This window comes from Podarcis vaucheri (genome assembly GCF_965113315.1).
Source record: "Podarcis vaucheri genome assembly, chromosome: 3".
Taxonomy (NCBI): Eukaryota; Metazoa; Chordata; class Lepidosauria; order Squamata; family Lacertidae; genus Podarcis; species Podarcis vaucheri.
In genome coordinates, this window is record NC_138761.1 from 95,115,673 (window position 1) to 95,184,254 (window position 68,582).

At 43.2% G+C, this 68,582-nt stretch overlaps 2 long non-coding RNA genes across 3 annotated transcripts; both read right to left on the reverse strand.

Moving 5' to 3' along the window:
• Window positions 1–25,978: 25,978 nt before the first annotated feature.
• Window positions 25,979–51,626, reverse strand: LOC309529959. 2 transcript variants are annotated; one of them, XR_014218555.1, is made up of 3 exons: window positions 50,877–51,626; window positions 50,180–50,317; window positions 25,979–26,024 (listed from the first exon to the last, which is right to left on the reverse strand). It is a non-coding gene; the product is annotated as an uncharacterized lncRNA (long non-coding RNA). The 2 variants fall into 2 exon arrangements; XR_014218556.1 differs by lacking the exon at window positions 25,979–26,024 and adding an exon at window positions 47,984–48,714 and having other exon boundaries at window positions 50,877–51,625.
• Window positions 39,005–42,200, reverse strand: LOC309530027. Its single transcript, XR_014218591.1, has 3 exons — window positions 42,135–42,200; window positions 39,978–40,088; window positions 39,005–39,402 (listed from the first exon to the last, which is right to left on the reverse strand). It is a non-coding gene; the product is annotated as an uncharacterized lncRNA (long non-coding RNA).
• Window positions 51,627–68,582: the final 16,956 nt, after the last annotated feature.

Here is a 68,582-nt window from a genome sequence, read left to right on the forward strand (position 1 = left end):
ACTCACCAGCGAAGCACTTAGAGGGCAGGGGAAATTCCTCACTTCATATTTGGGATATGAATTACTGTATAGGTAATGTAAGTTCATATTGCAAGACAAGGTGCTATGACATTTCGTAATATGACTAGATGTAAACATCTTACTGACCCTTTGTACAATAGTCATTGCTCTTCCGGCTTTTCGTACAGCCAAAAATGCTCTCTTACAGTACACTTCTATACAAGTAATCAGTTTCTCTCATTATTATTTTTCATTTTCTACTTTTAAATTCAGTTCTCCACATTTCCATACCAGTTTGAAATTCCCCCCCCCCAAGTCCTTATGAAAACTCATCAGCATTTTCGAGCATATTTCTCCTAATATAAGCGTTTTGCCTAATATCCACCTTTTCGCAAAACACTTTCCCCTAATATAATGCATTCGCTAGTAATAATTTATAATTTCTGTGCTGCCCATTTGACTGTGTTGTATATTCTTTTCACTAATATAGCTCAGTCGGTAGAGCATGAGACTCTTAATCCCAGGGTTGTGGGTTCAAGCCCCACATTGGGTAAAAGATTCTTGCATTGCAGGGGGTTGGATTAGATGATCTCCGTGGTCCCTTCCAACTGTACAGTTCTATGGATGTTTTATTCTAGCATGTGTATTTTGTACACATTACTTGACTGCAGAACTGCTTTCCGAAACCTGGAGACGTGCAATTTTTGAAAAATAGCTATGTTTCAGAAAGTGTGAATTAGGTAGGCTTGCCTTTAAATGTGAACGGAATTGAATCTCTCCTCCATCCCTATGTAGAAGTCTACTCATATGTAAAGGTAAAGGGACCCCTGACCATTAGGTCCAGTCTTGGCCGACTCTGGGGTTGCGGCACTCATCTCGCTTTATTGGCCAAGGGAGCTGGCGTACAGCATGACTAAGCCGCTTCTGGCGAACCAGAGCAACGCACGGAAACACCGTTTATCTTCCCGCTGGAGCGGTACCTATTTATCTACTTGCACTTTGACGTGCTAGGTGGGCAGAAGCAGGGACCGAACAACAGGAGCTCACCCCGTCGTGGGGATGCGAACCGCCAACCTTCTGATCGGCAAGTCCTAGGCTCTGTGGTCTCATCAAAATCAATGGGGCTCACCCTCTTTGGGGTAAGTGGATATGTTATTGCAGCCTTAACAACCTTAGGTGGTGGGTGGCTACTGCAAGCCACAGAAAGTTTTTGTCGTGCATGGATTCTGAGAGAAAGCTTGGCAGTTTAAGACTGATCAGGGAAAGAAGTCTTTCATTTTGTATCTGGTTGTCAAGAAACAGTCTTGGGCGATGCTATTGCTTTTAGGGACTGGCACTATTTTTGGCACTGAGCAAGGCCTCCGTGTGAGCATGTTTACTCCCCCTCTGCTCAACCTGCACATTTATAAATAGTTAGTTACAAAAGGCATGCTAACTCTTATGCAGAACTCTGTCCTCAAAAGGAAATGGTTCCCGCTGTTCTGAGAACTTCCTACAGCTCAGGGGAGCGTGGAGCATGAAAACAGAATGAAAGAGCTCTCAGTTATGTTCCAAGAATTTGATCTCACCACTTGAGAATTTTGCCACCTCCGTTCACACAGAGTGAGCACATTGTCATATTAAGCTTGGGCCCACCTATAATAGATGCTTTGCTTGTTAGCCATTGCATCACATGCTGAGAAGCCTAAAAGCTGTGATGAGACAGTTGGAGTCCATACCCTCTAACATTTCCACAGTGAAAATGGGGACATCCTCTATAACAACAACAACAACAACAACAACAACCATTTTATTATTTACTCTTGGGAGCCTTCCAATATATAACAACATAAGAAAACATTAATAACCTTCCCTACATGGGGCTGCCTTCAGATGTCTTTTAAAGGTTCTGTAGTTGTTTATCTCCTTGGCTCAAGGGTCACATAACTCCATACCCTCCAACATTTCTCCAGTGAAAATATGGACGTCCTAAGGAAAAGCGGGACATTTTAGGATCAAATCAGAAACCAATATGGCTTCTGTAAATCTAGGGCTGTCCCTGGAAAATAGAGATACTTAGAGGGTCTGGGACTTACAGTAGCAGACCTTTCAGGCTGCTGTGCACATAAGAACTTAAATTGCATTTGCAGCCAAAGTGGACATTTGGGTGAGTGCCATCCCCTTGGGAGGAAGGTCCCTATTTATTTTCCCAGAGTGCAATGCACCAGATTGCTGGTGGACCTATTATTGTGGCAGCAGACTTCCACCCACACACCATTTACGGGAAGCAGAACTTCCGGCACATTGCAAACTGAAGATGGTGTCTGCAACTGTGATTCAAGCATCAAGGTCCGCCTCCGTGGACCTCACCAGCAGCGTGGGCTGTGGCCTTCACCTCAGCATTTGCTCAACAATGCTGCAACACTGAAATTAGAGAATGATCTCTGAGATAGAATTCAGTGAGAGAATCCCCCTGGCCATCTGGAGGAACCCCCCCCCCCACTCCCGACATAGAGCATCCTTTTCCAGAAGCAGAGGGATTCAGCTGCAGCATCCCCCTGGAACTCTTCCAGCTCTGATCTTTCTATGACTCCATCTCCTGCTTCCCATTCACTTCCTGACTCTGTCAATATCGCTGGATCAGGCTGCTTTGAAGACTGTTCGCTGGCTAAAAATACTCCAGCTAAACTCTCTTTACAAGCCCTTCAAGCATGTCCTCCAGTTACCTACGTACCATACAGGAGTTTTGTAAGCATTAATTAGTTGATGCCTGAAAACTGCCTGTGTGTGGGCTTAAGTGTCACTCTTCTAGCTCATTTCAGCAGTAACAGGCTTCATCTTCTTAATTACTGAGTTTATTCACTGGCTGTAAGAATTGTATATTATTATGGGTGGTTGTGCATTACCTCTTTTTATCCTTGTTTATGGGGAAAGCCAGGGGAAGTGGTGCCACTGGGTTCCCGTTGGGCGGAATTATGGACAACCAGCATAGGAAATGTTCTTGTAACGCACAAAAGATTAGCATTTGCTATGTTTCAGCTATTATATTATTTCCAAACCCAGTTGTGTGCCACTTTATGAGCCTAATTGAATAGATTCAATCGGTATTTAGAAACTTAAGTGTGGGCTGTGGGGCGTCGCCGGGAGTACATACTTTAAAACATTGGTACTCCGGGAGTTACTTTTTAACTGTAACACAACAAGATCTTACTAAGGCTGAAGCATGCAGTAGGTGTGGCAGTTCGTGTCTAAATTGAAGAAAAATCTAAGGATTTACTAATCTATTGCTAGGAATTGCTCACTTCAGGGATTCAACAGTTCATTGTAATGCCACTACTGGGACTTGCTTTCACTTGCTGTGTGTATTCCATGACCCCACATAGGAAGAATATGGTAGAATATGGCACAGCATTCTATGAGAAAATCATTTTTTTAAAATACAGTGGTACCTCGGGTTACATACGCTTCAGATTACAGACTCCGCTCACCCAGAAATAATACCTCAGGTTATGAACTTTGCTTCAGGATGAGAACAGAAATTGCATGGCGGCAGCGCGGCGGCAGCAGGAGGCCCCATTAGCTAAAGTGGTGCTTCAGGTTAAGAACAGTTTCAGGTTAAGAACGGACCTCCGGAACGAATTAAGTTCTTAACCCGAGGTACCACTGTAATAGAACTGCACGTGAATAGCACTTGTATGTAGGTGCAAAGATAGAAGAGCTCTGAACATGCGACTCTACTAGGCCAATACTGAGACTATGTCTGAGACTGGGCAGAGGAGGAATAGTGGAGACAGCCTCCCCAGTCTGACTCTTCCAGAGAAGAAGAAGACAGTTCAGAATTGCAACAGGGGTTTGAGGGAGATCACAGCTCAGAGGCAGATGAGGGGGGGAAGCTGGGAAATAGTGGGAGAGGAGGAGGAGGAAGAAAAAGAAGCACCAGGGGGGCAACAGCTGGCAGATACAGTGTCTTTAGAAAGCATTCCAGACCCCCTCTCTCCCAGAACCCGGCAAGCATTGAAAGTAGGAGAGCAAAGAGCTCAAAGGCGGAGGGCACTTCTCAGCACCTGTAGTGATGATTCATGAGGAAGTGGGAGAGATGGAGGGGGCAGAGACTCAATCGGGACAATGCCATTATTCCAAGAGGCTGCATTCCCAAGCCTCTCTGTGTGAATACTGAATAAAAAGCAGATGGTAAGGACTTTTCCTTGTTTTGTCCGTTCTTGGCAACCTGCAGTGGGGGCTGGTTCCTCAGACTGCTAGTCAGCCCTCCCAACAACAGATGGACTAGGAGACTTCCCAGCAGGGGCTGGAGAAGGGGCCACTCCCCCTGCAATTTAAATGTCTGCCACATGACTTTTTTCTGCCCAGTGGCACATGGGAGGGACCTCTTTGCCATAGCTAGGGACGCGGGTGGCGCTGTGGTCTAAACCAATGAGTCTCTTGGGCTTGCCGATCAGAAGGTCGGCAATTTGAATACGCGCAACAGGGTGAGCTTTTGTTGCTCGGTCCCAGCTCCTGCCAACCTAGCAGTTTGAAAGCATGCCAAAAAATGTGTACCACTCTGGCGGGAAGGTAAATGGTGTTTCCGTGCGCTGCTCTGGTTTCGGTGTTCCATTGCGCCAGAAGCGGCTTAGTCATGCTGGCCACATGACCTGGAAAAACTGTTTGTGGACAAACGCCTTGGCATGTAAAGTGAGATGAGCACCGCAACCCCAGAGTCATCTGTGACTGGACTTAACTGTCAGGGGTCCTTTACCTTTACCTTTACACTTTTGGATTAGGATTAGCTGAGCAGTATAGAAACCTGACTGGCCGGAGAACAGTAGATTGACTTTAGAGGAGCTCTGCAAATATTTTTGTCAAATAGAAGTATAACATGTGGGAGGGAAGGGGGACAGGAAAGAGTGTATGGCTTTGATATTTTTGGCGTTGACAACAATGGCTTGACATTCTCCTCGGGAGGGCTGTGCCCCAATAGCCCTAACTGGACCAGCCTCCGCTGTCTGGACCATGTGAGACTGCCACCGCCAACTCAGAACTCTCCTGACTTCATCACTGCCTTGCCCTGCTACATTCCTGCCTTGGTAAACAACAGCCGCTGTGTACAATCCTCCCTCTTTCCTTTTCGGATGCAACGTCAAATAAACAGGAGAATCCCTCTCCCGCAATAAATCGTTATAATATAGAAATCTATTGATATCCTACTTCTTGGATACATGCACACATTTGCGCTATCAATAATTAGAGCAACAACTAGTCTACATATATGCTTCCTGCAAAAAAGAAAAGACAGAATAACTTTGTGTACATAGAATATGATAGTACTTGTATGATCTCGGCTAAATTGTGTGCCTTGCTTCTTTTGGATATGCAATTAATAGCTGCTGGTATTCAACCAAGTTTGGTTCATTGAAATTCAATGCACCCAACTCAGTAACGTTCATTCAATTCAATGTGTCTACTCTGAGTAAAACTTGGGTGAATACCACCCATGACTTCTAAGTGGTGGTGACTTAATTAACATTGCAATGGGCAGGAGGCATGCAGTAGACCACAGTCATTGTTATACAATTGATTGGATGGATGGATGGATTTGCACACTGCCCTTCAAAAGGTATTGTAAGAGTGGTTCATAAAAAAAAAAAAACAGCAAGCAGTTCACCAGCAGAAAGCCAGAAGTATTGCATATGGTTTCTTATTTATTGGTGCTGAAATGATTGCTTCACAGTGCTGAATTTGAAACTGATGTGCATGAAGCAGCCATTAAAGGATACGTTCAAAAACAGATGCCTTACTGAGGTAGGAAGTCATCCTTGAAGTAAAATCATTAGCAAAGAGATAAAAACAAAACATATTTTAAGCCAATATGTTCAGGCTTGGATTCATAGTCATAGAATGGGCATGATATAAGCACAATGAAGCAATATGGAACACCACTGATTTCAAGAGAAGGGTTGGGCTGTTTAGACCTTCTGTGTGTGCTTATTTGGAAGTAAATCTCACAGACTAGCCTAACGCCCATAGATATCAATAGGTGTGCTCTAGGCATGACTGATTTGATGGTGCGCTCTCAGGTAAGCATGCTTGGGATTACTGCCTTCTCTGTTGAGTTAGCTCTCCCAATGAAATCAAATGGCCGTCATGCTCTCGTGCAAAAAAAAACCATATGTGTGGGGTATGTGAGTGGTGGTTTTTTTAAATGTATGGTTCTTACTGTACCTTCCTGTTACATTAATGTATCTCATTTCCTTGTGAGCTGTACTGTGAACACAAAGTGACCATCTAACTTTGCTTTATGGTACATTTCATTGCATGACTTCATTTTCATTCAATCAGTGGAGAAAGTTCAGTGATATTTATGTGTGCAATTTATTAATGTATATCTTGCTTAAACACACATCTCAAGCGGAGGGGTGTTGCTGTCAGGAGCTCATCCTAAATTCGAGTAGGACCCTGGCAGAGACACACGCCCAACTGGCATGTTCTCTCCCTCCTGGTTGATTGTTCGGGAGCTTCATTAGCTTTCTTCAGCCCGAACATCAACAGCGACCGATGCCAACAGACATCAGCAGACTTAGGGATCCGCAGAGTCTTCGCAGTTCACGTAACAGACCTCAGCAACTCAGCATTTTGGCAAATCTACTTTATTTACATAGAAACACACACGGAGCACTGCAACATGGCTCCCTCTCTCTAGCATCAGGCAGCAAAGAGAAAAAACAAAGGACAAAAGTCCCACTTCATGGAACACAGTAACACAAACATCCTTTCTCCAACATTTCCCACTCTGTGGAGTCAAAACATATACCGTCATGTGATAGGCAACAATCCCATGACTGCAGTCATGGAGCAGGAATTCTAACAGTTGCATCTATCTCCCGTCAATACTTTTCAATTTGAGCGTTCTTCTCTATATTTAGATCAACAGAAAGTACAAACGCCCATCTATGTGTCCCACTCTCATGCCCCCCATACTCTTACAATGGAGAGACCATGAGTCACTGTCATAGATAGCACATCTGAGTTTACATCTCTTGCCTCTCTAGCTAAAGAAGTTCATTATGCTGGTCGTTAGGGAATTTCCAGGACTCCAGACCCCCAGCAGAGTATACTCCACTGCTGGTGAGCCAGAAAATGAGATACACCTGTGAGCAAGCAGCTGACTTCAAGAGAGCACCACACAATTGGATCGCAGGATAATCATGCCCAAAGCGTTTTTGCACAAACTGCTACTTTCATGTTGGTAACCTACTTTTAGGGGGGGGGAATGGGTGTTTTTTGTGTATGTGTGTTTAAATTGCATGATGCTAGGAATGCCTGCATAACCAAGCAAAGCATAGCAATGCATCAGCCATAATGATGCCCCCACCAGAGGCTTAATAGGTGTGTGTGCTTGTGTGTGTTCCCTCTGGGTCTATAAAGGCCAAGGGCTTAACAAGCAATTGGCATTCCAAAGCATGTGGCTAGTGGGTTGCATGTGACTTGTCAGGTCACAGGTTACACACCGGCCTGGTCCAAAGTCTGACAGGCAATTGCTGCAAACAGGGTGTCAGCAACTCACTTGAGCTTTGACTCTTTCCCATGTTCCCTCCTAGCAATTTGCTTTTTCTTTCTATTTGTACATTCCAAGGAGAGAGACTTGGCGATTCTGTGACTCATCCGTTGGTTGTTGGGAGGGGGGGGTGGAGAACCCATTTCTGACTCACTATTTTGTAGAAAGTCTTAAAAAGTCATTTTAGTGCACCCTTTAGAAAGAGAGAGAGGGGAAATGTGTTGGATGTATATCAAATATGCTAGAATAATTGGATTACAATTAAAATGTTCCAAAGCAAAAGAAAGAGAAAGGTTAGTCATCCATGCTGGTTGTCTTTCACTGAGATACCACATTAAGCAGGCTTAACATGCTGCCTTTTCTTTTGAAGTCATCAAAGCATTAAAAGCCTGGCTAGAAATAGCATGGTGCGAACAGGATTGTTGTCAAGGTTTTTTTCTTTTTCGGTGAGATTTCTTTTCTTTTTTTCTGAGAAAATGGCATAACTTTTTTTAAAAAAAAAACCCACAGGATTTATTGGGCAAAATTATTCCTAGCATTTTCCAAGGGAAAACTCTAAAGCGGGAAAGTGATAGCAATAGAATAGGACAAGTAATTGAAATTTGAAGTAATATATGTCGTTTTAGCAGCAAACAAACCCTTTCGTCAGAAAAGAAATGTGCAAAATTATGCCAGTGGCTCCCGGTGAAAACTGTTGTCTTCTGACTGAGTCGTTTGAAAATGTGGCATGTTATTGTGATATATTAGGGTAAGGGGAGAGGGGTGAAACAACTGTCTTTGACATGTAACTCTTATCATACCAGTAACTCAGGCCAACTCAGCCCTCTAGAAGTTCTCAGACCACAGTTCCCATCATTCCTGACCACTGGCCCTACCAACTGTGTCTGAGGGGAATTGTCTCCTGGCAACACCTGGAAGATCACAGGTTCTCCACCTTTGACTGAGGTGATGTTCACATTTGTGACAACCCAATGTAGATCACAGCTGGCCCTCACAACTCACTCCTCTTGGAGTCTCTATATCTTGAGTACAGTTCCTGAAGTACATACCGTCCAACATTCCTCTGAGGACAATAGGGACACTTCTCAGTCCCCCCCCCACAACTGACCCTCCTCAAACCCCCCCCCCCTTTCGCCCCAGCCCCTCACAGAGCATTTCTTATCAGAAGAAGGGCGAGTGCCACCACCATCACAATGGGACACAGCCAGTCACTGTCCTGAGAATACCTCTTAATCCCAATTCTATTCTATTATTTGGTAAGGTAAAGGTAAAGGGACCCCTGACCATTAGGTCCAGTCGTGGCCGACTCTGGGGTTGCAGCGTTCATCTCGCTTTACTGGCCGAGGGAGCTGGCATACAGCTTCCGGGTCATGTGGCCAGCATGACTAAGCCGCTTCTGGTGAACCAGAGCAGCGCACAGAAACGCGGTTTACCTTCCAGCCTATTTATCTACTTTTCTACCTATTTATCTACTTGCACTTTGACGTGCTTTCGAACTGCTAGGTTGGCAGGAGCAGGGACCAAGCAACGGGAGCTCACCCTGTCACGGGGATTCGAACCTCCGACCTTCTGATTGGCAAGTCCTAGGCTCTGTGGTTTAACCCACAGCGCCACCCACATGGTTGCGTTTTTTTTTACACAAAGAAAAACAAGCACCAAAAATTACATTTAGAAAGACGTGGAAACACAAACACTTCTTTTTTAAAAAATAATAAATCTGCTCCACTCTGCTCCCCGTTCCTTCCTTCCCCGAGTGGCCCTGTCCCCTGCCTGTCCCTCAGAGCCAGTGTGTCATGCAGAGCTAAGATTCAGTGGCAGAAGCATCTCCTCCTCCTTGCTCATCAGCCACTATGAGCTGTTCAAGGGAGGAGGCCACCAGCAGCGGCCATGGAAAGGCCATGGACAAGCACTGGGGTGCCCCCTCACAGCTGCCACTGCTGCTGCCACTCGGGACAAGCACAGCTCATGCTCCTCCCTGAACACTGGCAGCACTGGTGGAGGAAAGAGGGACATTCCGGGAACAAATCAGAAGCCAGATTGGCTTCCATAATTTCAGGACTGTCTGTAGAAAATAGGAACACTTGGAGGGTATGGAAGTACACCAAAGTAATTGCAACAGTCCCCCCCCCTCCAAATGTTACTAACCTGCCAGCACATACATGCCAATGTTAGTTGTCCATGACTTGAAAGAAAGGTTTTACAGTTTACCCATGAGACAAACTCAAGGTCAGGCCTATCGTTAGGCAGGGTGAAGCAAACACCTCAAGCAGCTGATCTGAAAGAGACAGGTGTCCATTGTTTAAATTAGTATTGTGTTTTTACTGGTAGGGAGAGGCACTTCTGTACATTTCCGAGCACAATTCAAAGTGTTGGTGCTGACCTTTAAAGCCCTAAATGGCCTCGGCCCAGTATATCTGAAGGAGCATCTCCACCCCCATCATTCTGCCCGGACACTGAGGTCCAGCACCGAGGGCCTTCTGGCAGTTCTCTCACTGTGAGAAGTGAGGTTACAGGGAACCAGGCAGAGGGCCTTCTCAGTAGTGGCGCCTGCCCTGTGGAACGCCCTCCCAGCAGATGTCAAAGCAATAAACAACTATTTTACTTTCAAAAGACAACTGAAGGTGGCCCTGTTTAGGGAAGTTTTTAATGTCTGACGCTGTATTGTTTTTAATATTCTGTTGGAAGCTGCCCAGAGTGGCTGGGGAAACCCAGGCAGATGGGTGGGATATAAATAATAAATAAATAAATAAATTCTTCTTCTTCTTCTTCTTCTTCTTCTTATTATTATTATTATTATTATTATTATTATTATTATTAATTCTGCTTCAGGCATCAAATAACTTTGACCAGCCTTGGGTTCTACATGAGGCTATCTGCTCCTATGACTCAGTGGGAACAGAAATGGAACTTAGCAATAACTGAAGACCACCTGGCTAACAGGGGAAAAAAAGTGTGCATGCACACGAAAGCTCATACCAAGAGCTAACTTAGTTGGTCTTTAAGGTGCTACTGGAAGGAATTTTTTTATTTTGACTATGGCAGACCAACACGGCTACCTATCTGTAAGGGAAAAAGATCGTTACAGGTATCTTACAATGAACTGAATCATTCTCTATATACACATACCTTTTCTTCTTATATCCAAATCTAATACAATATTTTCTCTTCTCAAGTTATTCTATCTCATCGAGTCACTATGAGACTTTTTCTTTGTATAATAAATGTGAATAATAATAGTAGCTGTAGTAAAAATAATTTTTAAGATTCCTAGTCAAAGCACAGACATTGCAAGAGAGCTAGTCACTAGGCAATATTTTATCATGCTGTGGGTTGGGGGGGGGAATCAGTCTCTACAGAGACAAGCATGCCAGAAATTATGCCATTTTAACCACAGTCATCTTAGTCTGTTAATGCTTTTCTGACAGGCACAAAGATGACTGAAGATAGCTCTGGGAGCATCTCATTGCTGGCAACACAAATAACAATAATCTGTGGATAATAACTCTGGAAAAGTGGGGGGTTCTTCATGAAAGTTGCTATGATGTAATGGAGCGAGGGAGTCCTGTGCTTGAAGCTAGACTCACTAGGTGGCCTTGGGAAAGACTCTGGTAGGCTAATTGGGAACACATTCCCTTGGATATAAATCCTACATCTTTCAGACAAAGGCATTCCTTAATTATATTTGATACATTTATGCCTTGTCCTTCCTCCAAGGGGTTCACAGATGCATGTCATACTTACAACAGCCTTGTTAGGTAGCTTGAACTGAGACATGCCAAGGTGACCACATGTATGTATGTATGTATGTATGTACATAAAAGAAAATGTGTCACAACCCAAGAAATCATCCTTGTTTTCATACTGTAATGTTTTTGCCAATTGCATACAGCCATACCTCGGGTTACAGCCACTTCAGGTTGCGTTTTTTCAGGTTATGCACCCACCAAAACAGGAAGTACTGGAACGGGTTACTTCCGGATTTCGGCAGTTGCGCATGCGCAGAAGTGCCGAATCGCAACCCGTGCGTGTGCAGACGTGCCGCTGCAGGTTGCAAACGCAGCAGGTTGCAAATGTGCATCCCACACGGATCACGTTCGCAACCCGTGTGTCCACTGTACTGTGTTGTTTGAACACCTCATTCAGTTCCCCTATGCCTGGTTTTCAACCAGTGTGCCATGGGGGTGCCTTAAATGATGCCGTGGGCAACAGTGGTCTCTTTTCCTCTTTTCTTTCCCTCCCTCACTCTTCTGATGCCCTCTTGCACCTCTGCCTCCCAAAGGCTTGCACGACTGTTTGTTGCAGCAACCCTGGCAACAAGCTCTCCAGGTGAATGGTGCCTCTGGGGCTGGCCAGGGGGTGCTGGTTGCCATGAACTGAGGTGGTCCTGGAGTAAGCAAGCAAGCCGGTGAGGGAGCTCAGCCAGCCAGTCCACCAACCCTTACTGTTGGGAATAGACAAACAAATGGGAGGTCAGGCAAGCAACCAAACACTGTGCTGGCCTTTCTTGTGCTTACTGGGTATAAGACCTGCCTGGGAGCTGAGTGCCTGGTGCTGAAGGGGAGCCTTTCTGCTATACAGGCTCATCGGTGCCTGCTGGTGCCATTCTTGCCTCCCAAGGTGAGAAAATTGCTTGCCTTACGCTCACCTTTGGCCAGTCTCCATTGGGCCACTAAGGTTGGAGGTATTCTCTTCCCAGGCCCCTGTGGGGCAGTGTGAGAAGACACCTCTCTTGGGGGTGGAGGCAGCTCAGAGATCGGGGCAGCAGCAGGAACTGCCTCGAGGACTCCCAAGGAGAGAAAAGAGGAGGCTGAGGGAACACTGCACAAGTGAGTGTGTTCGAAAAAGGGCGAGAGGCTGCCAGCTCTGCAGGTAAGGGTTGACATAACTGGGCTCCTGAGCTCCACAAGGAAGCCACAGAAAGAATGTGGTCAGTCAAGGGAGCCGTGTACTTGAAAAGGTTGAAAACTTCTGCCCTATGCAGTTGGCATGATAAGGCACTTATTAACATGAGTTAATAATAACATAAGCCTCTTCAGACACTCTCAGAGAGTAAACATGGGAGGGAGGGATGTGGACATGAGCCTGCTAACACTGATCCCCTCCCTATTATAGTTCTCATCACCATGGGGCCGATGGGGGGGGACATTGTTGCTCACCTGGCTTCTCAATGCCATCGTTCCTGCTGACTATCAAGAGGGAGAGGGACGAGGCAGTGGGGAGCTCAGCCTGGTGTGTGTGCAGCGGAAGGAGCATCAGACTGGTTCTGCTGCTGTACCCACACTGCGCTGATCTCTCTGCTACCTTGCTCCTCTCAGTAACTGGCAGCAATGCATGTTGTTGGGAAGGCAGGTGCCCAACATTGTCCTGCTGGCCACTACTGTTCATCACCCTTTGTGAGCTTGAAGGTGACTGAAGCAGGGAGCCTCCGGTGCTCATTGAAGCTGCCTGTGTCTGTGTTAGAATTCTGACTTTCCAGAGTTTCTAAAATGTGCAGTGAGGCTTCAGAAATACAGGTTCAACTTATTTTCTTCTGGATGCAACTCAATATTTCCAAATACCTTATATCAGAAGATGTACCTTTCCCAAGTAGCGCCTGCAGAGGGCTATAGTTGCTGTGTTATCTGAAAGTTCCATATTCACTGATTTGCAGAAAAATTACACCAGGGCAGAATCAATACTTAGATTTAATAAATACCTCCTTTCCCCCCAGTTTAAGTTAACATTTCTACAAGAAGTATGGGGAAGGCAGTATATCAGATTTTCCTACCTTTTCTGAGCACTTATCTGACTTTCTGGATGAAACATGCACTTTATCAATACTGACAAATATTGGCCGTGTATAGGAGTTCAGTGTCTATAATGATTTCAATCTGCTCTCTTTTCATTGCCTAAAGATGCCACAAATGAAGCCATTGAGACAAGGAGAGCAGAGTTGTTATGAAAACTGAATGTTCAGTTCATGTAGGATTGTAATGGGAAGAGCATTTCTTCCTCTAATAATCTGTAGTGTGGAACAGGTAAGTGTGCCACTTGATGGTACCCAGGAAGGTAGACATGACCACACTCATGCCTAGATTCTATTCCTCCTTTCCATTCTCATCAGTCTTCCCTTTACAACAGGAATGGGGGGGGGGGCTGGTGGCCTTCCCAGATGTTGCTAGACAACTCTCACCATCCCTGACCCACGACCTCATTGGCTGGTTGGGCACTGATGGAAATTGACATCTAGAGAACCAGAGGCTGCTATATAGAGCACTTGAACTCCATCCCTGATGACAGAACCATAAAGGAGATCTTGGATGTTTAAAATGATCCCCATGTATAACTATCAACCCCTTATTTGTGGGTTCCACAACATCATGGGAGTAGCAGACAACATCTGTTACAATAGTCCTCTGTTTGAGCGAGAGCTCCTTTTGAGATATTTGAACTCTGTCTAGGATGGTTCAGCTTTCCCACTGGTGATGCACATGTCTCAAATTCCTCCACCTTCACTGTGGTCTAATCGCCTTTCTACCCAAGGGGAGCCAGTCGCTGCTGCCCTTCCAAAGGTTGGGGGTGTCTTTGACCATCAATCACAAAGAGGGTTTGCAACAGCCAAACATACAAAACATGGTCTGGATTCAGACAAAGTTCATAGAACTTGGTTTCCATTAAAATCAAGGAGACTTTTTTTAGTCATAACTAAACTGCCACGCTGATTTCAATGGGCCTACGTTCAACTTACTCTGCATGGAACTCCATGTCTCCAAGCATCAGAAAATTTCCCAGGTAATAAGACTTCTTTATGATGAATGACTATGACACAGAGCCTTAGTCTTGGTGCCTTCATGTATGAACAGGAACAGAAAGTGACTTCACAGGGTTTTGTTAAGGCAGTGGAAACTATAATGCACTCCGCTCATCCAATTTTGAGTAGCTAATAGTTCACAGACAAATTCATAGATGCAGAAAGATTATTGATGTTTCCCCATTTTATACTGCAGCTATTTCATCTTATGATAAATAAGAAATTTCCCCTCTAAACCTCTGAGTCTTAACAACAAAACTGTTCCAAAAACATACAATACAGTGGAAATCCCCTAATGCTTCTAATGACATATTTGATCCAAGTTAGATCATTTTGCACATTACAGAGTTTTGGCCTCTTCCTGGTTTCGACAGCTGCTTATAGGGCATCTAAGACTTAATTGATATAAAAAGAATGGGCGTGCTGGAACGTGCAGAATGAATCACAGCATTTCATCAGTGAGTCTGGTAGAATTGGTTGTGCTGAAGTGAAAGCTTTTCTTACATCAGAATGACTTCCAGGCCCTTGGGGGGAGGGAAACGCTTCCATGTAGGAGGAAGAGACATGGTTTCCCAATTATCCCCCTCCCCCCACAACTCCTTATCATGCATTTCTGTGACTCTTTTTACAGCAGCTTTCATTTCTCATGTGTCTCAGGATTCAGGCAAGCGTTCATACTGAAGGGCTGGGCAACTTTTCGGGCCCCAGGGCCACATAAAGGGGTGAGTGCATGGTTGGGAACAACATGTCAGAGAGCATGTTTTCAGCCAGCCAAGTTCACTCACATACTTATTCATATGCACACTGAGGTAGACAGGGGAGCAGGGATGCATTCTTCGCTAACTCAGTTGTTCCCCTGTAACAGATTTATGATCCATGGGGCCTGTGCACAGCCCTTTGGGGAGGACCTATTTATTCACCTTAATAAACATGTGGGGGGGGGGGGAATTGACACAGCTAAATGCATAAGAATGAGATAGTTAACAGCAGCATCTTTCCACTAGTATATTATTAAACAGTATTTTGTTTGTTTGTTTCTGATTAATGATATACGCATATGTAGAAGCAAAAGGAAAAGACTTCTCTTCCTCTAAAAATGAACCTTATTTAAAGGAACAAAATGAATGAAAGTTTGTTAAATATTCATAAAATGTATACGTGTTTTCTTTCACATTCCCTTCACAGAAGGTTGTTACTTGTCACGATTTACCTCTTGTAGTGAAGAACCTTCATTCGCTAACGTTGCTGAACTCCTTAAATGCTCTTGAGATATAGTAGAAAGTAAGTAGATTTTGGCACTTAAATGATCTTTCCCCAGTTGCTTCCGATGGTGGAAGGTAGCTTGGGCGTCCAGTGGCCCACAGACTGGTTAGTGTGAGAAGTTGATATGTACAGCAAGAAGTTGACATGTACAGTTGATAAGTAGTAGAAGGGCATGGGCAGAGGTGATGGAGGTGATGGAGCTAGTGGTGGTGGAGTGCACTAGCTGGAAGCTCAAACCATCGTCTTGAAAGTCATTTAGTGCAGATCATGGTCCATTTAGAGGAAGCGTGGCAGTTTTAGAATGGAGGTATCACTAAGTCCCATATAAGTCTAGAACTGAAATCTGAAGCTTTAGGGAAAACGAGGGCCTTCCTTAAAGATGCCCATGTAGTCATCTGAAGATATAAATCAGACAGGATTTGTCACAATGAAGAGTTTGGAAATTTGGACATAAATAAGGGGTTGGCAGAAGGGGTTAGTGAGGTTGATGGAGCTGGGGCTGGGATGCAATGGGAAACCACTTTGAGAGGGATATACCACCTTGAAAAGAGCTTTAGCCGTTAGTCCCCTCCCCTCCCTTCCTCCTGAAATTGTCTTCCTGAATTGAACAGCTCTAGCCTAGAAGTCATTCCTTGGCTACATGCAACAAGGAAAATCTCCCAATGTATCCATCCAATCCCATCTAATGCAGATAGGCTTATATGGGTCTGAGATTCATATTGTATTTTTCTTTCAACATTGTACACTCTGTCATACACTGACAACAATGCTACCAGTATCAAGTGTTTAAAAGCAGCGACAACTCAAAAGAAAGGATCTCAACCCTTGATCTATATTCAGCAACACAATGCTAAAAAAAAAAACAACTTCTGAAAATGTGTATGTGCCTGCATGTTCCGAAGCATTCGTGCAACCACATGCTAAGCTCAGTCTGCATTTACAGTTTTAGTTATATAAATGGTCTTTATTTACAAGGGAAAATATGTTTAGCCTTAGTTTGTCAGTCTGATGGGGCACAAGAAACTAAATTAATGGCAGAGAGGGGGAGGGGGAGAGAAAATCATGCCTGAGTAGCTTAAAACAGCAGACAAGCTGTTGATCAGAATGCTGGAAGACATGACAAAGATCAAATGTTATCAGGGGGAGGGAACCCCACAAACCGAAGATTTCTTTCCTTTGAGTCATGTCTGTGGCTCTCCTGCATAGGATGATTCAATTAGAGGAACAACTCTATTATTATTCAACCACATAATCACATTATGAGTTGATTACTGGACTATGATCTTGAACACACACATACAGAGCCTTGCTTCCTTCAGTGGTGTTCTCCTAATGTCTGTATTTATAGGGTTGTGTTTTGTCCTTTAGCCACTGCAAAGATATTAGAGCAGTGAGTTAGGAAACTTTAGTCTATCACGGGTCAATGCTTTGAAATATCTGGATCCATTAAAGATCAGAAACAGGCCAGTTTCTTGTCCAAAAGTGTGAGAGAGAGGAGAGGAAACACCCTCCAGACTTGTTCTTGCTAAAGAAGTTGTTTGTATAAACCTATGAGCCCCAGACAAACATCATTACTGAGATATCAATTCTGCAGGGAATGCTATAGACAACTTATGTTTAACCATTGGATTTATAGATCTATAGACTCCGTAGCTGAGCTTCCTGGGACCACTACTTGCATTGATTGCCCATGATTCCACCCCACGCTACTCTGATTATTTAAGAGTGGGAGAAACTATAACAAGAGTGATTACTAAAGCCCAGAGGTTACACCTACACTTCTCACATTAGATGGAGACAGTTCCCATTCAGAGGTTGTGATCTAAAGGAAGTGAATGGTGCTTCATGCCTCCCACATTAATGGGAGTTAAGTTACTCACAAGTGTAACTTATGTGGGATTTAAGCCCAGTTAACTGTTCCATTCCAAGTGACTTCCTCAACAGTCTGAGGGTTCTGAACCTACTTCCAAAGGTACCCTGGACAGCTCCTTTCAGGCTGGAAACTCTGCAAGAGCAGAGCTCAAATGTTGTTTCAGCACAAGTTTACCTCAGCCTTAAATAGGAGCTGCAGCTCTATCATACTTTGCCTTCAGTCAAAGAAGCCTCTTCCTTTATAGGGACTCAACCTGGTTTAAGAGTCATTGGCTCCAATAGATTGTGGGTCAGCAAGGACTTCTGCAGACAGACGACTCAAATCCCAAGCATCCGGTCATCAAGGCTGCTTACTCAGTCATGCCTGCCTGACATCAAGAGATGTACTGCATTATGTTCCTTCAGAGCTTTCTCTGGGCCTTTGGGGACAATTTAATGGCAGCTACTTAAGTGTGTGAGGAGAGGGAATGAAGTACCACAATAATTCAGACAAAGAGAAGAGGAGCTCCATTGTTTACTGAAGAAAAATGTTCATTGCTGTCACTCTGCTGTTTCAGAGTTCAAAATGTCTTCTTGAGGATCTGTGAATGCTTATGGATTTCATAGACTCCAAAACCTTGTTCTGAAAAACTGAACTCAGAAAACAGCTTCAAACAGCAACTTGACTTCGACATCTTATGAATTGCTGGCATGTAGGTGAATAAGTAAACTGCCTCCACTGAAAATGCATTGCAGATGAAAGTGCTCTCTGCACTTTTGATCAGTGATTACTCATTCACATGTACAAAACATCACCCAATGTTACAGACATTGTCCAATGAGCATGTACATCTGAAGCTCATTAAGTAGGAAAGGGGATGCAAGAAGGGTGGTAAGAGCTTTTTATTATTTGTATCTGATAAGATACTTCAATGCTAAATATTGTGATCGGGATCTAACCTGAAAGTGGTGTACACAGTTAGAATTGAGAATGATGGTCAGGAAAAGGATTCAAGCACCTGTTGAACTAAGTGGAAAATAATGCATTTGGAGAAAGGATGGGTGAATCTTCCAATTCCAGTGTTTCTCATTTTCTAGTCTTAAATTTAGCACTCCACATTTCCACACCAGTTTGCAATAATAATAAAAAAATTAAGAATTTTGGTGCGAATTTCTCTTAATATACACACTTGTGTGCAATTTTGCATGATATATACAATTTTACATAGAAATGTTCCCATAGCAATGTTTCTTCAAGGCAATTTCCCCCAATATATGCATTTTTTATGCACACTTTATCCTAGTGTGTGTGTTTTTGTACACATTATTTTTCTGGAGAACTGCATTGCAAAATTCAGGGAAGTGCAAATTCTGAAGGTTGACTACACTGGGATTCTTGTGTTGTTTCAGAAACTGCAAGTTAGATAGATTTCCCTTTAAATCTGAACTGAATCAATTTTTTCCCATCCCTAATAAGGAGTGGAGAAGGCTTCATATGTTCCATATAAAGCAGCCTTATTCTGAGTTGGACCACACAGTTGCACTGATTTCCATCTGCTTTCTTTATTAGACATATGGATATGGATGATATAAGGCCACCTCAGCTCAATTTCAAGATGTGCATATTTATGAAATAAACAAATAAATATTGCCAGGAGGTGAATTTTTCTCTCACGGAAACCTAAATCAGATATCACAGCTTGCCTGTTAACAGTGCATTTCAGAAACACCCATTCCCACAAAACTGCAGCAGTTTTGTGTTGGTTTGATCCAAGGCCAATTGCATGACCCATGAATGAATGGACTGAGAAAATCTCAGAAGGTTTATGAAACACAAGAGGCCTAAAGCAGTCAACACCCAGTGAATTCAAATGCCTTCATTCATGAATGTTCAGACGCTCATGATGTTTCCCAGTAAATTACCAGCTACAATCCCCCTAGCTAAGGGAAAGAAGAGGAAAAGGAATTTAATGTGTTTGACATCCAACAGACAATATTATTTCAAAATATGGAGAAGGTCTCCTTTTCTGGAAGGCTAAAAAGCAAAGAGGAGAAAGGACACATCTGCAGTTCCCTTTTCTTTGTTGTTTTTTAATGCATGGCCATTGCCAAATATAATGCATTTAAAGCATTGCCAGATATCCTGTCTTTAAAGACCACCATGGTTCCATGGAAAGGAACACCCCTCTTCTTCTTCTGTGTTGCCTCGTTAAAAGGCAGGATGCGGATCTGGAAACTGAAGAAACCACAGGGTTTATCTTCGCTTCCCTTATGCAGGTTTACTCAGAACAAATCTTACTAAATTTGATGGAACTTTTCCCCTCCCCACCACCATCCTCAAAAATGTGTGTAGAATTTCAGACTTAGTCACCGAAATTGAGTTCAGAAGCATTATCCAACATGGCGCTATGGTGGAGAACAGGAAGTGCAAGCGATTGACATTTTCTGCTCCCTGCATTGCTTGGAACATTCAGAGTTCAACTTTGTTATCTATCCCCCCTCAACCACCAAATAAAAAAGAATTTCAGATGGACAAGCTTCCGCTGTGCTTTCTCACCAAAACAAACAGGAAATATAATCTGTCAGCATGTTTGGCCCAATCCCAAATCTCAGTGTCTCAAGGAACAATCCCAGTCAGCCCAAGGCATAATCCCACCCCACCCGCACCCCCACCACTGCATGTCTGCTTTCCTGTTCACATGACCATCATCTGAAAAATCACAAGACATTCTTCCAAAGAATGAACGCAAAGCAAAAACAAAACACCCTATTTCCATTTCCTGGTCTTTGAAGCATCAGCCCTGTCCTCAGACCACTACAAACCCAGCAGGCGCAGTGGAAGTACATAATTAGAGATCACTGCAGATCCTTTTGAGCACCGCAAGGCAGATACAATGTCCCTTTGGAAACTGTGTCAAATAGTAACCATAGACAGCCAAGAGCACTTTGGAAAATGTGCTAGAGAAACTGCAGCACAAGTGAATAGGAGTAAATGAGTTAAAACTTATTGACTTGCTTATTTACTTCAGTATACCTGAAGGAGCGTCTCCACCCCCATCATTCAGCCTGGACACTGAGGTCCAGCGCCGAGGGCTTTCTGGCAGTTCCCTGACTGTGAGAACTTTACAGGGAACCAAGCAGAGGGCCTTCTTGGTACCCACCCTGTGGAATGCCCTCCCATCAGATGTCAAGGAAATAAACAACTATCTGACTTTTATTTTTTAAAAAAAAAAATATTTCTATTGCTTTTTTTTTCCAGATAAAGATTATTCAGTGAGTTATACAAAAAATTTATACATTTACAAAAAGAAAAGAAGAAAAGAAGAAAAAGAAAAAAAAAAGAAAAAAGTTGATTATTTCCAGGCTTAGTTCCAATCTACTGTCGAACTTCCCCACGTCTCCCCCGCGTTGCATTCTTAACAAATAAAATTTCAACAAATTATATCCTTGTTTCATACGTTTCTTTCTTTTACCTTAAAGCTTACATTTTAGTTTAAATTACTTATTGTCATGTTACTTTAATCAGCCAATATAATAACCTTTCCAACCTTTAAACATTTATTCCTTTCATTAATTCATTATTTAAATTCAATGTCCTTCACTCTCATTGCTGGAGCTATTTTCTCCAAATCGTGCGAAGTCTTATAATTCATATAATTTGTAAAACTTTTGCAAATAGTCCTTAAATTTTTTCCACTCCTCCTCCATTGCATCTTCTCCCAAGTCTCGGATCCTGGCAGTCATCTCAGCCAATTCCATATAGCCCATCAGCTGCGTTTGCCATTCTTCCAGTGTGGGCAAATCTTGAGTCTTCCAGTATTTTGCGATAAGAATCCTTGCTGCTGTAGTTGCGTACATAAAAAACGTTCTATCCTTCTTTGACACCTTTTGGCCGACAATGCCCAAGAGGAAGGCCTCTGGTTTCTTAGGGAAGGTGTACTTAAACACCTTTTTTAACTCATTATATATCATTTCCCAGAAGGCCTTCACCCTAGGGCATGTCCACCACAGGTGAAAGAATGTCCCTTCGGCCTCTTTACACTTCCAACATCTATTGTCAGTCAAATGGTATATCTTTGCTAGTTTACAACTATCTGACTTTTAGAAGACATCTGAAGGCAGCCCTGTTTAGGGAATTTTTTAATGTTTGATGTTTTATCGCTTTTTTATTATTATTACTAATATTCTGTTGGGAGCCGCCCAGAGTGGCTGGGGAAACCTAGCCAGATGGGTGGTGTATAAATATTATTATTATTATTATTATTATTATTATTATTATTATTATGCCACTTACTTCCACCCATCCACTGCCCGCCTGACATACACATGAAATTAAAGGGGAAGCAATAAAATCAAAATTGTACCAGTCATTAGAAGCCCTGTCTGAACATTATCTAAGCAGTGCACTGAGGGGAATGGCATTGCGTGCATCGAACTGGTGTGTGGGCTCATTCCACATGGTCCTTGAAAAAGCAGGAGTTCTGACCACATGTTCAGGTAACACTTATTCTAATAAGATCTGGACACGGCTCAAGTAATAAACATCCATGCATGACCCGGCTGAGGTGGTGTGGGTCTTCTGTTCTTCCCTCTTCCTCACACTAGAAAGGCAGGCATTCAAAACAAAACTTGAGCAGTTTGGAAAAACAACAACACTGTTTTGATCTGCCAACTTCAAGAAGTCTTCATGTGCCTCCTCTACGAGAGGTCCAGAGGATAACAATACAAGAACAGACCTTTTCTGCAGGGCCTCCTCATTTGTGGGATGTGCTCCCCAGGGAGGTTCAGCTGGCACCTTCATTATACACCTTTAGGTGCCAGGTGATGTCAGGGACTAGACAGAGGAAGAAAGTTGGAGACCGCCTATGCTACAGCAGCAGCAAGAATTCTCATCGCAAAGCATTGGAAGACACAAGATCTACCCACCTTGGAAGAATGGCAGATGCAACTAATAGACTATATGGAGATGGCGGAAATCTCTGGCAGAATCCGAGACCAGGGAGAAGAGCTGGTGGAAGAAGATTGGAGGAAATTTAAAACTTATTTGCAGAAATATTGTAAAATTTTTGAATGCTGATGACATTGAAATGAAATGAAGGGGTTCTAGCAACAAGGTAAAATGTAAGATGGGATTAATAATGGATAAACTAATAGGACATGAATTTGCTGAACCAATTTTTAAAAGGGATACAAAAAAGGGAGACGTGAGGAAGTCAGGAAAATAAGTTAACTAAAGATGAGAAATTAAGAAAGAGGGAGTTTTTGTTTTCTTTTATATGTGTTTTTTCTTTTTCTTTCTTTGTGTTTAATGTCTGTATTTTTGTATTTTGTAATTTTGTATTTTTTTGTTTTTGTATTTTTCTAAACTTTTCTATTGATAAAACCTAATAAAATATTATAAAAAAGAAAGAAAGTTGGAGACCGCCTTCCCAGCCTGACCCTTCCAGAGAAGAGGAAGACAGGTCAGAATTACAACAGGGGTTTGAAGGAGGTCACAGCTCAGAGGAAGATGAGGGGGGAAAGCTGGGAAATAATGGGAGAAGAGCAGCTGGCCAACACATTATCACTAAAAAGCATTCCAGACCCACCATCTCCCAGAACCCAGCAAGCCTTAAAAGAAGGAGAACAAAGAGCTTGAAGACAGAGGGCATTTAGTGGTACCCGTAGAGGTGATGATGATGACGAATAAGGAAGGTGGACAACACCATTATCCAAGAGGCTATATTCTAAGGCTCTCACTGTAAATATTGAATAAAAAGCAGGTGGTAAGGACTTTTCCTTGCATTTGTACATTCCTGGCAACCGGCCATGGGAATTGATTACAGCCACCAGACAGGCAAAAACATTCCTCTTTAACTAGGCCTTTGGCTCACTGACATCCGATGCCCTTTTAAAATGTGTTGTGTATGTTCTTAATATGTTGTGATTTTACGTTGTGAACCGCCTTGAGATCTACAGCTATAGGGTGGTATACAAATTTAATAAACAATAAATAATAAATAAAGAGGTATCCAAAGTGTGTGTCTTAAATGAAGCTATGCTAAAGACAGCCCTGCATCTAAACTGAATTCAGCCACCTGTCTATTCAATCCTATACGTATGTGTCTACCCAGAATGCAGGTCCTATGTAGTTCAGTGGGACTTATTTGCCCATGCGTATAAGATTGCAGCCTGCGTGCCATTTCGAAAGGGAAGGCTCCCTGCTTATTCTCTGCCCTTAAAGTTATTCTCTGAAAACAAATGTCCATTGCCTCCAGCAAAGAAAGGGAACGCTGCACATCCACAGATACACGCTGCCTGACATGCCAGGATTTTTAAAAACAGAAACCAGCAACTCCCTACTTGGCTGGCTTTCTTCTTATCTTGTACGCTTTAACATACTCCAGGAGCCTGCTACAGACAGCACTGAGCGAAAGCAGCCTCAAATTAGTCTAGCAAAGAGAAAAGGGGGTGTGATGGGAGGAGGAGACGATTGCTCACTTTCGGCATCTATTCCTGCCAGCTGTCCACTCTGGCATATAGCTGGCCAAAGCAACTCTCTCGCAAGCATTACAGAAAGTGGGAGGAGGCTAGGCTGGAGGAAATAGCGAAAGAGCAGAACCCAATAGCAGGAGAACAAAACACCGGAGAAGCTTGAATTGCTGGCTTTCTGCTATAAGAGGATGCACACACACAACGCCTCTCATTCTAAACTGGAATGTCAATGTTTGAACATAAAATTCCCCATAATAGTACTCTAATACGACGGGGTTTTTAAAAGCATTCGAGGAAACATCTGTTTATGGAGTGTTCTGGAGGAAAACATGAAATGAGGTGGCTTCATTAACATTTTCAAAAAATAAATAAATCCCCCCCTCCCCCAAATACCAAGCTTTCCGTTAATGGTATGAGCAAGACCACTTTGCTAATAGCATCTGTCAATTTCATTAAAAACACACACACACATACACATTTGCTTATGGGCCCCAATATGCACCTAAACAATGCTATTACATTAGATTGCTTTGTGACATAAGTTTAATAGATTTTTTTGAATAAGGGCGGGCTACTTCAAGAGGCCCCAAACATGTTTCCTAGAATCTTTATCAAAGTATATCAGGCAGAAATTAAGTTTATAATAGTATCCCTAAATTATTACAATGGTGGGAAATAGTTTGAAAACGAATAACTCTTCCCAGGGGTGGAGGATGGGGAGGTGGCAGAAATTGAAAATGGGTCATTGGTACAGCTCAATTTCAAGTTATGACACTAGAAGTGTAACCCCAAATATTTGAAAGATGTTCCAGGGTCAGAAAACTGAAATCTCTTTCCAAAACTAGTCAATCGCTTGGGTTGATATCATACCCAGAGCAGATCCAGTGAAATTTAATGAGATGAAAATTCTTCCCTTTATTTCAATGGGTCTGAGTATGGATAATATTGGCTATCATCAATGCTAATTATTTATAGGGTGTTATTTTGGCCTTTGGATGATTAATATTCTATGGGCTTTTAAATGTATTTGAGAAAGGGAGGTATTATTTTGCTCTGTTGTGTTTTGGTTCTAAATTATTTATTTGTGCTTTTACCTTGTATTTTTATCTTGCGAACCGCACTGAGACCTTCGGATGAAGGGCAGTATATTAATACAGTCATAAAGGTAAAGGTACCCCTGCCCGTACGGGCCAGTCGTGACTGACTCTAGGGTTGCGTGCTCATCTCGCTCTAGAGGCCGGGAGCCGGCGCTGTCCAAAGACACTTCCGGGTCACGTGGCCAGCGTGACGAAGCTGTGTCTGGCGAGCCAGCACCAGCGCCGCACACGGAAACGCCGTTACCTTCCCGCTATAAAGCAGTCCCTATTTATCTACTTGCACTTAGGGATGCTTTCGAACTGCTAGGTTGGCAGGAGCCGGAACCGAATGACGGGAGCTCACCCCGCTGCGGGGATTCGAACCGCCGACCTTACGATCGGCAAGTCCTAGGCACTGAGGTTTTACCCACAGCGCCACCCGCGTCCCCAATACAGTCATACCTCGGGATAAATACGCTTCAGGATAAGTATTTTCAGGTTGTGCTCCATGGCGACTTGTAAGTAACGGAGCGCATTACTTCCGGGTTTCGCTGCTCACGCCTGTGCAGACAGTCAAAATGGCGTCATGTGCATGCGTGGAAGCGGTGAAATGCAACCCGCGCATGCGCAATGGAGCCCAGGGGTGCAAACTTGAATAAATTATTGTGGGGGCCCAGGTAGGGCCTACTCTGCATAATCAATCGCATGATACAGTGTGCAAACTTGATTTGAATAAGAATGCCCATCAACTTTGTGGGGGCCCAGCCCCCTCAAATATTTTATTATGTGGGCCGAAGCCCCCATGGCCCATAGGAATTGGCTCCTATGATGGAGCCTTATGTGACAGCTGCAAAGAAAGAAAAGAAAAGAGCTGGACCCATTTTTATTCAAGGGGGAAAGTACAGGTTGATAGCCAAAGGTCCAGCTGTGTTTGCTTGAAGCACAGTCAGGCAACAAAGGTGCGCTCCCTGCTAGCTGACTATGGCAACCACTCTGTAGACAATCTTCTGCACACATCCATGAGAAATAGTTTCACTCACTGTGGGAAACAGGAAATTGCAGAAGAACATTCCTTTAAACAGTTTCTGGGGAATTACTGCTTTGAGATTACCATTATTTTTTCATGAACAGGACTGTAAATATGTAATGGAACATAAATATTTTGTATTTAGACTAGTAAAAAATTCAACCACATAAAAGATGCATGTTCACTAAAAAAAATAATTGGCTTCTGTCACATCATGTAAAAGGCAACAGCGTACAAGCCAACTGCCCATACAAGAAGTCAAATATTTATAGAGCTGGACAAATACCATCAGTTGGTATGGATAGGGGAAATTTCAAGCTGTATTTACAACCATTTCTTTAAAAAGAACCAACATGTCTTACTTATGGAACGTAACATCCAAGTACCACTATTTGAATTGCAAGAAATATACTATTTCTGAGTGGGTGGGTGTTAAAAAAAGAAGTAATGTTTGGGTGCAAACTTGCCTCAGAGGTAATGTTCTTCAAGACTGGTATTACTCCCTCCCTTCCCACCATCACTGTGCAAAGGGGGTATCTCACTAGTAATTTAAACTGAAAGGGTCCTTGCATTGCTTCCTGCTACAAACGTTTGGAAGTAGCCAGAGAGGGCTCCTAAAATGGGGAGTGGGGGGCAGCGGCATTCCCCCAGCAGCAACAGTTTAATTATTGCAACGTGTTATATGCAGGGCTGCCTCTGAAAATGGTTCAGAAACTTCAGCTAGGGCAGAATTCGTCAGCCAGGTTACTCACCAGGGCAAGACGGTTTGAGCATATTACACCAATCCTGGCCCAACTGCTCTGGCTGCCCATTTGTTTCTGAACTGAATTCAAAGTGCTGGTTTTTTTTTACCTATAGAGCCTTAAATGGCTCAGGACCACAATACCTCAAGGGCCACCTCTGTCTATATGAACTGATCTGGACCCCGTGATCATCATATGAGGCCTCTCTTCATGTACCTCCTCCACGAGAGGTCCAGAGGGTGGCAACATGAGAACGGGCCTTTTCGGTAGTGGCTCCTGGTTTGTGGAATGCTCTCTCCAGGGGGGCTCATCCAGCGCCTTTGTTGTGCAACTTCAGGCGCCAGGCAAAGACATTGACATCCAAAGCCCTTTTAAATGTGTTGTGGAAGGGCAGGTTATTGGGGAGGGGGGTTCGTTCTCATCTTTAGTATGCAATTTGTGTTTTTTTTATATACAGCAGTACCTTGGTTCTCAAACTTAATCAGTTTCAGAGGTCTGTTCTAAAACCAAAGTGTTCCAAAACCAAGGGGCGCTTTCCCATAGAAAGTAATGCAAAATGGATTAATCCATTCCAGACTTTTAAAAACAACCCCTAAAACAGCCATTTAACATGAATTTTACTCTCTAATGAGACCATTGAGCCATAAGATGAAAACAATCAACAATGTACTGCAGTCACACAATCAATCCATCAGTAGCTGAACTGGGTTCCACACAGTCACACACACACACAAAAAGAGCCACAAAAACGAAAACACAAAATAAATAGCAAAACCAGACAGACCTCAGCGTACCACTCAAAAGGGAGCATGTTCGGCTTCCGAAAAACGTTCACAAACTGGAACACTTCCTTCCAAGTTTGCAGTGTTTGGGTTCCAAGATGTTTGAGTACCAAGGCATTTGAGAACCAAGGTGCCACTGTATTGTGATTTTATACTGTAAACCACCCTGAGATCTACTGGTATAGGGTGGTATGCAAATTTTAATAACAGCAGCAGCAACAGTGTGCTCATTGTGCTGGAAATGGAATGAGGTAGTAAGATCAGCAGAGCTTTACTGCAATGGTGGCCTGGAACCTCGGGCTACCACCATGAACCTGGAGTTCCCGCTATCTCACCTCCACCTGACCCTGTTTCCAACCCAATGAGGACTGCTCCACCACCACGAATATGACATCACTACCCCCACACCCTTCTTCATGAGCCACCACTGGAAGCAGCATGTAAAGGTAAAAGTTAAGGTAAAGGTAAAGGTAAAGGGACCCCTGACCATGAGGCCCAGTCGTGACCGACTCTGGGGTTGCAGCGCTCATCTCGCTTTATTGGCCGAGGGAGCCGGCGTACAGCTTTTGGGTCATGTGGCCAGCATGACTAAGCCACTTCTGGCGAACCAGAGCAGCGCACAGAAACGCCGTTTACCTTCCCACTGGAGCGGTACATATTTATCTACTTGCACTTTTACGTGCTTTCGAACTGCCAGGTTGGCAGGAGCAGGGACCAAGCAATGGGAGCTCACCCCGCCGCGGTGATTTGAACAGCCAGCCTTCTGATCGGCAAGCCCTAGGTTCTGTGGTTTAACCCATAGCGCCACCCGCATCCCGGAAGCAGCATGAGAGTGGTGCAAACACACAGGTTATCCTTACACCCCCCCCTGTGTTTTTTAACATTTGGAACACCTTGAGAGGGGGCTCCCCCTGTTAGCAGGGAACCGTTCTAGCCTCCTCCCCAAGTTCATTTTTGTGCCAGCACATCTGCATTGCAGCTACCTGCTTCAGCAAAAGGGGAGTGATGTTATCACGTTTCATCTCAGACCATGATTGCCACGGTGATTTCAAACAGATGTCCGAACTTTGGCAGATGCATTTATTGCCTGAGGCTTATGGGTAATAATAATCTAAAACCATGTTATGCCGGTTGCCAGCAAGTAACCGTTTAGGCTTAGTGTCGCCAGATCTCAGCAGTGTTAATGTATATTTTGTCATTTGTGCCTCTTGGAAGAGCAGGGCAGAGGAAGGGCACAGGTATTGGTAACAAAGCCAAAGTGCTAGGCAAACATTTGACCTAACTAACAAGACACAATCAATTCCAGATAGTCTAAGAAAACAGGAGAAATGGGGGATTACGCAAAGCAAGGGCAAAACTAGAATTCATTGCTATGAACTATGTTACCAATGTCCTTGATCAAGCAGTCCATTGACTGGAGAGTATATTATTTATACAGTGGTACCTCGGGTTACAGACACTTCAGGTTACAGACTCTGCTAACCCAGAAATAGTACCTTGGGTTAAGAACTTTGCTTCTGGATGAGAACAGAAATCATGTGGTGGCAGTGGGAGGCCCCATTAGCTAAAGTGGTACCTCAGGTTAAGAACAGTTTCAGGTTAAGAACGGACCTCCAGAACGAATTAAGTTCTTAACCCGAGGTACCACTGTATGGCTCAATTCCCTTTATGCTTTCTTGCAGACATTTATATGGGTGGTGTCCCCATACAAATCTAGAGAACCTAATTTTATTTCAGGAGCATTTGTTTGGGGACAAAGGGATAGTGGATTTCTTAGTCATTTCCAGTGCTATGCGATAATTGTCAGGCAGGTGAAACCAAATTATAACACCTGGAAGACAATTCAATATTGCACATGCATATGGCACCTTTAGCACAGATGCGGCAATATCATGCACTGGAAAACAGATGAGTTTGCCCATCGCAACAATATGCTGGCGAAATCCTGCTGCTCTAACAGCTATTAAGGGCTAGAAACATTCTTAAAGAAAGCTGAGATTTTTAAAATTGTAACAAACCAATCCTGGTAAATTAAGCCAGGGTAAAGTATGCCAGATCCAACCTCCATTCTGGAGCATGGCTACTATTGGCTGGGCTGGACTAACTAGCAAAGGGGAAACAAGCCTTTAAATGGTGTTATGCCACCCTTTTTGTTGGCTTAATTTGCATAGGGTTCCCAGGTCATGAGACTGAGCTGAACAGGCTTAGAATCCAGCCTGAGTCACCCCCTCTCTGGTCCTGCGCCAAACATACCTCTTCTTCAGGGCTTACACCATCTTAAGATCCACCAGGCTGAGTCCCAGTTGAGCCGAGATGTTGGAGATATGCCGGCATATCTCCAGCTGTACCGAAAATGATATCCACTCATCCCATTCCTCCCTAAATCTTGTATATATACATTTTTAAAAAATTGTGTGCCCTAGGTAAATAAGCAAAATACACAACCATTAGTGATTCACAATCTGCTAAACCCATAAATCTAATCTTAGATGATGACAGATTAGAAAAATCCACAGATGTTCCATTTGCTTTTATTTGGCCATTAAAATTATTATGTTTTTGTATCAGAATTATCCATCACATTTTTGTGGTTGCCTGTATTAAAACAAAATTGATGCAATACGGAAATATTTGGCAGGGCTTCCCCAAATGATGAGCCAACCAGAGCCGTATATCAGCATCCCACCCTGCATGATTTTATGACACTCATGTCTGTGTGGAGGACCACCAGTGGTCTGCATCTATGATTAAATCATTTAAACACATACACACACACAACTGGGCCTTGTTCCAGCAAGCTATGTAATCTTCCAACAGATGATCATATTTGCATTCAGAGGTTCCACTGGATGATTCTTCCACACCCTCTTGCCCTGATGCAGCAATGTTTTTCAATACTTAGCAGTGTGACAATTGCAATGGAACTGTACATGAACCACCGGACTCATGCACATACTGTATTGCCGTGATGGATCACAGTCACATATGCTAATACTGTAACATCAAATTACTGCTCAGCTTCATGGAACGTAAAGGACAAGCATATTTGTGCATTATTACTTTAAAACAATATTTTATCTAGAAATAGGCTGTTGTTGCAGTCTCCTCAAAGTGTGGACAGCAACATATCACTTGACTAACTCACCAGAAGATTGATTTCCTGCCTTTCTAAGCTGCCCTGTCAACACAGTCATTTAATGTGCTTCCAGAAGAAAAGGATTTCATCAGGGAAATGTAATGAAATGTAGAAAGCAAAGTGCAATAAACAATTAGCACTTGTTGAATTCTTGATAACTTGGGAAGAGCAATGTGCATTACTGTTGTTCAAATATGTGACATCGGCACTAAATTATATTCATGGATCTGTTGTTTGGTTCAAACAGATCCAAGAATTTCCTTCGATGCGCCAACCACCAGGATCATAAGCAAACTCATCAGCTTCAGTGTTGCAGCTGTCCAGCACATGTTCTTTAATGTGGTTTCTGAAAAAAGAGGCAGTTGGATCCTCATAACAGCAAGACTCTGTATCTAAAGATGGCACAGTTATGTATAAGATACAGAGTCTTGCTGTTATGAGGATTCTAATTTGGTCTGTTTGTTTGCTGTCGTCTCTCTCTTTCTCTCTCTCTCTCTCTCTCTCTCTCTCACACACACACACACAAGCACACACACACAGTGAATCTGTACCATGTGGGGAACCTGGCCAACCCTCAACAAAATTTAGGGATGCGCATATGATATGAGTCCCGATATGGTGCTAATCTGACCTGCATCTGGGTCCCAAATTGGATTGCTGGTGGGGTGGTGGTGGTCTTGCACAGTTTAATTAGAGTTTTAAACATGTAGTCAGGAGGGGGTAGAAGCAGTCATGGTTGGCAGCGCAGCACAGCATTGCAACTCTGGCTTTCCAGTGCCGCATGTTGCTGCTACTTACCAATAGGAAGAGGAGGGAAAGAAGGAGAGCTCAGTGTGGTGTGGGCACAGTGGCAGGAGCATTGGATTGGGTCCACCAGGCACCCTCACCAAGCTCGCCACTGCCTTAAACCTCCTCTCAGCAACTGGTAGTAATGTGCGGCATTGGGAAACCTGCTTAGCAACACCCTGCTACCCACTTTCAGCCTCTACTGGTAGGGTAGAGTGGGGGGTCCCAATGCTCTCTTCCAGGCTTCCATTTATGGAATAGAAATCATGGCAAAGATGTAGTGGGAGACAGCCAAGAAGTGAAATAGTTTATTCAGCCCAATAATAAGAGTGTATGAAATTCTACTCCAATAAAGCGACTGGGGGAAAATGTGATTTAATATCAATGATATATGTTTTACTGTGCAATGCTGTGTTCTGATTTGTACCAGTATTTGCTAACATATGGGCTATGAACCTTCTAGCCATTGTGGCCTCCCAGAGGCTTGAAAGTCTCTCATTTTTGCAGCATACCTGGGTGGGGGACTGAGGATGTCAAGTACTTGGTCAGACACAATACATGGCTGGCAGGCTGTATTTGGTTCAACGTCTCACAAGATTTCACCAGTCACACTTCACTTTAGATATAACCTCAAGGGTGATAGGTCATAGGTGTGTGCATCAACCACAATATTCATCTGAGTCAGCACTTCAGAAAACAGTCTCTATTGGTATGAGGCACTTTGTAGGTTGGCTCATTAGATGCAGGGTCCATTTGAAACACAACACACTTCATTAGGACAGTTGTTTTTTTTAAAAGCATGGCTGTAATATTTTCCTCATTTTGACAGAAGTGGATGGAATTTGCAGGCATGCAACATATTAGCCCCTCCGCAGAGGACAAAGCCTGCCTATTTCATTTTAATTTATTTATGTGTTTATTTCAAAAAGTATTTCGATGAAATTTGCAGAAAAGGTCACCCCTTCTGAGGATATGATACCTGTCAAATTTCAGAAGAGAATTCCTATATTTTTTTGTGGGAAATTGATCAGAAAATTACAGACACAAGGGGAGACTACTGGGTAAGAAACCTGCCAAATTGCAGAGAAATAAGCCCAACGGTTTTTTATATTAAGGAATATTTAAATTTGATGGTGGGAAGAACTGAATTTTGGTTGTTTCATTTTTATAGAAAGCCAGATGGGTCTCCACCTGCCTAGATCCCAAAGTAAGCTTTTGCCCTTGTAGGTGAGACTGACTAGGAGCGGAACCATCTTAGGATTCTCCTCAAGGAAATTGAGTTTAAATTTTTTGAGCACCCTTCTCAATTCCTCAAAGGCCCATATAGTAGACAGTCTTTAGGACAGTTGGTTCCCAAACCATAGAGCATGAGCATTTCTTTTTAAGACAGCAAAGGGGGTTAATTCACTGAGGGCACTAAATAAAGTAAGTGATCCGATAGTGATGTTCAATAAATGCTGCACAATAAGCGGTGCTTGAATGTGAGGTTTCAGGTTAAAGGGAGTTCCCTAGCAAGAGGGATTGGTTGCTAAACCACTCTGGGAACTATAGCTCTGCATGGGGCATAATTGTCTCAAAGCAACTTTCAACACACTTAAACTGCATTTCCCAGGATTATTTGTGGGAAGCCATGACAGTTAAAGTGATGCTGTAAAGTGCTTTAAATATATGCTGCAGTTGTGGCCGAAAATTGGCAGCAAAAACAATAGCACCAACAGCACCAACAGCACCAACCAGGTCCATAAAGGTGCCCGTGGTTCAGCGATCCACCACTATATGCAACCATGCCGAAAATGGATTATCCATCCTCCTCCTTCCTTGTTGAGGCTCAACATTCACCTCCTTAATGTTGCTGTAACAATGAATACAGTTCCCAGCTCTTTGGCTTGCAGCACAGCATCCCTCCCATTGCCCCTCCTCCAAAACGCCATTCCTAACCTTCATTCTTTTCATTTGCACTGCTTACTCTTACTGCATTTACCAGCTTGATTTTACTTTGGGGAGTGAACCGCCCAGTTTCTGATTACTTTGTTTTCTAACCACTGAGCTCTGCAAAGGAAATAATAGTAGTTTTCCATTCTGGTTATAAAAGGGCAGAGTAACCCCCCAGATAAAACAAATAGCAATTCCGAAACTCTTCTGAGACTTGCATCATATCCTTACATGAGTTCAAGGGACTGAACAGAAGGTGAACTTTGATCCATGTCTGCTTCTTTGCATGCTTGGTTACAGCGTTGTTTTGAGTTACAGAAAAGGAAGTGCGGGAAGAAAACACTGCAGCAATAGCCGTCCACAAAATAAAAGGTGTGAGAATTTTGTAGGGAGCTGCAGCATTTTTGTACGACTTGTAGCTACCCTTTTGCAGATTGAAGGCAGCTCGCTCTGTCAACCAGCCAGGCATTTGCAGAGGCTGATAGCGATTAAGATATTTTACAAGGGATGATACATTTTAAGAAATAATTAATCTGGCTCCCCAGCTGGTCGCCATCTGCGGTACGTTTGATGTGAAATAATCTACATCGTTGCTGTATGGGCTCACACAGATGACACAGGCTCCTACTGGCTACAAGGGGAGATGACATCACAGGAATGTCATAAAAGCCCTGTGCTGTGTCCAGAGGTGAAGAAAAGCTCTGCTGTCTCAACAGTAAAAGCCCTTTTCACTTCAGCGTTCTTGTTGGCAGCACAGTGGCCACGGCCAGAACTTTGAAGTCCATCAACTGTGGGATACATCTCTAAAAATTCAGCTGCGACGGCAAAGGCTGCAGGGAAGCCAGCCAGCTAACTTAAGCCCAGTCAAGAGTTGATATGGTGGGTATTGGTTGAGGGCTCACACTCCACCAAGGAGCCCACTGACAAAAGCAGGCATCCCTGCTGGTTTGCTTCTACTACACTGACCTCCCCCCCCCCACTGCTTCCCCCCTCTCTCTCCTGGTAAGCAACATTGACCCCGCCTGCCATGAAACTAGTGCAGCAGCGGAGATGGAGACAATTTTGGGCTGGAACCTCCCAGAGACCTACTCCTCAATGAGAAAGGAAAGAAATTAAGAAAGAGACCAACAAAAGACAAGGGAAAGTGCAGGTATAAACAACAAGAAGAAGATCTGCAGAAGGGACATGGAAGAGATTTAAGAGCCTCGGACATAAGATTACCAGGTTGATGGACTAGATGGAATGGACAGTAAGGACTGACATGACCCGAGACCAGGAAGAAGAGACGTTGGATGAAGATTGGAAGAAAATTTATAAAGAAAAATTTTTATTTAGGGAATTAGCCTAAAATTAATGAATATTAGGGAAAATGTTGGAATGAAACTATATGGCTTTAGTAGAAATGATATTAGGAGTCATGTATAAATGAGTATTAAGTTTCAAGCTCCAAGGTATTTTACAGTAAGATAAGGTTAAATAAATCAAGGCAATTTGAATAACAGAATATGTGGAAAGATGGAAAGGATTTGCTGAGTTAATTAATAGGTTAAATTGTTAAGATAAATTATTCAATAAAAATTGAGAAAGATGGAAAGAATTTGCTGAAATAACTAATTAAACTAGAATACAAAAAGGGAGGTGTGAGGAGGTCAATGAAACAAGCAAATGGAAGTTAAAGATATGTAATATGGGATTTGTGGGGTTTTTTTTCTTTTTGTGGTATTGTATTGGTTTTTATGGTTTGTTTTGTTTTTCTTCTTTTTTATGTATTGTAGTGTTGTTTCCTATTTTTTCTTCTTTTCTGTAATCCTGAAACTCTTAATAAATATTATTTTTTTTAAAAAGAAACTAGTGCAGCAGCTCTGCCCCATCCAGTGAGCTGCATCTGCAAACTACTAGAAAGGATGCTATTGGAAAGGCATACTGTATAAGCTAAACTCTTTCCATTTTGAAGATGCCTATTGCAAGATGCCTCTTGGGAGTCCCATGGACTGCAAGAAGATCAAACCTATCCATTCTGAAGGAAATCAGCCCTAAGTGCTCACTGGAAGGACAGATCCTGAAGCTGAGGCTCCAATACTTGGGCCACCTCATGAGAAGAGAAGACTCCCTGGAAAAGGCCCTGATGTTGGGAAAGATGGAGGGCACAAGAAGAAGAGGACGACAGAGGACGAGATGGTTGGACAGTGCTCTCGAAGCTACCAGCATGAGTTTGACCAAACTGCGGGAGGCAGTGGAAGACAGGAGTGCCTGGCGTGCTCTGGTCCATGGGGTCACGAAGAGTTGGACATGACTAAACGACTAAACAACAAATTGCAATGTACCTGAAGGCTACTGGTCTAATTCAGTAGACATACCAGGGGTGCCAACTTGAATAAAATATTGGGGGGGTAATCCCCCCACATAATTGATCACGAAACATGGCACATGAATACCATTTGCTCATCAACTGGGGGGTGGGGCTCAGCCCCCTAAAATATTATATGGGGACACGAAGGGACTTCGCCCCCTAGAAGTTGGTTCCTATGACCCATACCAAAATGCCAACCAATCCCTGTCTGCGCTGCATTACTATTAGAGAGGCTAGCCGTGCATGTAATATATTCCAAGATCACCTTTTTCTGCAAGCATAGCATACCAGCCAAGAATGCTGCCGTATTAAATATTTACATATAGAAATTCCATAGATGTGCCTCTGTAGACCACATGGCTAATTCAGTCAGCGTTTGCTCTCCCTTATCTGCACTGCATCTCACAGTGCTGCACCCTTCTATGTAAAGCCAACACAAGAGAAATCACAGTTCTTCAATCAAATATAAAAACTACAGAAGATAAAGTGGGGGAGGGGCCTCACAATTATGAGATGAAGAGATCACTGTCTCATTTATTTGCTGATGAAATAACATACTTCAACTTGGAACATATTTTCTAAGATATTAGCAATATTAAAGCCAAATATTTAATATATAACCTACTCATATTACTCATTATTTCTTTACATGATCCCACTCATCTTGAATCTATTAAAAGCTGTTAGCATTTTAACATCCAACTTCATCAGCTACAGGGCTGGGAGAGCTTTCAAGCAAAACATGGAAATGTTGAAACGATTGCCTTCCGATCTTATCTAACTTTTGCACTGATTAACCCTGAATTAGGAGATGGAGTGGGATTATCAGAGATCACTGCCTAAAAGTCTGCTTTGGCATAGGATGTTGCAGGAAGAAATTGCTTATTTTGAATTGTTTTTCATCAACAGCTTCTCTCCCTCTTTTTAAATCCAATCCTCCTTCTAAGGAACATTGGGTTTTCTCCCCCATTTTATTTTCACAACATCCGTTTGAGGTCGTTTGGGATAATAAGGTCTCACTGACTCATACTAGCTACTACTTTCCTCAAGAGTTCATCTGTAAAACCTGTTAATCAAATGATTTAAAAGTCCGCTTAACTTCAATGGTCAGGTGAGGTTGCCCACGTCCAAGATCTGGCAGCCGACCTGAGAAAGACTGCCTGCCTACCTGTGGAATGGCCAATGCATTCACCGTGGACACGATGGCTTGATGTATATTTTATAATTCCTCATGGTAATCCCATCTGATCCCTACAGTCCATGAGCAGCCTGTGATCCCTGCAACTTCTGAGGAATGTGTGGGGCAGGGCTCTTTTGCGTTCTTTTTTATTCAAGGACCACAGTGTGGGTGCCAAGTGGACCTCTCTGTTTTTGGGGGTTTTTTTTGAAAATAATATTTATTACTTTTCCAACAATTTAAACACAACACTACAAAAAAAGAACAATACAATACAATACAAAAACACTACATAACACTGACACATTAAACTAACATAACCAAACAAAAACAGTTTAAAACACATCAAACAATTTCAGTATCTTATCTTTCATTCACTTATTTCCACGACCTCCTCACACCTCCCTTTTTGTATTCCACTTCTGTTAGTTGTTTCAGCAATTCCTTTCCATCTTCCTCTGTTTTCTATCCTATAATTATCTTAACACATTCTAACCTTATTTTTTTCCTTCAATATTCTATTAATCTATTTATACTTAATTCCTTATAACATTTCTACTAAAGCCATATAACTTCATTCCAACATTCTTCTAACAAGCGCACCTCTCTGGAGAAGGCAAATATACAATTGGGTAGGTGCCATAAACAAGACCCTCTCCTTAGTAGGCATCAACATCACCAAAGTTGGGTTCTGGAGATTATCATAGGGTCCAGCCAGGTATATATGGAAGGAGAAGAATCTTTCCATAAACCAATTAGGGCTTTGAAGATTAACAGTAGAGATAATAATCCAGCAGAGATGTTACAGCAAAGAAGGAAATTGACTAGGACCAAACTACTGGCTACACAAAATCGAAGAGCCAGTGTGTTGTAGTAGTTAGAGGGTTGGACTAAGAGGTTTTGAACCAGGGTTCAAATCCCCCTCAACCACAGCTACCTCACAGGGTTGTTGTGAGGATTAAATACAGAGGAGAACCATGTAAACCACTTTGAGCTCCTTGGAGAAAAAGGTGGGATATAAATGTACAGTGGTACCTCGGGTTACATATGCTTCAGGTTACATACACTTCAGGTTACAGACTCCGCTAACCCAAAAATAGTGCTTCAGGTTAAGAACTTTGCTTCAGGATGAGAACAGAAATGGTGCTCCGGCGGCGCAGCAGCAGCAGGAGGCCCCATTAGCTAAAGTGGTGCTTCAGGTTAAGAACAGTTTCAGGTTAAGTACGGACCTCCAGAACGAATTAAGTACTTAACCCGAGGTACCACTGTAATGCATAAATTAATTAATTCAAAGCGCATTTGCAGTATCCCCTTCCAGCTTATAGGAAGATTATTCATTAATTTGTTTATTTCTTTGTATCCTATCCATCTTAGCTCAGTTGTCTAGAGCATGGTGCTGATGATGCCACGGTTGCAGGTTCTGTCCCCGCATGGGTCAGCTGCATACTGCTTCATTGCAGGGGGTTGATCCAGATAATCCTCAGGGTCCCTTCTGACTCTACAATCCGGTGATGCTACAATTCCCAAAAGCTCAGAAGAGCAGTTATATACAATGTTCTTCTCAAGCTTCTTTGTGAGGTGGGATTTGCTCAAGGGCACAGACAATGCTGCAAGGCTGAGAAAGGCTTTCATTGCCCATCTCCCTGGCCCAGTTCCGAAATTCAGACAAGCCTTAGTTGAGGCAAACAGTGTAAAATCAAAGTGAACCTTCCCTCCCCCCCTCCAGGGAAAGCTGACTGACGTGCATCGCAGGCAACGGAAGTGTAATCCTGCCTAGTGAGAAGCACATGTGGGGCCACAGGGGACTGCGGGCGAAGGCTAATGCCGAGAGATCTCTGTTTGCCGTAAGCATTTCTTTAACATATACTATGATAATTCAGAGGAAAAGCTTATCCCAGAACATTCTACCAAGGGTGCACAGTATGTTCAATAAATGTTGATGTATGTACATTAGTTATAACATAGCTCAAGGCAATGTATTCTTAAATGAGGTGTCTCTATCAATCTTGTATCCCCACCCCCCACCCCAGCACACTGAACGCAAGCTGCTGCAAAGGCTGTTCTGCTCCAATAAATGCTGGAGCCATTTGCACAGGAGCAAAGCAATGCATTTATTAACCAAGATTAACATCGTCCAAGTTTCCAGGGTTAGGAATTCAATTGAAAAATAAATGCCTCTTTGCATTACATTAGCACATTTTGCGATGAGCATCATGAACCAGTCGAAGCCCCCACCCCATCCCCAATGCTCCAGGTCACTGGGTTGTGTCCCTCTTAAACAATAGGCAATTGACTTTTGAGAGCAAATGACTTGTAAGTTCCATTTTCAAAACTGCCAGGGAGATTTCCTGAGAGTGTTGTGTTTAGAGTGTTTAGAGTGAGTGTGCTTTAGCATGAGACCCAATCTTGACAGACGCATCAGCGGTCCGAAATTTCAATCAGATGATTTCATAGGCAGAACCAGAACCTAGGGAACCTAGGGAACTCTGGGTTCTGGAGAAAAACAGCAGCCACAATTCAGCATTGTGTACAGCATAGATAAGCCCCTTGTATCTATAGCTTTAAACTCATTGCATTCAAGCAGACATAAGTGTGCCTATGCTGGATTCAGCCAGTAAAACATCATATACCTACATTGGCTCACAGTACATTTCCAAGCACAATTGTTGGTGCTGACCTTTAAAGCCCCAAATGGCCTTGGCCCTGTACACCTGAAGGAGCTCCACACCCATCACCTGGACACTGAGGTCTACCTCCAAGGGCCTTCTGGCAGTTTCTTCACTGCGAGACATTGAAGATACAGAGAACCAGCCAGAGGGCCTCCTCAGTAGTGGTGCCCACACTGTGGAATGCCCTCCCATCAGATCTCAAAGAGATACAACTTTTAGAAGACATCTGAAGGCAGCCCCATAGAGGGAAGTTTTTTAATGTTTAATGTTTTTGTTTTTGTTTTTGTATATGCTGGAAGCAACCTAGTCAGATTGGCCGGGTACAAGTAATATTTTTTATTGATTATTATTATATCCAATGTCATTTCTGGTCAAGAGGTCTTTAGATACTCCAAACTAACTGAAGCTTCTTTCAAGCATGAACCAAGAAGCAAAGCAGTGGCTGGATAGATCCACTTGAATCTCAGGACAACACAGTCAGACTTGAACAAACATTATTTCCTTCAGAAAAAATACATATATTAACATAGAAAATAACTGTTTGGGCTACAATCCTATGATCAGTCCTATGATACATTTCTATGATCTGGAAGCAAGCCCTGTTGAACATAAGGGGCTGACTTCAGAGTAAACAAGCATAGGATTGCGCTGTGAAAAGAACACAAACTCTCAAATTGTGACAAATTAAGTCTGTAGCCTTTTAGCCTGCAGAGCCGAATTGTGTGCATTTGTATAGTGGAACCACAGATACCCCCTCTTTTGGGGGGAGAGATTATTATTATTATTATTATTATTATTATTATTATTATTATTATTATTATACTGCCCTATACTCGGAGGTCTCAGGTTCACAGAGTGGGACAGGCTTTGACCCACAATGCACATTTCACACCCACCCATCCCTCTCCCCAAATTAGAAGCTAGGGGAGGCACAGATAAATTGTGAGTTGTAAACTCCCTCAGCCGATCTGGAAGTTACAGAAAAGGCAACAGACCCATCCTTCTTCACCGGACCAGGAGACTCACAGGCCAGGAAGTCATAATTATACAAAATTGGGGTGAATGAACAGATATTAATTATAACATAGGAAGTTTCCCAGACAGGAAAAGGCAATTAGAGTCAGGAGCCTAGACATATTGGCAATTGCTCCCTAGATAGCCAGGCAGTGGCTCCTACAGACAGAACAGCCTAGAGCAGTGTTTCTCAAACTTGGTTCTCCAGCTATTGTTGGACTACAACTCCCATCATCCCTAGCTGGCAGGTCCAGTGGTCAGGGATGATGGGAACTGTAGTTCAACAACAGATGGCAACCCACGTTTGAGAAATAATGGCCTAGAGGCTTGCCTTGGAGAGGCATGACTTTAGAGTTGCTGTGTCCCTTCATGAGGCTCAGGACCTGAGATCTGATATCCACCAGCCAAACGATTTCTCCTTCCCGTTGCCTCAGTGTTTTGCCTTTTCACTTCATGTAGTTCTTTGAAGACTGTGATATAGTTACCCACTCACAGGGCTAGTGTGCATGTTGACCCAGAGATTGTTTGTATTTCAGAGACTAGTGTGCAAACCAAGGGGCAAACGATGTTGACCGTAGAAAGGTTAGTCCCTCCATCCATTAAATGTAGATGGGATACTGCTTTTCATGGGAATGTGCAGGACCAATACACAAAGACTAAACTGCAGTGTGGGACTACATCATTCACCAGTGATGTAGACCAGTGTGCACCATTATTGTTATTAATATTATTAATATTAATAAAGTTTCCAACATTGTGTAAGTCCCAGAGCAAACTTTAAATCAAGTCTCCCATCAAGGACTTGGAACACAACCAAGCAAGCCACAGAAGGGCTTGAGAGTAGGAACGGAAATGAAGAATTAGACTTCAGACTAATTCCATTCATGCAAAAGGAAATTGTAAATATAATTCACCACAATATGTTTCATTCCTCCTCAGTTCAGGTCTCCTAATTTACAGAGGACACTCCTCTGACTGAAGGAGTCCTCTGTTTGAAGGGCTGTGTGGCCGAAATCCAATGTAAAGATAAAGAGCTTTGTAAATGGTTGTGGCGATTTAGCATTTGGTAGGAGGAAAAGAGACTTAAGGAACAGGCACAAGCCTCATTATGAAGAATTCCCTCCCCAGTTCCCCTGGAACGATTCACAATCTGGGCAGAAAATGGTGACTGATAGCTGATGGCCACTGAGTGGATCTCAGCTACCTCATGAGGCACCAGAATTAAGTTTTAAAACGTTAAGGATAGAAAGACTACCACTATAGCTGCTGCCGCCACTACCACCTCTATGGTAGGCCCCATCCCTACTAATGTTTGAGGAATTTCTTTCCAGAAAGGACACTCCCCTGGTTTCAGAAACCCTGCATTTCACTCCACCAGCTTCCAATTCCAACTTTCGGCTCAGCTCGGCAGACACAAAAACTTGCCCTGTTTTCCTCGGTGAAATGTTGGTGGCTATGTGCTCCTTCTCAGCCTCACTTGCCTCACAGTGTTGTCTTGAGGATAAAGCAAGGGAAAACCCAGTGCATACCAACCTCAGCAACTTGGATACAAATGCGATGAAAAATACTTCCATTCACAGCCAGTGGGTGCCTTCTCCCTTATCCTGTGATTATAAAGCCACACAGTATACTTGAACTATAACATGCAAACATGCAAACATGGCCCTCGGTTCTTAGGATTCTTCCGCCACAAAAGCTCCACTATTTGGAAAATGAACGACTCCATTGTGAGCTGCTGTATAATGAGGTGGCCAGCAGCTGCTTCCACCCATGTGAAAAATGACTCAGCTGAGTTTCACTGATGTATATAAATGTCTGGGGTGGGACAACGAGACTCAGTTAAAGATCATTCTCACTTTCATGAACTCTCTCTCTCTCTCTCTCTCTCTCTCTCTCTCTCTCTCTCTCTCTCACACACACACACACACACACACACGCACACACACATCACTGATAGCCTGCTGCCTCTCTCCAGCTGCCCCAAAATAGTATGTCCTGAAAATATTTCCTATGGCCCATGTTCTGGAAAATGCTAAGAAGTATAGTCAAAGGACACTATGGCAAGAGAAGTCAGTGCTGGAAATTGGGGCCCTCTGTGTAGTTTTGTGGGATTCTTTTCCAGATATGTGAAGAGAGGCCTGCTTAAACTCCTCTGCGGTGCTTGTTTTAAAAAGGAACTAGGTGTCAATCAATTTCAACATACCCCCAAAATGAACCTGTTCCAATTCATGCTCCTCCCTTTACAAAATGAACCAGTTTTGTTCCTGTTCAGTTTACAGTTCGTTCAGACCACCTTCGGCAAATTTTCTCAGCATTCAGAATGTTACAAGCCGCTGTGCTAAAGTGCAAAGCATATTTAAGAAAGGAAACATTTGGGGGGGGGGACCACAGTGAAATGCAAATTGTTTATTTCCCCCCAGCAACTATCTTTAAGTTTAAAGAGTGAAAAATACATGAAGGGGAAAGAACTTGAAGATGAAAGTTCTACCCCAAAATGAACTTAATTCACATTCCGTACACCTGGCAATTATGGGAACTACTTTCAGGAGTAGGTAAGATATTTCAGTGAACTTTGTTGAACCAAAATAGTTTCTTCCAAAGCTTTGTCTTGTTCTCAGTCCACATGTTCTCAATCCAAAGGGTTGTCCAGTACAAATCCAGTTTAAACGTAAAGAACGCTAAGAAGGTAAGGTTTCAGAAGTTAAGTACCTGGACAGATGAATGAGTAGCAGTCACCTGGTCACAGTTTACCCTACTTTGGAGAGATACATTGCATTTCTATTTAAATTAAAGTACAGTGGTACCTCGGGTTACATACGCTTCAGGTTACAGACTCCACTAACCCAGAAATAGTACCTCAGGTTAAGAACTTTGCTTCAGGGTGAGAACAGAAATCGTGCTCCGGCGGCGCAGCAGCAGCAGGAGACCCCATTAGCTAAAGTGGTGCTTCAGGTTAAGAACGGACCTCCGGAACAAATTAAGTACTTAACCCGAGGTACCACTGTAGTTATTTCTAAATCTGCATCCATATTTAAATCTCAGATGTCTCTGGCTCACCATTGAGCTCATTGGTGGGGGGAGGGGACTATAAGTATATTATAAACACATTAGACATCAGGCAGGTACCATCCCTGCTCAGATTTGGCCTATTGAAATCAATGAAGTTAACCATATACACTAACATTACCAGTGGGTCTGCACAGAGCATGCCCAGCTCTAAAGATTTTTAAATATATAATAAATTTATGATTTTTAAAAGGTTTTTTGTTGTTAAAAATAACTGAATGGTATTTCTTCTCCTTTATGGTATTTGCATGCTCTTTGTGATGTTTTCTTTCTGGGCTGTTTTCTGAAGAGAAATAACCAAATGTAAAAGCATCAATCAATCTCTCCCCCCCCCCCCTTTCCCTGTGCCCATTTCTTAAAATGGGAAATTTTGGAAATGGAAGTTCCCAAATCTGGTTCTTTTTTGCTTGCTGTGTGGGCTTTGTGGGTTTTTGGCTCAGAGCCACATTTCTGAAATTCTTTGAATGGTAAGGCAAGTTCAAAAAAATATACATGTGACATGGTCTCATACAATCAACAAAAACTGGCCACCAAGTACATTGGAAAAGAAATTACCAAGAAATACTAAAAAGATTTGTTGACTGGGCAGGTGACCTGTGTACACTGAGATTACAGAAAAAAAGAGAAAAGCCTTTTCATTTACTCTTAATATAGCATCCTCATCCTGTTGCTTTGGCACTGACATAGATTAATACTTTGTTTTCCTCTCAGGAGCTGGGTTAAATCCTGCTTAGTCTTTGTGAGAAACAGACTTTGTGATTTTTTTAATATACCATTCTCGCTTACCAGTTTGATGCATATATATGTGTGTGTGTGTGTGTGTGTGTGTGTATTCCAAAAGTGCAGCAGGAGTTCTAAAGCCGTCATACAATATTTTTTGAATATTCTTTGGTATGCGAACAATGTGTTTCAAAGGCCTTATTCGCTTTCCCGAGGGAATGATGTAGGCCATGTCTATTTCCTTCTTTATGGATGCTTTTAGAAACAACAACCACAATTTGAATGAGGATGACTAAATGCAAAAGATGACATGTCTTTTGTACTTTCATAGTAGCATTGGAAGAAAAACAATAAGTGGAAGCAATCACTCCTTCTCGTCTGTTTCTCGTCTGAAGGCTGGGGCCAGGCGATCCTTGGTTTTCAACATTGTGATATATCACCAGCTAAACATTGCGACTTACCAATATATCACCATGTCTGAAATAAGGATGGAGCTATGCAGAGGCATCGGCTTGCTTCACTGTGTTCCCCACATTGTGATTTTTGCATAGCACACGGACATCATGATTCGTGATATATCGCCAAGTCAAAAATTATGAAACCAATATTACAATATGGACTTCAAACCAGTTTTGGACAATATTGCAATACATCTCCTAGCCCTACTGGAGCCATATATGACACAGCATGTGTCTGAGTAGTGTGTAATCCCCCCCCCCCCAAAAAAATGCTTCATTCTTTGGCCATTTAATGGATATGGTGATGGACTTTAGGGTATAACCGAATCACTTTTTGGAGTGATCTGTCCTGCATGGCTTCAGAGTTTTCTTCCATGGACTTGCTGGCAGTCATTCAAGCAAGAAATTCCCAGCCACCCAGGCTGTAATCTGAAATGGAAAAGTGATGGAAGGAGAGGGGTTTCTTAACTGTCACTCCTCCCCCAAGTTGGTTTTACCCCTAGGAGGGGGGAAGAAATGTGGATGATGTGTCATCAAGGGATACACAACATGGTATTGTTGGTCTACAGCTCCTATGATCACTGTCCATTTGCTATGCTGGCTGGGGCTCGATGGAAAATGGAGTGAAACAACATCAAGAAGCTTTTAGGAAAGTTTTTAATGTTTAACAGACCACTGTTATTTTAATACTTTGTTGGAAGCCGCCCAGAGTGGCTGGGGAAACCCAACCAGATGGGTGGGGTATAAGTAATAAATTATTATTATTATTATTATTATTATTATTATTATTATTATTATTATTATGCTCATCACCCATCCAAGCTGATGGGCTCCGCCCCAATGGACGTAAGGTTTTTCTCTGCTCAGAACTGGCAGTCCTCTATGCAGGGACTGTGGGGGCACTCTCTGTGCATGTATTTTGAGTGCAATGTGCATTGGTGCACTTGGCTAACTGGAAGTACTTCTTACTTATCACAGGCAACCAGGCAAGTGCCTCATTAAAGGTGTCACACAGACGAGAGGCAGATTTAGGGCAGTGTGACCAGTTCCCCCGCAGGAGGGTGCAGGAGCCAACGAGGCACCTTCCTGTCTCCTTCCCAAAGTCTAGTAAGTTCTGGGTTTGGGGAAGAAGGCATGAGGGCTATGACAGGGTCCTAGGGTCTTCCTTCCTCCTGCTCAAAAGCCTAGCTTTTGGAAGGAGATGGGAGGGCACTAGGAGCCTACCACAGCCTCATGCCTCCTTCCCAAAGCCCGGCACCTCGCTTAGCTGGCTTTGGGAAGGCAGTGCAAGGGCTGAGTGGGCGTTTGTCAAATTTTGGCCTTGTACAGAGGACCATATTACAAGGTCCACCCTGGCTCAAACCCGGAGTAACAATCTTCATGCATGAAATGTTTCTATCGACTTCAGTTACACAGGGGTGTAAGCAGAACAATCCATCCATATTTGTGGTATTAATTCAAACCCCCAAGAAGTCCATGAGAGACAGAAGACCAAAAAAAAAAAAAAAGAGTTCAACATAAGCTCCACAAGCACAGATATTGCAAAGTTCCCAAAAGTGAGTCCTGATTCAGATATTTAAATGTGGTATATGCACCCTAAGAATTACCATTATTCATTTGAGGAACTCAAATGTCAAGTGGCTTCAATCAGAACAGCCTACTTACATTCATGTGCCCTCGACGCAGAAACCATTAATCCAAAAATGTATCTAAGTTTGTGTTTGTTCAGGAAGAACGAAAAAGGCTTTGAGGCACATACAGAGATATATTTCACAACTATTCTGCACAGGCATACGCGCACGATACACCGTGAGTAGTGGTACCAAAACATCAGAAAGCTCACAGATATTTATTTTGGCTTTTTTATTATTTAAAAAGTGATTAGATTCAGCCAGGCCCAGGGTGGGAGTCTTGCCCGTGAGAGGCAGCTCTGTGTCATCGCTGCCCGATCCGATCTGACGCTACATACTAGTATGCATTAAAGCAGGTCCAGATTTTACTATCAAAGGCTTGCACTAAGTCCCTGATTGGCTGGGAGGCAAAGGGCATTATTTCAATGACAACATAAGTCCAGTAGACCCCAGTGGAGCCCCCCTGCCAGCTTAGCTCTCTAAGGCCCAGGGCAAGTGTTCCCAGTTGCCCCCACTCTCATACCCTCCAACATGTTCAGTCCCAAAATCAGGACATGCATCTTCCCAGCCATGCTCCCATGTGAGTCACATGACCTGCGCAAGATCCCAGAGCTTTTCGGGATCATACTCTCACAACACCCAAAAACACACGTCTTTGGCTAATTTAACAATCTATGGCCTTTTAAATTGGACAATGGTATTGTTATTGTTTGTTACTATGTTATGTATAGGGATGCGGGTGGCGCTGTGGGTAAAACCTCAGCGCCTAGGACTTGCCGATCGCATGGTCGGCGGTTCGAATCCCCGCGGCGGGGTGCGCTCCCATCGTTCGGTCCCAGCGCCTGCCAACCTAGCAGTTCAAAAGCACCCCCGGGTGCAAGTAGATAAATAGGGACCGCTTACCAGCGGGAAGGTAAACGGCGTTCCGTGTGCTGCGCTGGCTCGCCAGATGCAGCTTGTCATGCTGGTCACGTGACCCGGAAGTGTCTGCGGACAGCGCTGGCTCCCGGCCTATAGAGTGAGATGAGCACACAACCCTAGAGTCTGGCAAGACTGGCCCGTACGGGCAGGGGTACCTTTACCTTTACCTATGTTATGTATGTATTTTTTGTATTTTTATATTGTAAACTGCCCTCTGATCCTCGGGTGAAGAGTGGCATAGAAATTTAATAAATAATAGTAACACACTAAAACAAATTAAAATTGCCTCAACTTTCTAAGCACCTGGGTAGGCTTGTATACAGTACAGATGGGTTCTCTAACTAAAATAGAGTGGGTGGTTAACATTTTTGCTTTCCTCTCAAAACTTGCCTTTTGCTCCTTACAATTGCAATTTTTGGGGGGTGGGGTAAAGAAAATTAAATGCCCAAACTACTTTCCAATCAAATTCCCAAAGTTAATTTAAAAAAAAACAACCAACAAACTGTCAAAAACATTACACAAAAACAAAAAATATTTTATTGTACCTTATTGTTGGTTGTTTTAATATTATTGTCTTCTGCCCAGGGATTTTAATGAAGAGTGAGAAATACATACATACAGTGCTTTTTTTCTTTAAAAAAATGTTTAGTGGTATTCTCATTTCGACTCAAGAAAATCACCATTTTATAGTTCAAATCGGAAAAATAAATACAGTAAATGGACAAAAGTACAAAGATTCACAAAATGTTTAGGGGTATGCGTACCCCTGCGTCCCCCCAGAAGAAAAGCTCTACACACATACATACATATCATTCCTAAAAGAAGGGGCTCCTTAAAAATGGATTTATGTCCAAAAGCTCGATGAAAAGAAAAATAAATATATCTTGCCTTTGGAAAGACAATAAGAATGGTTTCATGGTCCTTCTAAGGGAAGCGTCATTTTTGTGATTCTCTATCATTGGGATGGCATCCCCCACCCCTCTCATAGCTTGTACAGGTACATATTTCCCTCGTAGGCTCCATCTATTCACAATTGGACAGTCTGATCAGTCTCTCTGAGATGCATTTGAGCACTTAGTGATGGGGAAATGCTTTTTAAAAATTCTTATAGTGGAAAGGCATTTCCCACCCACGTTCCGTTTTGAGTCCAAACGAATGAGGAAGAAGAGGATCAGCATAATATTCACGATGTGCAGTGCCAGGGATTTCCACCCACACGCTACTTTTGCTGATGACGCAGGCAAAATTGGCACTGTTCCTGCCTGGCACAAATTTCAAAACTACAACTGCATATAGGGTTTGCGCCTGCAGCAGTTCCTGCATGGTGGCATAAAGGAGGCACAGGTCAGATGGTGGTCAGGATGTACAATTATTAAAATCAAGTTCCAGTCAGCACTGGCCTAGGACAGTGGTTTTCAACCAGTGTGCCATGGCACCCTGGGGTGCCTGGAATGGTGGGCAGGGGTGTCGTGGGCAACACTGGCCTCTGTCCCTCTTTCCTTCCCTCCTTCCTCTGATGCCTTCTAACGTCTCTGCCTCCCAAAGACTTGTGTGGCTGTTTGTTGCAACAGCCCTTGCTCCTAGCTCCCCAGGCGAATGGTGCCTCTGGGGCTGGTCAAGGGGTGCTGGTTGCCAGAAGCTGAGGCGGCCTCAGAGTAAGCAAGGAAGTGGGTGAGGGAGCCCAGCCAGCCAGCCAGCCCTCCAGCCCTCCAGCCCTTACTTTTGGGAATGGACAGACTAGTGTCCTGGCCTTTCCTGAGCTTGCTGTGAGCAAGGCTTGCCTGGGAGCTGAGTGCCTCATGCTGAAGGAGAATCTTTCCCCTGTGCAGGCCTCATGTCCACCTTTGGCCAGTCTTCATCGGGTCACTAAGACTGGGGGCATCCTCTTCCCAGGCCCCTGTGGGGCAGTATGAAGCAGCACCTCTCTTTGGGGCAATGGGGTGTGGCGCAGAAAGAATGTAGTTGGTCAAGGGCGGCATGGACTCAAAAAGGTTGGAAACCTCTGGCCTAGGATAAACTTGTGGTACCAGCATGCTCTACTAACAGTTACAGAACTTGAACTTGATACACGTTTTTTCCAACAACTGAAGCCTTAGTGATTGGTCTGAGATGTAGAAACTGTAGCTGACAGCTGAGGCTCCATTCTTTCCATTTTTCAAGTATATATTGCTTTTCCTAAGAGCACGGGCTCATCATCATCCAGTAGATTGACTGAAGTTGAGCAATTAATGAGTTGCATTCACTGCCAGTTTATACAGCTGGGTTCCTGTTATACATTTGCTCAAGTGCTCAAGTTAATGGTTTTTAGCTAATGCACCCTTGGAGAAGGAAAAATGGGGATTTGGGGGCCTGTTTCAGACTGACTGCACAGTCAGGTTTTAGATATGGGAAACCCATTCCTTCACCATAAGGATGGACAAATCAATTTTGGTTTCTCTTGGTTACTCATTTTTCTAATCAAGTTCAGTCGACCACATTTCTGCATCAGTTTGTGATTTTAAAAATAAATAAATGCCTTCATGAAAATGCACAAGTTTTTTACTGCACATTTCCCCTAATGTACACATTTTGAATCTGATTCTCCCCAATATACAAATTGTTTCAAGATTTCCCCCTAATATAATCACTTTTTTCAGCAACAGATGCATTTATTTATTTAATTGCATACATCCCTTTAATAAATACACTTCTGTACTAAGCTGCAAATTTCAGATAAGTGCAGATTTCAGAGGATAGCTGTGTTTCAGGTCATGGATCATTTCAAGAAGTGTGAATTAGTTACCTGAAGCAACCTGAAGCAATTTTCTCCTTCAGGCTTAGTCACTAACGCACCGCCGTCATCTGTTGCATGACGTCTATAGGGGTTCCAATTAGCTGGTTCTATCCGTTCTGGAGGTGATGTGCTGAGAAACATAGCCTACTGTTGATGGGAAGAAGGAGAAACAACAACAACCTGAAGATTTAAAACAAACATAGTATTGTGTTATAGCAAGATACAACCACTTAATGCCATCACCAACTGCCACATTCAGGTTGAATGAACAATACAAGACAACACCCAAAACCCAGTGAGTTCAGTTGACTCTTAGCTTTGCAGTTTTTAATGACTGATTCCACCACCAGAATCACCCCTCCTTATCCAATGTTCCCATAGACTGTGTGCTTTAAAAAGAAATAAACTAAGACACAAACATTTAATTCATATATATTTTCATCTTTCCCTAAAGATCTGGAGAGTAGACTTGCAAAGTTGTTGTATTTCACGGGTGCATATCATTCAACATATGAGCCACTTTATTTAAATCCACGAAGGTTGCAGTCCTAAGGCTCAAAGGGCCGTTGACAGTGCTTTGCTCATTGCCCTGTTGGACTGCCCTAGAGGAGCACCAGTTTTTTCTTTCTCCAGAGGCTCCTCTTCCCCACATTTCTTTTGCACACAATTTCCTTCCTATTCAAACTAATAAACAGGACTGAATCACCTCAGCTCCTGGTCAAGTGTGATTTCCTCCCTGGTTTGTGGGAACTAAGAAGGTGTTGGAGCCTTCAGATCCATCTGACTTCTGGTCCTCCTCTGACACAAACACACCCCTTTTAGACCCTACCAGTATCAGAGCTCTGTGGTAGTTGCCACAGGGGTGGGAGGAACCTGACATAAGATCTACCTCTCTGAGGTCAGAGCTCTCTTTCTGGTCTCAGAGCATTCCTGGAGATGCGCTCCCAGGAATTGGAGGCTCACAGAGACTTTGGACAACTCTTTCTAAGTATTGTTTTCATCATGTGCATTCTGTACTTCAGTGCTGGAATTTTGCTCAGGAGAAAACAAATAGCACTCTTCTAAAAAGAATACAGAAAGCCATGGGTTATAGAAGATCAGAATAATATCATCAGGGGGAAAGTATTAATGAGTCATCTGTTTCCGTGAATTACCCAAGCGTTCGCTGAAAGTGGAACACTTTCAACAACAAAAATCCACATAAGGCAGACTTCAGAAATAAATGAGGGTTATGCAAGACTGGCAGGAAATAAGCTGATGAATCCTCTAAAATAATATTGCAACATATTTTGGCTCTCACTTATTGGTTGCTGTAGGATTTTCTCCTGAGTGAGCAACTGCTGAACCTCGGGCAGCTCCACACCATGGCTGACTTTTTAAAAGGGGTGTGTGTGTGTGTGCTGGGGTGTCTTATGAACATATTTGTCAGGAAGGAGAGCTGTTGGCTAAAGGCTAGCAGTGAAAACACACACACACACACACACACACACACACACACACCACTATTCCCCTGTTGCTTCAAACCAAACATACTTGCAACTGGGATGTGAATTCTGCATGCCTGAATCTGAATCCCCACCACCACCTCTCTCTCTTCTGAGCATTTAAATTTCACTCTAAAATAAAGAGTTACTTGTCATGCAAGAAACAGAAGTCCAAGGGAACTAGTTAAAGTGCAATGAAATGTGTAGAAAAACTCCTAATGCATTTTTAATTAGATCCTCCCTCCCATTCCCAGTGTGGCTTCATCCATGCCCTTCAACATTTCTTTGAGGAAAATAGAGATATACCCTCCAGCATTCCTCCGATGAAAGTAGGAAGGTCCAATGCTATTTTTCTTGATGAAGAGGTGCCAGAACTCACCATGAACACCTCCCTTGTTCTCCTATAATGGCAATGGTGCCCACCTGAGAGGTACCGAAGGTGAGTTCCAGTGAGTTCTGGCTGGGGGTGAGGAGCCGTGGGGATGTCCTATTCCATGCGCTCCAACATTTCTCCAATGAAACTTCGGGACATCCTAAGGAAAAGCAGGACATTCCAGGATCAAATTAGAAACCAGGAGCTTCTGTAAATCCAGGACAGTCCCTGGAAAATAGGGACACTTAGAGAGTCTGGCTTCATTACTTGCATATAGAATTAATCATTCCCAAAATAGCAGGTTACAAAATAGCACACAAGCTTTTCAGTTCTCCAGAACTCTTCATCAGGCTAGATAGGTTGGGGGAGGGGAAAAGGTGGCTGATGCTGCAGCCATAGAGTCGACATTTAGTCACAGTCTTGCAATGGAATGTGGCACGAGGTAGCAAACATTCAACTTATTTATTACATATTATTTAAATTTACAGGCTACCCTGTACCATAAAGCAATAGATTAAAGCTTAATTAAAACATCAGGCTAAACCAAGAAAATAATTGCGATTCCACAGCAGGTTTCCTTTGTATAAACAGTACATCTTAAAGCTGAGTTGGCCTATTAAATTGAAAAGGAAATCCAAGCTAGGGCTTTGGGTGAGGCCAACTCAAATGTTACAAAATAGTGTGCGAGCTTTTGAGTTCTACAGAACTCTGCTTCAGGAGAATAGAGGAAAATAGTTGACTGGTGCTGAAGCCACGGAGCTGGTCACATTTCTTGAGAGGAAACGTGTAACTATGAGGTCGAAAAACGAAACAAAGGAAATGGAAAGATTTATGGGAACTTGTGTCCATTTGATGATATAACAGTGGACGATGGGTTTGGGGCGAATTGTAGCTGAATCTTATTAGTAACAGTACCACCAACCGAGCTTCCATTGGAATTTGCTAAATCAATCATTCCATTATGTCTGATGTTGTTTTTTGAGTTCCAGGAAGAACACTGCAAATCATTTGAATACCCCCAGTGCTGCCCAGTTATATTGGTTGCTCATATTCACTATTAATCATACTGTTCTGCACAGCTGGAGCCAGAGTTTATGATCTGCTGAACTGCAAATCCACTTAATTACTAGCTTCTGAGGGGGGGGAGGGGGGTAGCACAAACCTTTCACTATATTGTAAAAGGGCACTAAGAATGGCTAATGGCTGAGGACCTGATTGCAGTTAATGGTGCTGCGTTTGAAGTTTGCAATTTCCTCTGTGAGAGTTTATTCAGGCAGCCATCCTGAAGTCATGGTGGACATGGCGGGGTGGCCAATCCTAATCCTAGTCTGAGTAGACCCATTGAAATTCATAGACTTGACTAATTTAGATGCATTAACTTCAGTGGATCTACTCTGAGTAGGCTAACATCAGAGGCGACCAGTGCTATTTTTCTAGAAAAAGAGGTGCCAGAACTCACCATGAACACCTCCCTTGTTCTCTTAGAATAGCAATGGCACTCACCTGAGATGTGCCGGAACTGAGGTCCGGTGAGTTTGGGCTGGGGGGAAAAGCACTGGATACGGCCCACTGTTGAATACACCACAAAGTGAGGATTTTGCATTTGTATGAGTGCTTTCTTTGACATTGGCATCAATTGGAACACACACACGCACGCGCGCGCACACACACACACACACATACATATATATATATATATATATATATATATATATATATATATATATATATAATCACCCCCACCATTGCAATTTTCAGTGTCAGGAATGGGGAAGGGATAAATCTCCCTTCCCTGTGTGCTGTGATCCTGATAACAATTGTCCGCCTCCCAGCTGTAAATAAATAAATAAAAACAAAGCCATGGAGAAATTGCCAAGACTTTTAGTTCATTTTCCAGGTTGTGAACACATCCTTTCTGCACGACACTGAAATGGTTGGTGACTACCTGGGCCGGCTCTGCCATTTGGCAGAGTGAGGCAGCCCCCCCATTTGCCAGGTGCTGTGGGGCAGGGAGTGGGGGGGGTAGCATCCCCCTGACTTGTCATACCTGCTTCCCTCAGGTATGGTGGGGAAGGGTTCTAGCCTTGCACACAGAAGGTCCTTGGGGTTGTTGTTTTTTGTATTTAGTTAGCCTTATTAAATATCTTCCAAGATGACACTGCACACATATATGACAAGGAACTCATATGTCACTTTAAGCAGCAATAAACATGATAACTAGACCCTGGAAGGACCTGTCAGGAGTGAACGTAGACCACGAGTACCAAAATGTATGGAAAACCGCCCTACTAGAAAAGCTAACCAAGAAACCTTGGTTTAATCTAGGTAGAGCTGGCGGGAATGTCTCCAGTCTGGAGAGCCACTGTCCATCCATGTAGACAATCAAAGCATTGTAGACTTGGAAGGGACCACAAAGGTCATTCAGTCCAATCCCCTGCAATGCAGGAATCTTTTGCCCAACATGGAGCTTGAACCCACAACCCTAAGATTAAGCGTCTCATGCTCTGCCAGCTGAGCTATCCCATGTATATGTAGTAATGGCATGAGTCTATATAAGGCAACTTCCTATCTTGCTGTGCAGGCATTGTCCTGTCAGTGTTTTGTGAAGAACAAAAAAGGTTCTGACCTCCCTTTGTCACCTCAGCCTGGTCCTCGGACCCTTGTCGGCATAAAAGAGTCCATGAGAAGAGCATCCCTGCAGAGTACTTTCTGCTTTTATTCTTAAAAGTCTTTTTGCAAAAGCGACTGACCAACTGTACACACATCAACACTACCAGCTTTCACTAACCAACCAACCAACCAACCAACCCAACAACAAACTAACATTTCTCACTGTATATATACAACTCATGCTGACCCAGCTTTTTAAGCATTAAAGAAACAGCGGCCAATTTTTAGCCATGACATGTCCCATCACCAGTGCTGAAGGAAGACTCCACCAACATTTTGGTCAGCTTTTGCACATAAAATGGAGGTACACCGTCTTCACCTTCACCTCAGGCAACGACATGTCTTCTGCCTGGTCGTTATGCAATTATTGCTCTTTTTAAAAAAATGATTTTTGTGGTAGTTTCAATATATTAGTTGTCTGCTCAGAATGGTTCAGAGAGGGCTGACTCATATAGGTGTGTTTTAGCCACTAAATGGTTCATTCCACAATGAGATATGAGTGATTTGCTGAATGAGTGAAGTGGTTTCATTGAGGAGCCTTTTAAATACTGTCTCAGTCACATGAAAGCAGCTTTTCCATTAGAGGCCTCTTTTAAAATGATCCAGTCATTTGGGTGGGAAGAAGCTCGCAAGTTTGGTTCCCCCATTTTCTCATCTTTCCAATCTCAGATGCAGCTCTCCATATCTCCGCAGCAATCTGGAACTTTAAAAAAAAAATCAACTTCAGCATTTTATTGGTAATCTTGCCTAATATACACATTTTTGCATGCAGCTTTGATTAGTTGCACACTTTTGCAATCTTTTCCCCCTAATACAATGCATTTTCTCATGTTTTCCCACTAATGTGTTAATTTTTATGCACATTTTCCCCTAATATGCACATTTATGCAAACATTATTTAGTTGAAGAACTTCATTGCAAAATTCAGATAAGTGTGAATTTCAAAGGATGGTTGTGTTTTGGTTCTCATGTTGTTTTAGGAAGTTGGGGCTGTTTTGAGGGGGGTTAGAGGAAAACTGTATTTGATTGCTTGTATTTGATTATGTGTTGTTCTTATATTCAACAAATAAAATATTCAGAAAAAGAAAAAAAAGAAAGAGTGTGTTTGATCAACTCACCTTTAAATGTGAACCAAATCAAATTTCTCACTCATACCAGTTGGGAAGCAATTGCACAAATAACCATGAACTCACAGCACTACCAGGAATGGCTGAATGCATAAAAAAACACACATGCAATTGACCCCCTCCTGAATCATTTAATCAGCAGCTCCTTCCCACTTAAGTTTGAAATGAAACATTATACAAGTTCTGTCTTTGTCCTGTGTTGGTTGTTTTAGCACATGCAAATCATACTCAGTGTTGTAGTCATAAAAAGGTAAGGTTGCATGTGTGAATCAGTCCTCTGAAGTGGTTTGTGTTTTTTTAACCAATTGAAATGTATGAAAGAAGGACTAGACTAATGAGGAAAGAAGAGTATTTTAATTCCTAGCTTCCTTCAAGTTTCAAGCTCTGTGCTAATTCCTAGCTATTAATGCTGTTACAAAAGTTGGGTGCCTCTTCCAAGTGGCGGCAAGAGCTCATGGGGTTCCAGGGTCTGTGGTCCTTTAGAGAACTGAGACACAGCGGAGACTGTCGTAGCTTTAAGAAATATGGTTTATACACCTATTTACACCCTCAGTCTGCATGGAGGGAGCCCACATCTTACAGCATGGTCATTTCAAGAGGGGCTTGTCCCCCACGGCAGTGCCGCCATGGAGTCCAAGACATCTCTCCCACTCAGTTCTGCAGCCAGCCTGCCCAGAGATGGATCCCAGTCTCTCTACCTCAATAACCCTGTATTGTTCCTTAATGGTTCTGGCTTGGCAAAGTCGTTTTGCATAGGCTAGTCTAGGAATTCCTCTGCAGCTTGTATTTCTCCCTTCACACCCCAAATAATCAAAAACCTGTTGTTGTTTAGTCGTTTAGTCGTGTCCGACTCTTCGTGACCCCATGGACCAGAGCACGCCAGGCACTTCTGTCCTCCACTGCCTCCCGCAGTTTGATCAAACTCATGCTAGTAGCTTCAAGAACACCATCCAACCATCTCATTCTCTGTCGTCCCCTTCTCCTTGTGCCCTCCATCTTTCCCAACATCAGGGTCTTTTCCAGGGAGTCCTCTCTTCTCATGAGGTGGCCAAAGTATTGGAGCCTCAGCTTCACGATCTGTCCTTCCAGTGAGCACTCAGGGCTGATTCCCTTCAGAATGGAGAGGTTTGATCTTCTTGCAGTCCATGGGACTCTCAAGAGTCTCCTCCAGCACCATAATTCAAAAGCATCAATTCTTCGGCGATCAGCCTTCTTTATGGTCCAGCTCTCACTTCCATACATCACTACTGGGAAAACCATGGCTTTTACTATACGGACCTTTGTTGGCAAGGTGATGTCTCTGCTTTTTAAGATGTTGTCTAGGTTTGCCATCGCCTTTCTCCCAAGGAGCAGGCGTCTTTTAATTTCGTGACTGCTGTCACCATCTGCACTGATCATGGAGCCCAAGAAAGTAAAATCTCTCACTGCCTCCATTTCTTCCCCATCTATTTGCCAGGAGCTGATGGGCCCAGTGGCCATGATCTTCGTTTTTTTGATGTTGAGCTTCAGACCATATTTTGCGCTCTCCTCTTTCACCCTCATTAAAAGGTTCTTTAATTCCTCTTCACTTTCTGCCATCAAGGTTGTGTCATCTGCATATCTGAGGTTGTTGATATTTCTTCCGGCAATCTTAATTCCGGCTTGGGATTCATCCAGCCCAGCCTTTCGCATGATGAATTCTGCATATAAGTTAAATAAGCAGGGAGACAATATACAGCCTTGCCGTACTCCTTTCCCAATTTGGAACCAATCAGTTGTTCCATATCCAGTTCTAACTGTAGCTTCTTGTCCCACATAGAGATTTCGCAGGAGACAGATGAGGTGATCAGGCACTCCCATTTCTTTAAGAACTTGCCATAGTTTGCTGTGGTCAACACAGTCAAAGGCTTTTGCATAGTCAATGAAGCAGAAGTAGATGTCTTTCTGGAACTCTCTGGCTTTCTCCATAATCCAGCGCATGTTTGCAATTTGGTCTCTGGTTCCTCTGCCTCTTCTAAATCCAGCTTGCACTTCTGGGAGTTCTCGGTCCACATACTGCTTGAGCCTTCCTTGTAGAATTTTAAGCATAACCTTGCTAGCATGTGAAATGAGTGAAATTGTGCGGTAGTTGGAGCATTCTTTGGCACTGCCTTTCTTTGGGATTGGGATGTAGACTGATCTTCTCCAATCCTCTGGCCACTGCTGAGTTTTCCAAACTTGCTGGCATATTGAGTGTAGCACCTTAACAGCATCATCTTTTAAAATTTTAAACAGTTCAGCTGGAATACCATCACTTCCACTGGCCTTGTTATTTGCAGTGCTTTCTAAGGCCCATTTGACTTCACTCTCCAGGATGTCTGGCTCAAGGTCAGCAACCACACTACCTGGGGTGTATGAGACATCCATATCTTTCTGGTATAATTCCTCTGTGTATTCTTGCCACCTCTTCTTGATGTCTTCTGCTTCAGTTAGATCTTTACCACTTTTGTCCTTTATTATGGTAATCTTTGTACGAAATGTTCCTTTCATATTTCCAATTTTCTTGAACAGATCTCTGGTTCTTCCCATTCTGTTGCTTTCCTCTATTTCTTTGCATTGCTCGTTTAAGAAGGCCTTCTTGTCTCTCCTTGCTGTTCTTTGGAAATCTGCATTCAATTTCCTGTATCTTTCACTATCTCCCTCGCATTTTGCTTGCCTTCTCTCCTCCGCTATTTGTAAGGCCTCGTTGGACAGCCACTTTGCTTTCTTGCATTTCTTTTTCATTGGGATGGTTTTAGTTGCTGCCTCCTGTATAATGTTGCGAGCCTCCATCCATAGTTCTTCAGGCACTCTGTCCAGCAAATCTAAATCCTTAAACCTGTTCCTCACTTCCACTGTGTATTCATAAGGGATTTGGTTTAGATTGTATCTTACCTGTCCAGTGGTTTTTCCTACTTTCTTCAGTTTAAGCTTGAATTTTGCTATAAGGAGCTGATGATCTGAGCCACAGTCAGCTCCAGGTCTTGTTTTTGCTGACTGTATAGAGCTTCTCCATCTTTGGCTGCAGAGAATATAATCAATCTGATTTCGATGTTGCCCATCTGGGGATGTCCATGTGTAGAGTCGTCTCTTGTGTTGTTGGAAAAGCGTGTTTGTGATGACCAGCTTGTTCTCTTGACAGAACTCTATTAGCCTTTGCCCTGCTTCGTTTTGATCTCCAAGGCCAAACTTGCCAGTTGTTCCTTTTATCTCTTGATTCCCTACTTTAGCATTCCAATCCCCTATAATGAGCAGAACATCCTTCTTTGGTGTCACTTCGATAAGGTTTTGTAAGTCTTCATAGAACTGGTCAATTTCAGTTTCTTCAGCACCAGTAGTTGGTGCATAAACTTGGATTACTGTGATGTTAAAAGGTCTGCCTTGGATTCGTATCGAGATCATTCTATCATTTTTGAGACTGCATCCCAGTACAGCTTTCGCCACTCTTTTGTTGACTATGAGGGCCACTCCATTTCTCTTACGGGTTTCTTGCCCACAGTAGTAGATATGGTAGTCATCCGAACTGAATTCGCCCATTCCCGTCCATTTTAGCTCACTGATGCCCAGGATGTCAATATTTATTCTTGCCATCTCATTTTTGACCACATCCAACTTACCCAGGCTCATGGTTCTTACATTCCAGGTTCCTATGCAATATTTTTCTTTACAGCATTGGACTTTCCTTTCGCTTCCATACATATCCACAACTGAGCGTCCTTTCGGCTTTGGCCCAGCCGCTTCATCAGCTCTGGATCTACTTGTACTTGTCCTCCGCTCTTCCCCAGTAGCATGTTGGACACCTTCCGACCTGAGGGGCTCATCTTCCAGTGTCATAACTTTTATATGCCTGTTGTCTTTGTCCATGGAGTTTTCTTGGCAGGGATACTGGAGTGGCTTGCCGATTCCTACTCCAGGTGGATCACGTTTGGTCAAAACTCTCCACTATGACCTGTTCATCTTGTGTGCCCTGCTCGGCGTAGTTCATAGCTTCCCTGAGTTCTTCAAGCCCCTTCGCCACGGCAAGGCAGTGATCCATGAAGGGGAATCAAAAACCTACTATTTATTAAATTTTTGATTGGGGGGTGTCCCCCTCCCAAATCTGTAACAATATTCAGTCGGGATTCTTCTGAGCTCCAAGAAGCTCATGGTGCCAATCCTACATTTTCAGGCTATTAAATATCAAACCTGTCCTTTATTAAAACTATTGGAGAGTCGAAATAATATCCCAGATGCAGTCTATGCTGAGTACGCACCATGGATCTGTTCTTTGATTAAAATCACTTAATGCATGTTTTAACACATCTGACAAACCAGACACCTGAGTAACTCTCACCTCTCAGACATGTTGAGTCACGGGCCTCCAAGTTATCAAAGCAATAGGCATCCACACAGTGAAGTCATTTATTTAGGTAGATGGCAATCTGTACAGCGTAGAACGTGGTTTTCCTTCTTGCTAAGTACGGTTTCGGTGATGCCCAAACCTTCCACCTCCATCATTTCATTTGAATTATCTGTTGTGGAAGTCTGGAGAATCTGTCATGAAGCCCCAGGGCAACATTGCAGAGTTGGCGACACGTCATAGGGCAGGGATGCACAGGCCTTGTGGGATTTCCTTTGCTTTTTTTAGGCCCCACCAACCAGACCCAGGTACAAAAGACTTGGATGTTAAATAATTCCGGACCCTGGAATTTGTTTTCAGTACCACAACTGATTTGGGTCCAAAGTACATCCATGCAGAAATGAAACCCAAACTCTCACTCCCAGTCCTCCAACAGTCCTCCATGCTATTTTTCTAGAAAAAGAGGTGCCAGAACTCAACATGAACGCCTCCCTTGTCCTCTTATAATGGCAATGGTGCCCACCTGAGAGGTGCCAAAACTGAGTTCCAGAAAGTTCCAGCTGAAAAAAAGCCCTGCCTCCCCACTTTCTTCAGTTCAGCAGTATAATTTAGTAAGGGGAGGAGGTGGTTCACTCTGTTGCTGTCATTAAAGTCTCAGCATGGTTTAACTGTCAATCCCTCTTCACAGGGATCTCTGGGAATTGCGGTTCTGTGAAGGATAGAGGGGTCTCCCAGCCACTCTCAGCATCCTTTATGAACTACATTTCCCAGGGTTCTTTGGAGGAAGCCATGACAAGTGGTATGATGCAGCTTTAAAAGCTACTCTGAGCCATTTTTCGTTGGCTACAACCCATTATAGTGGTACCTCGGGTTACAGACGCTTCAGGTTACAGACTCCACTAACCCAGAAATAGTACCTCGGGTTAAGAACTTTGCTTCAGGATGAGAACAGAAATCGTGCTCTGGCGGTGCGGCGGCAGCAGGAGGCCCCATTAGCTAAAGTGGTGCTTCAGGTTAAGAACAGTTTCAGATTAAGAACAGACCTCTGGAACGAATTAAGTTCTTAACCCGAGGAGCACTGTATTCTGGATTTCCGGATATGTTTGGTCATGTTCCCTATCTGAAATGCTGGAGAGTCAATGCCAGTCTCTTTGGACAATTCTGAGCTATATGGACTTATGACCTGACTCTCTATAAGGGAACTTTCTATGTTCCTGTGTAAGTCCCATTGAGCTGAGTGAAGCGTACTCTGAAGTAAGGGAATAGGATTGCGGACTTAACTCCTAGAGATGCCTGGGCTGAAACCTAAAAGAACCTCAACTTTCGCAACTCATGAATCCTTTCTGTCATGTAACATTAAGCTTTTCCCATGTTGCTTTATATAGTGATGATGTGTGACATGTTCTAGCAAGAGGCCATACAGTGGTACCTTGGGTTAAGAACTTAATTCGTTCTGGAGGTCCATTCTTAACCTGAAACTGTTCTTAACCCGAGGTAGCACTTTAGCTAATGGGGCCTCCTGCTGCTGCTGCGCCACCAGAGCACGATTTCTGTTCTCATCCTGCAGCAAAGTTCTTAACCCGAGGTACTATTTCTGGGTTAGTGGAGTCTATAACCTGAAGCGTCTGTAACCTGAAGCGTCTGTAACCCAAGGTACCACTGTACTCTGTTTGTTTGCTTGTTTAATTTATATACCACCTTTCATCAAGAGATCCCAGGGCGGTTCACGGAATAAAATACAAGATAAAACACAAGTAAATATTTAAACCAAAACAGCAAAACAATACCCCACCCCACCCCTTCCACAGATACAATTTAAAAGACTGTAGGATATCAATCAGCCCAAGGCCTGGTTGAAGGGGAACATGTTCACCTAACATATATATACTGAAGGAGCCAGGCAAACCTCCCAGGGGAGAGCATTCCACAAACTTTTAATGTTTAATAGATTATTGTATTTTAATATTCTGTTGGAAGTTGCCCAGAGTGGCTGGGGTATAAATAATTTATTATTATTATTATTATTATTATTATTATTATTATTATTATTAACAGAGAGCCACTATAGAAAAGGCCCGTTCTCGTGTTGCCATGGTCCCATGGAAGAGGCACATGAAGAAGTTTGTGCAGGGCATGTGAACAATTTTTTTTTTTTAAGCTCCTTCCCAAATCTCTTCAAAAGAGAAAATACTGGGGTTTGGAACAACCGACACGTATTAGCCCGAAAACCACTGTATGAACTGAGGTAGTTATATTCCATGTTCTTAGGGGTTGGATCCAGGATTTTTTGGAAAAGAAACATTGCTCCTTCATCATTATAAAATTTAAGAAAACCAAGTCAGCAAACTTGTGAGAGGAAGGAAGAGTGTGGTTTTCTTACTGAAACCGTAACCTTTTTGTTTTCCACAGAGGTTCAGCAGGCAATGAGCTGAGCCAAAGCCCTTTGAAAGCTTCCTGTTCATTGTGGAAGAGCAAAATCATTAATTCCTCTCATTCGACAACAATACTTTTCAGTCAATACCCTCCTTAGCGGGAGAATTCTGACCTGCGAAATATATAAGAGCTTGGAGTGTGTTTTGAAGTCTCTTCTGGACAAACGATGAAGAGGTAGTCAGCTAGAGGTGACCTTTTCAAAATGCTTTTATTCCAGGCAGTAGACCTCTTCATATGAAGCACTCACTCTCACACACAGTGCCCACCTTTATATGTCTCCATAAAAAGCGGCTGATGGCTTAGCATGGTTTATGATGCACGAGCAGTGTGCTGGCGCACTCCAATTTGCTCCAAGTGGGAGCAACAAGCCAGGAAGTCACCAATAAACTTGGCTTTCTGTTGTGTCCAAATCCCAGGACACGGCTTGTTGCTGCCTAACAAGACAGGATTTGTAAGCAAACAGCAAGCCATTGTTTAAAGCTGGCTAGCGACCCTCGCTTAATGTGATGTGTGAAAATGGCCATTCTGAGAACGCATGACTGGGATCATGCTGCCTAGCCACACCTCGAACATCAGCATGTACAGCTGCACACACATCACTGGTTCTACACAATCAGACACCTTGTGTGACATAGCTTCCCAATAGTGTAGATGCTCCATCAGGTGTACAGTGGTATGTGCGTACAAGCCCCTTTCATGTGTTTTGCTGGATGTGCATGCATTGGGATCATGGCTTGAAGGATGTACCATTAGGATCATAGCTGACTGTCATGGATCCACTTCCTGCTCACATGTTCTCTGAAGGGGTCATGTCATGCAAGAAAAAGTTCATTGAAGGAGCACTTGCCTCCTTCCATTCCTGGCTATGTGCTCCCTTCAGACTAGTCACAAAGAGAACAATATTTCTAAAGAGATTTGATAAACTAGTGCAGGGGTCGGCAAGGCTTACCAGGCATGGGCCGGATCACTCCCGCGGAGATCCTCCGTGGGCCGGGCTGGCGCAGCGCAACACCAGAAATTGTGTCTGCGCATGTCTGCGGCACCGGAAATCGCTCCGCACAGAAGCATGCACAAAAGTGATTTCCGACGCCGTGGACATGTGCAGACACGATTTCCAGCATCTGGACATGTGCAGAAGTGATTTCCGGAGCCGCGGAAGAGAGTCCCTGTGCTGCACTGCGCCGGTTTAGCGCAGTGCATGGGAACTCGCTGAGCGGGCTGTTCCGTTCGGGGGCGGCTCATGGGCCAGTTAAGCGACCCTCATGGGCCGCTTCTGGCCCATGGGCCTTAGGTTGCCGACCTCTGAACTAGTGTGATGCCATCTTTGTTTCCATTCCTTGTTTCTTTCTCACCTGTGTATGAGTTTATGGAACAAAAAGCATCCTTTATTGCACCACTTAGATTGTACCAAACTCAATGAGATTTTAAAAAACCAAAGAGAAAACTTCATTTGCACTAATATGAGAGAAAACCTTTTAAAAAAACCACTTTTTCTCCTGTGTTACAAAAGCACATCCAAGCTACATGACTGAGTTTGGTTCTTGCTCCAAATATGAAACCTGCCACGTAATGAGAGGTGATTTCCATATTTTAATTTTCACACATTAGAACGTTTTGGCAGATTGCTCCCAGCGCAAAAATAATAAAATGGGAAGTGTTGACATGTAAGTCAGAAAAATAATAAAATGGAAAGTGCCTACCTGTGAGTCAGAAACAGTTATACTTAAACCGCTACCAGATTCTTGGCCTAGCATCTGTAAGGCTGTTTCATACCTTGTATTTTTAGCTGAGTCATAAAAAGGTCTCAAGTTTAAATGGTAAAATCCATGCACAATGGTAAGAACTGTGAACTGCACATCAGTGTTTTACAGTCATGTTTCCCTGCAATGAATATGGAAATTGTGAAACTATGTAGGGCACTCTGCTCATTGCAAGGAAATGTAATAATTTGAATGCATGCACATCCTTTACAGTTGGGGTCAGCATTTACACATGTGCTTTGCCACTGAAATATGAATGCATTTGGTACCCAAGTTCAACGTGCCAAGTTTAAACTTAGGACCAAGGGCAAAGTGAACTGAGTGAACTAGGTCTGGCTCATGAGTTGGACGAAGCAGGGAGAGACTTGCAAAATACCGGGGAATCTTCTTTAAGCAACTCACCTCTGTCTCAGCCCCAAATCAGAAAAAAAGTAGGACTGGCTTCAGAAGATGAATAAAACCAGAACCACAGAGCAGTGCAATATAAGTGATATATTGCAACATTAATTCTAACAATTTGGAAAACTGCTATAAATGCATGCGTGTCAAGCGACCCACTGGTACACTAAAAGTAAATTATAATTCAAAGGTTAGGATGTAAAAGTACTATTTCATGCTGTTGCGTTGTTTGTTTTTCAAAAAACTAACACACAGTAGCAATATCCAGACTGTTAGCCTCACAAAAAGCATCTGATCTGCTTAACTCAGGGGCGTAGGAAGGGGGGCGTGGGGCGGTCCACCCCGGTTGTCATCCCTGAGGGTGGGTGACAAAATCCCCCCCTGGGGGGATAATAATAATATTATAATAATTTATTATTTATACCGCACCCATCTGGCTGAATTTCCCCAGCCACTCTGGGCGGCTTCCAACAGAATATTAAAATACAATAGTCTATTAAACATTAAAAACTTCCCTAAACAGGGCTGCCTTCAGATGCCTTCTAAAAGTCTGGTAGTTGTTTTTCTCTTTGACATCTGATGGGAGGGTGTTCCACAGGGCGGGTGCCACTAGCGAGAAGGCCCTCTGCCTGGTTCCCTGTAACTTGGCTTTTCACAGTGAGGGAACCACCAGCTCAGTATCCAGGCAGAACGATGGAGGTGGAGACGCTCCTTCAGGTATACTGGACCGAGGCCGTTTAGGACTTTAAAGGTCAGCACCAACACTTTGAATTGTGCTCAGAAATGTACTGGGAGCCAATGTAGGTCTTTCAAGACCGGTGTTATGTGGTCTCGGCAGCTGCTCCCAGTCACCAGTCTAGCTGCCGCATTCTGGATTAGTTGTAGTTTCCGGGTCACTTTCAAAGGTATTTCCGGATCACCAAACTACCCCCCTGGATGCCAATCACTGTGCCAATCGCCCCCCTGGGCGGCTTGCCCTGCCCCCCGGGGGCATGGCATGTGTGCCGCTCCGAGTGCTCGAGCTGCTAGCTCCTCCGCTGGCTGAACTCCCAAACATTAAGCAACGAGAATATTGTGCTTTCTTCAGGGCACTTCTACAAGCAGTGAAGAGTTTCATAGTTATGTTTTTGAGGGGGGATGGCAGCACTTTTCCAGTTTTCCTTTCCTTTGAAAGGAGGTTGTTGTTGGAGGTTTATTGGTGCTTTGTAATATTTGCAGGAGTTGTTGCTGTTGTTGTTTACAGGTTGGGTGGCACAGCATAAACACGCAAACAGACAGCCAAAGTCCTTCCTGGATCCAGAGGTTTTAGACTCTAATGAGACTCTATCCAGACTCTAATGAGAAATTCTGGCTCAGTGGCAACCCGATATGGAATCCAGTGTCAACTCTGCACCGGGTTGGAGGTGAAATAGGCTTTATGTGGTATACTCACATTCTACCTGCCAAAAACCTGGGGTCTCATATGAGGTGTGGAATTTTAACTTACAACTTGGGCTTTGCTTTCTTGAAGAAATGGGTGGAGCAGCCATTCTTTATCCCATAATCCTAAGTGCGGGGCATTTTCTAGGTCCTGGGCATTTTCTAGGTTCACCTTCGCCTGTAATCTCCATTTTAGGCAGATGTGTAAACAGACTGCAATCTCTGCCTTGTTTAATCTGTAAGCAGACATCATGGCTGTTAACATCCAGTCTTACTAGTTTTCCTTTTCCATCCCCACTCGAACTTGTGAAACGTCATCCCTGATGAAGACTCCTAGAGATCTCAGAAGCTTGTCACATTTTTGTGACATTTTGGTTGTTTCTAATAAAGGTCTTACCCAGCTGTGGACTCTGGAATTAATATTTGTGTCCAGTACAGATCATCAGGGTGTAGGGCTGGGTTTCATTAGATCAACATACAATCCATCTTGTAGCTGCTAATCACATATATCTGCCTCTAATTTTCCTGGCCTTCTCTAAGGATGTGGATTTAACAACATCCCCTCACAGCTGCTGCAATGGGGGACAAGGAAAGCACAGATGAGTCAAGAGCTGCTGGAATACTTGAGTTTGCTAGAACGTTTCATAGACTTCAACAAAAGGTTAAGAAAAACACTGATGTCCAGTAACTTCTTTGGTATTTGCTGTTAGTCATGGGGTTTCACTCAGGCGTTTTAGAGTTTGTGCAGAATCATTTCAAGATTTTGAAGATTATTTTGCTTCCTTGCCCAATACTTTCCCCTTTCTGCCATCTGCCTGGAAAATATGGGGTTTGGGTTTGGAAGTAGCCCATCGTTTCTTTCAGTTTATTTAGTGGCACGTATCTCTATGTATAAAGTCAACTCAGCTGTGTCCTGATGTTTTTTAAATGGCCGTCATGCTGAATGGATTACTGTAAGTCATCTGCAACCTGCCATGAGCCAGCAGAGCAGAAGCAATATTGACTGAAACATACAAGAAATGAGAAACCCCAATGAAAGAACTGCGGGAAGAAAAATTAATGAGTTATGCGGAGTTGGCAAAGTTGACATATAAATTACGTGAGGACAATCGTGACTTCAAGGAAGAATGGGATCTTTTTACAAACTATCTAAAAAACAACAAAATGATTTGGACTCCTTCGCAGGTTTTGAATAAGCACCCACAAATTTATTAGTAGAATATATGGTAGATAAGGTAATGATATGTACCATTTTAAACATTAAGAGAATAATATGTGCAAACAAATCAAGAGAGGGGAGCTGAGGGAAGTCCTTTGTGGGTGGGAGAGGGAGGGAAGGGGGGGATAAAAAGGGGCAAAAAATGTAATTGGTTATTTTGATTGATAATTTGTTAAAATTGTGTGTGTGTGTACGTATGTATGTCTCTCTCTCTCTCTCTCTCTCTCTGTGTGTGTGTGTGTGTGTGTGTATGAAACATACAAAAAATGGTTGCAGGTTTAAATAGTGTGTTATGTCTGTATACACATATATGCAGAAGGTGCTTTTGTGATGGTACTCAATGGTACACAATTTCATCACCTCTCTCTTTTTTTGTTGCCCATCATGCTCTGACAGCACTTTTATGAAGATGAGTACCAAAACCTCATCTGTTCTTAAAAAAACAGCAACACTGAGGTCCTTGGTCTCTGATAAAGTCTCTTGCTTGCCTGTGGCAAAACTCATGCCATTGCGGTACTGAGAAGGGCACCTTAACCTATGCTTTTTTCAAGATTCTTGAGCCCTACCAAATCTTCTCTTCTGCTTCGATTTCCAGTGCTGAGGACTAGGGCAGGTATGGATCCATTAACTTGCAGTTGAAGACACTTATTGCATCAGGCTCCTGTAAACTTTACTGTTCGCCTGTGAATGTGGCAGGTTGGGAAGTGGAACTCATTCCTTTACACCAGTATTTCCCAAACTTAGGCCTTCAGCTGTTTTCAGACCATAATTCCCATCATTCCTGACCACTGGTCTTGCTAGCTATGGATGATGGGAGTTGTAGTCCAAAAACAGCTGGAGACCCAAGTTTGGGAAACACTGCCTTACACCTAGTGGTGATGAGAATTTCGGGAAAAATCATGGAGGAAAATCAGCATTAGTTATGTATGTCCTCACAGGACCTTTGAAAATTAAAAGAGGTGGCAACTCAGATCTCAGTACTGTGTAACGTAGGAAAGTTCAGGCCTACGTAAGGCCAAGGCATTTATAAACCTGCCTCTTATTTGGAAACTGGCTCCTTTAGCCAAAAGGTTTCCCTCACACCAGCACGAAGCAGGCCTCCGTGTTTAATATAATTCCCTGCAAATGAGCAACCATTAGTCAGCCACATTTTTATATAATTATTGGCAGTGCAAAGGAAACAGGCACACTT